The sequence below is a fragment of the Equus przewalskii genome, chromosome 1, assembly GCF_037783145.1.
Source record: "Equus przewalskii isolate Varuska chromosome 1, EquPr2, whole genome shotgun sequence".
Taxonomy (NCBI): Eukaryota; Metazoa; Chordata; class Mammalia; order Perissodactyla; family Equidae; genus Equus; species Equus przewalskii.
The window spans coordinates 163,707,979-163,780,067 of record NC_091831.1 but is presented as its reverse complement, the minus strand read 5'-3'; positions in this window follow the sequence as shown (position 1 = coordinate 163,780,067).

Genomic DNA, 72,089 nt, shown 5'->3' with positions numbered 1-72,089 from the left:
AATCAACACATGGAACGTTTAGTGCCTTGAGAAAGGTTTACGTTCATAAGCACTTCTCTGGAAGCCTTGAAATGGCGTGAGGTTTCAGAACATGTAGAACACACTAGCAAAAGGTTTTTTAAGAGGAAAAACCATGAGAAGAAATACTACATGTGGAGAAAAATCCGATGATTTAAGTGGCAGTGACAGAAGTGGGGAGGCGTAATTCAGTTTAGAAAAGCTTTCCAAGTTTGTAGTTTGCTTTAACATCTTTCCCAGAATTCCAGATGTTCTGTGAAATACTTTTGGTAATTATTTAGAAGACGGCGAATATCGTTGGTGATTTTTCAACACAGAAGAGAAGCAAATGGGAACAGGCTGTTTTGAATATTATCTGACAGGGCAAAAAGCTGGTTGCTGAAAATAATCCCTGCCCGAGTGCTTTTCAGTAAACGACTTGTAGAAGGAAAGCAACACGAGCCCAATTTCCATTTATTTTATAAATGATGACTTCATAAGAGAGAAATTCGAGCTTTGCGATCTCCCGTGCTGTTCCTTCTATAGTCTTGTCCAGACGCTGATTGCAAACGTCCTTGAGATTTGGGGATCTCGGTGTTTATTTCAGAAATATAACTGGGGCAGCAAATTCTCAAAGACAGCACTCAATATGGACAAGAAAAAAACAAAAGATAGTACTTATGTTTCACCCCTACCCCATCCCCATTCATAACAAAAGAAGGAAATTGTCTTGAAAATGAAGACAACAACCCTAGAATTGGTGTTGCATGGAAAGTTCTGGTTTCCTTCTTTGGCAGTTGTCTCCCGCCTCATATTCTTTTCTAATTTCTGTTGGCATTCGAGATATCTCTTTCCCTCTGCCTCCAGGCCTCTCTGCTCCCTGAGGCTTTCTTTGGGCTTTTTCAAGTGTCCATTATCTCGGGCTCCTTTTCCCCACTTGTAAGCCAGGAGAACCATGAAACCCACTCAGGTGTTTCAAAGTTCGTGAAATTCACCTTTGCCGGGAAAGGAGGCCCTGATGCATTTTACCTTCCTCGCTTGCTCTGAAAGGAAGAAGCTGGAGAAATGTGGAGCAGGATTCCCAGTCATGAGAACGGACCTTTATTGGAGTCTCACCGGGAGGCACTATTCTAAGGCTCTGTATGGGATAGCTCACTTCACTCACGGCAGGCCTATGTGCTGCATTTGTAGTATTTTCCTGTTGTACAGATGAGGAAGCTGAGAGCCAGACTCCTTAGCTAATTTGCTCAAGTCTAGCATGTCTTAAAGTTATGATTCAGGCCCTGGAAACGTGGTTTCAGAGTCTGCTTTCTTTACTATGTGGCTATAGATTCAATATTTAATGTGTTATCACCTTCCCAGCCAAAGTCCTTTCCTCCTCTTTGCACTTGCTGGTGCAAAAGTCTTAAGCAGTTACTATTCCGTGCAAGTAGGAAGAGATTGCCAGACTGGAACCTTCCATGGTGTGACATCATGTTGACACTATGTGAAGGAACACATGTACATCTGGAAGTCATACAGGCTTTTACTACATCCTACGTCTGATTGGCTTTGCCGGCTTAAATAAATGGTACACTTTGTACTTGGAACCAGCCTCCCTTTTTTGGGTCTCTTGGCCTGACCGCCATGGCTTTCATTTGCCCATGGTGATTCGGGGGTGTGAAGGGCCACAGCCCATTCTGTCAGTGTATTTTCAGGCCTTTCACAGGCTCCTGGTGGCAGCAATCAAGAGCCCTTCCCCTTCTCTGACCACCAGTGCCTCTGGCCATCTTGTGTCATCAGACAGATATGCTCACTGCTCTACTATTTCTGAACACATAGGCCATGATGGAATGTCTCACCTTCGAACATAAACACATAGTATTTGCCCTGCTTTAGTAAGAATACTCCCAAACTGAACAAAATAGCCTTTCATATTTTGCTTTGAAATGGATATCTGTTCGGATTTATTTCACCAACTTTTTTTCTTTTTTGTTGATTAAGAGCTCTAAGTAAAATGGAATTGTGTTTTCAAGCAAACAGAAACAATTTATTGGGACTGGTGAATAGAAATCATCCTAAGCGTCCCCTTCTGCATTGCCCAGGTGATTTTCTAAGAAAATTTCAGTAAACAACTGGGGAAGTTGGGGGTGGCCATCGTGGTGTCTGTGGCGTTTCAGATTCACGCCCCCGCACATTGTCACCAGTCACTTCCACAGCTGCCCCCAGGGCAAGCTGATGCAGTGCACTGTAGCTAATTATTATCTCTGATCTTTAGATCAAAATTACTCCAGAACAAATTAAAGAATATCTGGGAGTTCAGCTCTTTTCTGAGGTTTATAGCTTCAGCAGAAGAAAAATCTAAGAAAAAAAATTGGTAAATTTGATCTGAACCTAAGGGAAGGGGAGAAGCTTGTATTTCTAATTAAATTGCTGAGTTGGTTTCCAATCAATACACACCTGAAAAAGACTTTGAAACAAAAGAGAATTAATATTTGCTTTGGTCTTGCTAGCTCGCTTTTCATTTTTTTTTTTTTTGAGAGTTTAAAGCAAAGGGGAGCAGCTCATTCAGATGATACGCAGTGTCAGGGGCAATAATGAATTTGCCAGCAATCAGAAATGTCTTGCTTATTGACTTAGTGGGTGCAAAATTATACCTACTTGTGGAACAATCCTTTCTTTATCGCTCCATACAACTGAATATGAGTGAGTTATATTCTGTATATATAGCCACAGGAAAGATCGCAAATTAAGATGAGCAAGCAGGTCGCCCACGATGGGTTTCTAAAAGGCTGAGAGATGAATTCCATAGATAGTTCATCTGAAAACCAGTAGTGTTCAGAATATTTCTTTATGGAAAAAATATGAATATATTTTCAGAAAATATCCTAAAATGTGTGAAAGAAACTCCAGGTATTTTTGGAAATGAAGTGCTCTTTCTGGAATTTTTTCTCCTACAATGTTCCCCTCTAGGGCCACTTCTGGGCATCCTGTGAGTCAAGATGTTGGGACACACAGATTCAGTTATTCTTGACACCCTGACTGCAACTGAGTGTTTTAAGTTTAAATGATGAGAAAGGTGTCTCTAAAGTAGGTTTACAACTGGATACATACTAAGACTCTCTAGTTATGAAGAAAGGAAGAGGCAACTTGTTCTATGGCAACAGTGGGTCTCCTCAAAACGGGCTTAAAATGGGGGCTGCTTTTATATTCCTCAATATACATTATTTTAAGTATAAATTGTAACTTCAGTGGGGATTTGAGGAGCACCTCTGCCGATCTGATGCTCCATTGAGAACGTTTTGAAATTGACAGATTTTCTTTGCTGTTATTAGCTACTTACTATTGATCTCGAATTTATTTGTTTTCATTTACATATTGCGAAAATGTTCAAACACACTAGAGAGAACGGTATAATGAACTTCCACGGACTTGTTATTCTGCTCTCCGTCTTGCCAATGGAATTGGATCTTGTGTTTGTCTGTCTTGTTGTACACTTGTTTAGAGAATCCAGAAATTCCTTGGAATCTCTTTGCCCATCAAACAGCCCTGAAAGAGGTGGAGTCCTCACCAGTGTTTAGTTCCCTCTTTGTAGCTGTCCAGCTCTTAGGACTTGTCATCTTCCAGTCATTTCCAGATGTTTTATCTTTCAAACTCTTTTTTTTTTGGCACAACTCTTTTCTGTCTTATGCCTGTTTAGAGTTCACACAGGCAATGGGAAAAGTTGTGAGCCTGGTGTGGCCCCTTGGCTGCAGCTGCAAAAACCAGGATGTCAGACACATGCGCAAGCTCCTTTCCGGAGACACTTGTGGCCTGGACTGAGGCAGAGGGAGAGTTGGCAGACGGCGCCCACCAGCTTCCGTCATTGGAGAGTATTTCAATCAGCCCCTACATATGTGTTAGATTAGATGCCTGTCCCTCCAGCCAAGGCTTGAAGATAAGCAGACAAGTCTCTTTCCCAGAAAGACTGGGTGCTTTCAGTTGGCTGCCTCTGTGTGGAGCCCTGGGGTGTAGCCAGGTGAGTCCCCTTGAGCCCTTTAAGAATTGTTTCTCAGTTCACTGTAGCCTTGTGGGTCTGGTGGATGTAAGATGTATTGGCTTTCAAAACTAGCTGTTTTGGGGGTTGATCTCTCAGGTGCAAGTCTTAAAAACTGGGGTGCCGGGGGCTGTCCTGGTGGCATAGCAGTTAAGTTTGCACGGCAGACCTGGGGTACCCCTGTTTGGATCCTGGCGGTGGACCTATGTACTGCTCATGAAGCCATGCTGTGGAGGTGTCCCACATATAAAATAAAGGAAGATGGACATGGACGTTAGCTCAGGGCCAATCTTCCTAAAAAAACCAAAAAACTGGGGTGCCAAAGGTGGGGTTCAAACCCTTCTCTCCTCAAGGGTTTTGAGTTTCCTACCAATTGTTGGTCACCATGCAGTGGGGTGGAGTTTATGGCCAGATTGTGTCTTAGTCTGTCCTACCCATTTTGATGTGGGCTTTTTCTCATCTGCCCAGTGTGAAGGAGTCACTCAGCTACTTTTTGGGTTTCTTCCAATGGAAATTGTCCCATATGTTGCTGTAGATTCAGTGTGTCTATGGGAGGAGATGATTGCTGGATCCTGCTACATCACAAGCTTGAACCTGAAACTTCAAGTTTTCTTTTTCATCCAGTTATGGCTAAAGGTTGTTTGTCACAGTAGAAGCAGCCTTTCCAGATGTCTGCTTTCTCTTTCTGCCCATATGAATCTGAGGTTTACCCAGTGGCTGTATTTGGCTTTGAAGAACCCTTGACATAATGACAAGCAGTTATACTCTCCTATTACTATCACAACTATATTACAGAGGGGAAAATGGTAAAAGACATAAGAAAAAGCAAGCTGAAAAAACAAACCTGGTGTGAGTATTATTTGCCCTGCATCCTGTAAGTACGGATTCCCTCTACTCTGGGACTAGGGCAGCTTTTGGACATCAATAATATAAACAATGATCCACTCAAAGAGGATTTACCTATTTCCATAATGCTGCCTGTAGGCACAAAAAGGAAAACTGAATAAGAATGCATAGGACTCACCCATAATGAGGAAAGAACACGTCCCAGGTCTTCCTTTCACAGGCATGGAAGGATGTGGTCCTCTGCTTTCTTGACCATGTTAACCATTCCCACAAGAAGGGTCATACTCACTTCTCTGCCCCTTTTACTTCCCTTTCCCCACCTTTTCCTCTCTCCAAGCACGGTGGGGGGTTCTTCAGTAATACTGCTTCAGAAGTATGCTAGGAGTGACAAACAATAGTAGCAAGAGGAAGCTGCCTCCTTTCAAACTCCTTTTACTGTCAAAAAATGCAAGGATACAGGACTAATAGATTTCCTGGCTTGAATTCAAGGACAAGCAGTATAAAATAGAAATTGAAGTGCTGTGCACAAGGTACAACAGCAGGCTGAAGCTGAAATCCTGGAAGGGATGAAGTGAAAGAAAAAGAAGTGTCTTAGTTGAGATTGCTGTAACAGAATGGCATAGACTTGGTGGCTTATAAACAACAGACATTTATTTCTCACAGTTCTGGAGGCTGGAAGTCTGAGGTCAGAGTGCCAGCATGGTTGGGTTTTGGTGGGAACCTTCTTCTGGCTTGCAAATGACCATTTTCTCATTGTATCCTCCCATGGTGCAAAGGGCAATCATCTGTCTAGTATCTTCTCTCATAAAGGTATTAATCTTATTCATGAGGGCTCCACTCTCATGACCTAATCACCTCCCAAAGGCCCCACCTCCTAATACCATCACATTGGTGGTTAGGATTTCAACATATGAATTTTGGACAAAAATTCAGTCCATAACAAGAAGAGAAATCAAAGAGGACAGTTGGACACCTGGTGAGAAGCACTCTATAATTTGGAAAAATGATGCCAGGGGATGTTGTCATTCTGCTCTGGACTCATGTGCAGTCCTAGTTCTGTAATGATATGAGTTTATACACTTTTTTTTGTAGAAGTTACTGCCATAGTGACAAAATGACGTAGGATCTATCTGTCAACACTTTGATCTGGAGTCCTAGTCAAATGCCGTCCTTGCTCATTCTGCAGCCCCCTGTAGGTACGATGATTCATAGACTGATTTTGAACTTCTTCTCACTGTCGCTGATGCTTTTGCCTCTTTTTTCGAGATCTGGGAGAAAGAGAGATAGGTCATCCAAGGCATATCTTTGCAGAATTTTATTAAGCTTTTCTCAAAAATATAATAAACGCTCATTGATAAAAATATAAACAAAAAAGAATGTATCTGATACAAAAATCACCCTAATTCCAACATTCAAAGAAATTCCTGTGTTAATTAGCTCTTGCAAAGCCTCGAAACTCAATGACTTAACAAAGTCATCACTTATTACTGTTCCGGGGTTTGCAGGTCAGCCGGGCGGTACTTCTGATCTGGCTTGCGCTTGGCTGATCTCAGCTGGGCCCATTTTTCAACTATCATTAGCTGATGGGCCAGCACAGGTGAGCTCAGGGCTTCCTAGAGTGTAGCTGGCCTAGGACGGCCTCAGCCTGGATGGCTTGTCTCTGTTCCATGTGGTCTCTCATCCCCTAACAGGCTCACCCAGGTTTGTTGATCTTCTGGCAGAAGGAGCATTCCAAAGGGAAAGAACAAACGTCCAAGGACTCTTGAGGCCAAGGCTTGTAACTGGCACAATGTCAATCCTGCTGAATTCTGTTGGTCAAAACGCATGTCAAAGGGTAGGAAAATAAAGGCTACTTCTTTGTGGTAGAAGCTCCAAAGACCCATTACAAACAGCAAAAAATTGAGGCTCTTTTTACAATCAATCTGCTGTAATCCTTTAAATTTATAAATATAGATGTAGATATTTATATATAGATACAGATGTATTTTTATTTTATTTACTTTATTTTTTTTGAGGAAGATTGGCCCTGAGCTAAGATCCGTGCCCATCTTCCTCTGCTTTGTATGTGGGACACCTACCACAGCATGGCTTGCTGATCGATGCCATGTCTGCACCTGGAATCCGAACCGGCAAACCCTGGGCTGCCGAATTGCAACATGTGCACTTAACCGCTGTGCCACCTGGCCAACCCCAGTACAGATGTACTTTTAAAATGTAAATCTAATAGTAAAGTTACAAAGATTTTTATATATGAGATATGTGTCTATGTGTCTATGTGTTTTTATATATATTAATCAGTATATAAGTTATAATACAATATAAATATGTAATTATATATGTAATGCATATTAAATATAATATAATAATTATAATTGTTATGAGTAATATATACAGAATTTATAAACTAAGATTATAGAACTTAATATTCTGAATTTATTTCATGTTCTCCCAGAACTATTCCTTATTTTATTAAATGATGTTTGAAAATATTATTCTAGCGGTGAAAAATACCTAATTGTGCAGATAAACTGCACAAGAACAAACTATTTTTAAATGTATATGAGCCACTTTTGTTTATTTTATTCAATTTTTTGAAACATTCACTCTGTTTTAATTATACATTATAGTAAAAAAAACAACGAGCAATAAATTCTCTTCAAAATAGCATTAAATAATTTTGTAACAGTGGTAAAACACAAAATGCAATGATGAAAAATAATTTTAGAAAAAGACAAAACATTAAATAGGGAATTCATGGGTTATCTTAAACAATAGTAAAATCCAAATCATCCTAAGGGATTCTGGGAAAGAGCGAAGGATGAAGTGAAAATGTGCTTGTCCCCATGTCTTACACGGGAAAAGGCTGTACACAATTTCTTTGGCACATACTCCATGGCCCAGCAGTTCTACTCTAAAGTACATAAACTAGAGAAACCCTCAAATATAATGCCAGATCGATATACAAAAATGTCACGATGCCATTATGTATAATAAAAACAAAGCTGGAAACATTCAAAATGCCCATCCACAAGAGAATAGATAAATATATTGTGATGTACTCATAGAATGCAATACTCTTTTGCAGTGAATTAATGAACTCCAACTGTAGTTCAAAACAGGGCTCTGAACCAGGCTGCCTTGGTTCATATGTAGCTCCTGCTCTTAAAACCTGTGTGACCAGGAGCGAGATACTAACCGCTCCTTAGCAGATTCTCCTCACCCCAAAGGTGGGAATAATGAGTTTCTACCTTGTTTCTTGTGAGCAATAAATATAAGTGCATGTGAATCACTTATAATACTGGGCACATAGCTCTCAAATCCTACCTATCACTTTAGGAAGTTTTTTTTGTTTTTTGCTTTTTTGGGTTTTTTTGATTGTGGAAGAAACAAATTTTCCCTCTGTAAATCAAAAAATTTCCAGGTTGTGTCATTTTTATCCATGCCAACTTTTGGTAAGATTGCTCCCACCTTGGAACTTTGTGGTGACTCCAGCTTCCGCCTGGAATGGCCTTCCCCTTCATCCAGGCAGTTCTTCATTGCTTTTCTCAAACTTCACCTTCCTCTGTTGACCATGGCGTTTAGAATTGCAAACCCAATCTCCACCCCCGGTGTTTTGATTTCCCTTCCTTTGCTCAATTTTCACCCCCATCTCATCTTCCAACATATGGTATATTCCGTTTTTAATTAGGCTTATTGTTTCTACTTGTCCCTCCTCACTAGAATATAAGTTCCTCATTTCTTTTTATTTTGTTCAATTATGGATACAGAGCAGTTAAAGCAGCGTCTGGCACATAGCAAGCACTCAAATATGTTGTTGAATGAATGAAAGGATAAGAAGGTTTGAACCTTCACCTAATAACTAACTGTCTTAAAACCCTGGGAAAATCACTTAGCCTTGTTGAGGGTCAGTTTCCTTGTCTATATTTCAGACATAATAATACCTGCATTTGAGGTTCGTTGTACTGATCCAAGGTGACATTTGTGAAGGGACTCAGGGCAGTTCTAACACACGTGTTGGGATCAGAAAAGCCTGGCTGGTCTTCTCTTCCTTCCCTTTCTCCTCTTTCTCTCCATTATTATCATCCTCAGTTTCCATTAAAATTATCAAATTGCTCACTAAATCTCTAATGAAGTTTTGAATAATGCACATACAAAGCAATTAAAACTCTCAAGAATGGCATGGATTACACGGTATAAACTTTCGGAGGAAGGACATGTTGCGGGGGCGATGAAGACGGCAAAGGTCCCGTGAGGAAGATGAAGGTCTCAGAGCGGAGGACCAATGAAATCAGAGAGTGTGAGCTCAGGCTTCAGCGTTGCCGAGGACCAGTTGAATGCCTTGCCAGTCGTTAGCTTCTCTCAATTTGGTTACACATATGAAAATTCGGGATAATAATATCTTCTTCTCAAGTTTGAATTGAGGATTAAATGAGGTAATTTTTGTAAAAGCATCTGATCCATGCTGTCACATAGTAGAATTGAAAAAAGTTATTTGGATCTGAGGGGACATTTGGTCTCTATTGAGATGAGAAGAATTTCAACATTTAGAGATGGTGGGAATAGACAAAGACATTATTGATGCAACGAGGTCCAAGGCATAGATAGAGAACATTTTGGGATCATCCACTTAGCCTTTATGAGAATCTATAAGAATCTATGAGAATAAAAACATGGATTTTAGCCAGAATCTGAGAGGTCTTCACTTCCATGTAGATGTTTGAAATTATTCAGTGGTCAGTGGAAAACCTTCAGAGCAATGAGCATGGACTTCATAAAGTGGTAACCATGCTTTAGTGGGATTGATGACTGTGACAGCAAGTGTGCAGGCTCCATTGGAAGGGAAGAGGCTCCCGGCAGCGACACCAGTCCCTACTGGGTGCCTGGCGCTTAACCAATATTTGCTGAATTAATTGAATATTAAAGAATGTATTTGCATTTTGTTAGGTGCACTATTCACCATTCTAATTAGTGTCTAGAGACATTATGCACACGATACGGCGTCGCTTACTCTTTCCATGTCTGATGCATATAATGAGAATGAAGAAAATGGACACTTCCAGCGACTCTCAGGACTGACACACCATCTCCTCTTTGCCTCATTTGAAATGCAGAGATTGAAAGTCAAATTTAAAGGATAGAGAAGATTGCATTAAGTCATTAAATAAAATGTCCCTTGAGGCTGAAGGTATGATGGGATGTAAATAGCCATTTGTCAGCAATATGAGATTAACCACCTTAAACCTTTTCCTTTTTTTTCCTGACAAAATGATGGCTCTTGCAAAACTGAGCAGGCTTCTTGTTTGAAGTGATCTTTTGTTGACACTTGTGTGCCCTAGTGGAACTGGCATCCCAATTTGTGAGTGGGCGCTCAGCCAACTTGCAAATGGGCACGAGCACAGGCAGTCAGTCTTTGCGGCTGACGTGCATTGATTATGCAGGATGTCAGGCTAGTAAAGTTGAAATGGCCGTCTGTCCTCAGCTTCTGTGCTGGCCACTGAAGGGATGGGCTGTCATGGGTCCAGCTTTCAGCTCAATTAATTTCAAAAAATAAAAATTAGCTTCTGCAATGAATTGCGGCAAATTAATATGCCTAGAAAATCAGAATAGATATTTCTCCAAAAGAAAAAAAGCAGAATCTTTCTCTTTACAGCCATATCTGTACAAAATGAAAGCAGACTCTATAATAAAAGAAGTCACTCACCACCCTGGTTTTGTTTTTTTTACTTTCTCTTCCCCTAGAATGGGTATGGTTCCAAGAAATGGCTGAATATTACTCGTGTTTGCCAAGAAAGCAATGAAGTCTAGGGCACTGCCATTTCTAAGTCTTCTGATATATATCTTTTTTCATTAAAAGAAATCGTTTAAAGGCATAGATCTAAATCTATGTTGTCAGTGCATTAGGTCAAATGTTCCTGCACTGGTGGTTCCGTGAGTGGCTCTTTAAATTTTGGATCTCTTCAGGTTCTTTCTAATGGGCCCAATAGATGAATCTAACCCATTCCAGAATAAGTACGATGGTCTCTGGGGTTTGATGTGTTGAACTGACTCCAATAGACAGTGAACTGTTGAAAGGCAGAGCCCACTGTCGCCCCGGGGCCTGTGATATTGTCTACTTGTTCAGTCTTGTCAGTGGTTGTTTGGTTTCATCTTTACTATATTTCCATGAGGGAAGCATTAAAATTCAGGTAATAAAAGTTAGGTTTAGGTAGGTTAGATGACTTACCAAAATCAAGAAGCTCGCAAATGGCAAAACCTGAGTGAAATCCAGACCCAGCTCCAAAGTCTCTGCCTTTTCTTTCGGGCAACACTGCTGTGCTACTTTCTGACACTCATGATTTGGTGCCCAGAGCCTGTGCAAAGTTCATACAACTTAAAATGTTACTAGGGGTATGTTCAGGGAAGCCCGCGGATCTGCCACCTGAGATACAGAAGCTTCCAGTCTTACGTTAACCTTTTCTAATGTAGTTATGTTGGTCCTGTCGCTTGCAACTGCATCCCCAGTTCTCTATGTTTGTTTTCAATATTTCATTTATAAAAGCAAACTCAGTGTCTGGACATCTGGGTATATAGGCAAACAATAAGATATCATACATTTCAATTTCAACATGAGCCAGAGGGACTCTCTATCAAATCAGGCAAAAGCTGACTGGAAAGAAGGGATAAAATTTTATCAAGAGAATATATTAAAAACACGTGGAATTGGGAAATAGGTACAAGTACAAATCTTACATACAGCACCTCTGCTGCCCCTAAGTATATTGTAGAAGCGCAGACTGCAGATTCCTAAAGCCATCTAAGGACAAAATGAAAGCAAAGTGGACAGACATCCCTGAGGTAACTAAGCTAGTCAGTCAGGTCTTTTTCTCGTGCTCCGTGTGGCATAATCAGGGTCTTGGGAGGCAGAACCAAAAGTTTCAGAATTTGTTTATTAGCCTAATAGGAGAAGAAGATAGAGAAATGGCAAGGGAGGAATATCGCACCCTCAGGCTAATGTTACTCAGAGCTCTTGTCGTTAGCAAGGTGGAAGAAAAGGCAAGGAAAAGTTTAAATTGATGTCTCCTGCATATAAGACATGACATTTTTCAAAAAGCCGTCAAAGATGCTTCAAACTTCTCCATTTTTTTATCATCTTGGAGTAAATATGGCTTAGAACAAATTCTATATTTTCAATCTTTTTTGTTTCTTTGTTTTTTGATAATGCATAGGACAAAGGATCCAGACTGAATTTTTTTTTTCTTTCATATAAAGCACTCCTGCTTCCTCTGCCTCATGCAATATTATGGCTTGGAAGGGAAGTGAAAGATTATTTAGTCCTCATCCTCCATTTCAATGATCGCAGGTTTAAACATTTGACAACATTAAACAACTCTCTCCACATGTCTTGCTATCCTTGACCCTTAGAAACAGCTCCAGATTTAACACACTGACAAAGGCTGTGGTGTTGGTTTTTGTGGCACAGGTACCACCCTTTACCTGAACGGTGGTCCTCCCCAGAGGGTCAAATTTCATCAGAGGTTAGCCAACTTCCAGCTTCCCTTGGGCTGTGTCCCCACTCACAGGCTTTCTTGGCCTCTTAAGCCAGATTAGGATGGCATTTTAGGCCAGTACTGTAGGTTTCTACTCCCCAATTTAAAATATGAGATATCTATTTCTCTATCTCTAATAATTATTGAAGCACAGTAGGAATAGACACAAGCACAATAGGAAAACAGAGAAATATGATAATGCGTAACTTTTATTATATTCACATATAAGAGAGGGCAGAGGGGAAAATGGGTGGGGGAACTCTCCATACTATCTGTTCAATTTTTTGTAAATCTAAACTGTTCTGGAAAATAAAGCATATTAGAAAGAGAAAAAATGAAAGAAAGGCTGCAGTCTGCAGATTTCTTGCTGCCTACATTTTCCCTAGTCCTTTAAGTGTTTTATTCTAGGTCCAAAGCTGCTTAGCTAACAGAAATCCCAAGTTGATACCCACAGGTAGAAAAAAACCTGTTCGTTCACTTGTAGACTAAATAGAAACCTCAGTGCCTTAGTGCTTAGAGCTACCTTTAGGTAATATTCTGCAGAAAAGAAAAGGAAAGAAACTAACAACAAAAACTGGTTGGGGCTTGTTTGAGTAACATGGCCTCTGAATATTTCTCCCTTAAAGCTTGTAGGAAGCATAGATTCCCCGAGGCCAGCATTTACAGAGCTTCTTCTACTCTCTGCAGTTTCCAAGCAGAATGGATTTTATGTGCAATTACAGAGAAGAAAAATTATATTTATACAGAGGTCATACTTTGCTGTTATTATTATGAGTACGACTCCCCAAAAATGAATGAAATTTGTCTGCATCCTAACCAAAAATTAATAATAATAATAACACTACCAAGAACAGGGACTATGATTTAGGAGAAGAGTGACAAAAAAATCATTGTTGTGATATTTTATGTTCAGAAAATGAATATGTCAACGCTTAATGTTATGGAGCAATATAAACCAGCTTCAGCTGTTTCTCTTGAGGAAAGCAATGAACTGGTTAAGAGTAAAGAGATGCAAAATAAATAGCATGGCTAACTGACATGTGGTCACCCCAATCGTGTGTCTGTGGATTACGTGCATCAGAGATGTTTCATTTTGTTAGTATTTACCAATACATTATTCAGAAATATTATGAGCTCGTATTCAGAAATATACTTCTAAAAGAAATCTGCAATGAGAGCAGGAACCCATAGCTTATTAAATTTATAGGACGTGGAGAAGTTAATAAATCATTTTTTATTAAGGCTAGATTTCCCTCTTTTCTTTGACATAGTGATATATGCATGCAACTAAACATCATAAACCCAATACTTGGGTGCATGTGGATGAAGGTAAAAATATTCAGTTATCAATAAAAATTATTTCCAAAGGCATATATTCATGTGGGAGATTAGTTCAGTCTGAGCTTTATTCTTTTAAAAAGAACATTAAAAGGCAAGGTCCTTGCTGCTAAAGTCACCTTTCCCCATCTCCCTACTTTGCCTCTCTCAGCTGGAAAACTACCTCAATTCTCTATTTGGGGTGGCAAGACCTCCTGATTGTGTGACTAAATGAAAAGCTGGAAAGGTTCTTATTTACTCTTGTACAGAGCCAGCCATTTTAAACACATTTGTATTCACAGCGCTGTTCTCAGTCAGACGAGGCTGCATTCCACACGCTGCATCTAGCGTCTCTGATGCCCGCATCAAGGACTGGTCCTGCAGGCTGCTGTTGGTGGAGCTGAGCTCCCTTTGCATCCATCTCCTGCGCCTGACGCAGCCCGAGGACACACCTCAGTACCTGGGAATTGTGCTTCGTGCAGGCTCTCTCCCCTGTCGTCTCCATGAAGATGTGAGCAATGGAAAATACAAAATGAGGCATTTTGGCTGCATTAATAAATGCAGAAATGGATGTCGTGGATGGTACATGGCAAATGGAAAACAATTGAAATTAGCTTTGGCTAATTACATAATGACTGGGTGGATGGCCCCTCTTGCCTCAGAAACTGTATTTTCTCTCTTACGTTCTTAAGAAAGGCATTTGAATTCAGGTTGTGTGTGTGGCAGTGGTGATTTCACACAAATAATCTAAGTTTTTACTACATAAGTGTAGTTTTTGTACATATGAGAGTGTGTATATGTACGTATTTGCATAAAATTTCTCATAAACCTACCCAAAGTCCCAGGAGAAGTGGAGTGAGTATGACATATGCATCCTCCAAGGGAAAAAAACTATTCTGCAGTTATTTTCAGGGCAAAGACGTATATCTTTTAATAGATTACAGACTGTAGGCTAGATTTTCTCAGAGAAAGATATTGGGGATCAAAATACCATCCCCCCACAGCATCATTGTGCACTGGTGAACCTCTGAGAGTGGTAGCGTAAAGTGGTGCTTAAAAGAATCATCTCTTGAACCACACCGTCTGCTCAAACACCAGCTGTGTGACTTGGGCAAGCCATAGAGCCTCCCTGCACTCCAATTTCCTCTCCCTTAAACTGGGGATCATGACAGCTCCTAACTCACAAGACTGCTGAGGGCGTTAAATGAGTTTCTATGAGTGACTTGCTTAGAACACTGGCTGGCCCATTGTAAGGGCTGTATAAGCAATGGCGACTATTAGTCCTTCTCAGAACAGAAAAATGGGCTGATTCACTTCAACATCCACTTTCACAGTAGCTGATCTCTGTGTCACCATGCCACCATCTAAGAAAAAAATAGCTAACAATTTTATGCCAGATTTTTGTGGACATGCAGATCCGGCAATGTGGTCCTTGCCTTCAAGGAAATTGGAATTTGGTAGAAAAGATTTCCAGATAACACGACCAACGTATATCCTCCCAAACCAGGTGAAAATTTAAGTAGGAATCAAAATCTCACAAATCACTGGAGACAAATGGTACCAGAGCTTGAAAACTGTGAAAGCCAAAGCAGAAAATTGCCTAACTGTGCATGAACATTAGTATCCGCATGACTTGTTTTTGTTCTTCCTTTCTTAGCAATAACCCTTCTTCATTCTGCTTTAGAAAACACTGTTTCCCTTAATAGGCTTTAAACCAACGCTAATTCCTGTGGTTTCCTGATCAATAGCAAAAAGGATGCGTATGTATATATTTTTTCATGTTGGTTAAAACCCTGTGGACTGCAAGTTATTTCCCCTCTGATGCTGTTTTTATATTCAGGTCTTCTAAGTATCATAAGAAACAAAATTAAGAGTAATATATGTTCATTTTTAAAATAAGCCAAACTAAGCTATAAAATTTTAGATGCCTTTGAGTGTACCTCAAAGAATGTGACATCAGCAGTTATATAATTTTATTGCTGATGTTAAGTCTGTGACAAACTCTCAGCTACAGTTTGCTCTGGATGTCGGAAAATGAACCTTATGAATTTTAATGCCTTTTACTTTTGACATTGATTTATGTTTTGTACAGCTGTACTTTTCTATACACTGATATAAATAAACAGCATCCTTAATAGAGCATTTGGAGAATGCCTTGTTCCAAAGTGTTCCTTTTTTTAACGTCAGCTGGAGGTTGTTTAAGTAATAATATTCAAAGCATGTACACTAATCATAACAATTTGAAGTGATATAAAGATGTCTATAAATGTTTGTGTGTTTGTTTTACAGATTCAAGCTTTTAGGTATGAAAACAGTGTTCAAATAAAGCTGCTAGAGGTGCTTTCAAACACTGCCAAAAACAAAGACGACATGATGATAATCTAATAGACTTAGAGACAGCGTCTGACAGTGAGTCATTTAGATATGAGTTGTTGGTGCTGATTCAAGGGCAAAGTTTGGCCTCCAAGATGGGGAACAGAGGGCATAGAAAGGGATATTTTTCTGTACCCTTTCTGTTTATGATTTATGCATTGTTGGATGACATCTTAATTAATTTGACTTTATTTACATAACCGACATTTGGAAATCAGTTCAAAGGAAGTTGTAAGGCACCCAGACAGCACAAACTTCCTTCCTCCACTTCTTCACGGGACCCATATGACTGTTACCAAAAGTAGGAAGGTTTCTCATAAACCAACTTTTCACAGAGCTTACATCTTACTTTTTCTCATTAGTAGGAGACGACCTCCAAGAGAAGGGAAGTTCTCCATGATGAAGAGATTTTGGTGCACGTCACCCCACACTCTGTTATTCAGGGCTCTCAGTGACCAAGGAATATACAAAGAAATGAAAGTGTCCATGTGTTATTATGAACTATTCATAAACTATTCATGTATTTAGTAGGTATGATTTTGTACTGCACAAAATGCAGGTAAAAGAAATATTGCATTCACTTATTTTATGAGTCAGTTAATCTGCTCTGACTCCCCACATACCTAGCTAGCAGGAAACAAACTTCTGATCATTTCTAGGGAAAAGTTTCATTCTTGTTAGGGTCATAAAAGAACCTCAATGGTCTCTTGAATTCCAGAACATTCTGGGAAAAGTCTTGAGTATTCAGTTGACACTGGTCACTAGGAGTATATCTCTTACCAATCTTCATGATCCATGCATTGTAAATTCTTCCAGGGAAATGGAGGACATGTCACATGCAACTGAATTCTGTATCCCAAAATTATCTTTTTAAAGGTTGATTTTCTGTGAAATGGTGGACATTTTGTACATGTTTATGAAATATTTCCTGCTGTTTCTTAATGGTGAAGAACTAAGGAAATTGACAGGTTCCCTCCTAGCCCATATGGCACTTGAGGAAGAGATATCCTACCCAGGACACTTTAGAACCCTCTGCTAGGAAATGGTCTCCAATGGGAATGGTGCCCCCTAGTTGTAAACAAGTGCACAGCTATGCATGGCAGCTCAGTAGAGCTTAGAGATTTCATTTTTGCTTTGTTTTTCTCATCTTACAGATGTTAGAATTATGGAGCTGAAAGGGACATTATGATAATTCGACAGGTGGAAAACTGAGGCCCAACAGGTAAGATGAGTAGTCAAATGTAGTTGGTGAGAGAAATGAAATCAGGACCTGTATCTTATCACTCTGCTGCCACATTTTCCACTTGGACAAAATTCTAAAAAACAAATGTTGGCTTAAAAAATTCTAAGCAAAACAAAAATAATGAAACTATGATCATAAGAAAGTTAACTTCATTATCAAAAGATTCACTGCGTTAAAAATAACAAAAACTAGTTCCCTATGCTATTTAAAATACAGCTACTTTTCCAAAAGCAAATTTACATGCAACTTCTAGGAGTGTGTTTTGTTTGGAGCAGACTGCTCCTGTACAAGCAGTAATATGATGTTAGGGTCTTTGGGGTGTCTCATATGCTAAAAGTCGTGCCATCTCTTCAAGAGGGCTTCCCCTTGCAGAGTTACTAAATAGTGGACAGAAGTTGGCAGCAGCCACTTGTTAGGGCTGGAAAAGTGTTTCCAAATGACTTGTATTATTTAAAAAATAGTCAGTGTTCAGTATCTTGGAACTGTGGTATCATTGTCATTGTCTCTCTCCGGCTTAACACAGCCAGTCTACCTTCTCCTTTAGTTTTTACTCCTGATTTTCCTTTCAGTCATTCGTGAGGCCAAAGCAGGCTCAATGCCACAGTATTGTTGAAGGTGCCTAATGATGCAGATGGAATCAGCAATACAATTAACAAGGAACAAATGGTCTGGCTCTTGGTATAAGCATCCTGCTTTGTCCTTTACATATGTTGTGATGAAAAATAGTGACGACTCTGAGTTTAGGGACCTAATAGCTTCTACTTTCAATAGAGGTTGATTCTTCCAAGGGCACAACAAATTACATAGATTTATTACATTTTTACTCAGTCCATCTTCACTCTACGTCGTGCGTTGCAAAGTAGAGTATTTTATTCTCCATTAAGGTCTTTAAGTTTTTTCCAGAACTACCATATTTTTTATATCTTAAAGAATCACGTGGGCTATGGAGACTGGTGTTTGAAGAGATTGTGTGTTTTGAATAGTTTCTGTGCATAGCATGCTGGATAGTAAAGGCAAGCACAAGAAAAGAATGATTCTTTTTTTTTTTCTTTTTTAAATAAGAAGAGCTTGTTTCCCTCGTTCTCTCATTTCTACATACCAGGTGCATTTTCCTCTTTCAAGTCAACTTCCTTTCATCTCCCATCTTCTAGTTAGGTCACCAAAAAGGGCAAAATCGCCCTACAGGCCTCAGAATCGGATTATTATTCAGACAGGAACATTTATAATTTCTAACTAGAAAAATGAGGTAAACAAATGTAAGTACAGTACATTCCCTCAATTTTATATGACCAAATGGGAACAATAAAGCTTATAAGATCATAAAAGTAACATCAGAAACACCATTATGCAGCTAATGGGATGGGAATTAGGGGTGGTGGATTGCTTGCTCTAGGCCTGGTGACATTCTTTCTTCTTAGCCACCTTGCATTACCAAGAAAATAGAACATGGAAATGACTGGATTAACTGGCCACAGGACGCTAAGTGCAGCTCCTGAACCCTGGGCCTTTATTTACTAAGTAATCTGAGAGACAACATCATGCAGGAGCCTGTGAGGTTTGTTTCTTGGGAGGGAATGCTTATTCTGCTCTCGAAAATCTGGAGAATAAGACAATTGGAGACTACTCCTCCACCCCCTCCTTCCCTAATATATCTCCTTTCCTTTCTTTTGATTGACATCAGCTATGAGACTAGTTGGCTACATTATGCAATTTGTGACATTTTTTTCCAGCTGCAAAATTTGCCTTGAACTTGGCAACACTAATCCCTCAGGACTTCTTGTTCAAATCTCTGATCTTCCCAGTGTCTTCCCTTCCTTATCCTGGTGCTGCCTGGGTCTCCGTTAAGGGAACATAATCCCTCAGTTGCCTGTCCAGAGAATTTTCTCACAAATTCTCCCATGAGCTATTTAACCTCGTGAACCAAACTGACTAGTCACCAAATCAGGCACTAATATATTCCTGTTCCATAATTTGATTATCTGGATTAACTGACTGTTGTATTGAGGGACATATCCCTCCTTTAATGATAAGACACCTTTATCAGATGAGCTTTCAAAGGTGGGGTGGATTGTTTCATTAAAGCTGCTGAATCATTATAAGTGAAAAAAATGAATTGATGTTTCAATTCAGTCAAAATAGTAGATCTACTTTCTATCTGTGGCACATTCCAGTGGAGCAGAGAAAAGAAACACTAAACCATTGGTTGACATGTGTGAGGTTCAGTATGATTTCTTCTAGCTTCAAGACATATGAGTCAATGATTTATTTTGGTGAATAATATATATAATATTGTTTTTAAAAACCTGCTTCCTAAGAGGATTCTTCAAATATATGATGTGAGCTTGCATATCTCCTTCTAACTTTTTTCTTGCCCAGGTTAAGACGTGATCTGTTGCTATCTGTGACACGATTTCCAGGTTCCAATCAACCCTAGACTCTGATTGGACCTTATTGAGCATATGCTCAGCTCATTTAAAAGCCTTTGCATATGAACTTCTTTCAATCAAGGTATTATATTTTCTTAGATTATTTTAGCCAGATAGTTATTTTGTAAACCCTAACACAGGATTTCAAAGTTACATCAGTTATTTTCACTGTTGAGGTTGAAACTTAGAATTCTCGCTAAAAGAGATTTTAAAAATTCTTGTTACTTCATTCCGCACTAGCTCTTCCTAGCATCTTTAGGATACAGTAATCCCCCCTTATCCAAGAAGGATGTGTTCCAAGACTCCTAGTGGATGCCTGAAACCATGGATAGTACCAAACCCGATATATACCATACTTTTTCCTGTACATACATACCAATGATAAAGTTTAATTTATAAATTAGGCATAGGAAGAGATTAACAGCAATGACTAGTGATCAAATAGAACAATTATAACCATGTACTATAATAAAAGTTACTACAGGTCTTAGCAGCCTCAGCATATGATTTTTCTCTTTCCCTATTAAGTTGAGAACTTTCACCTTCTCACTTAAAGGAAGCACTTCATGGCTTCTCTTTCGCCTATCCGAGTTGGCAGCATCATTACTTTTGTGCTTTGGGGCCATTGTTAAGTAAAATAAGGGTTCCTGGAACACAAACACTGAGATAGCACCACAGTCCATCTGCTAACCGAGCGTGCTCCTAAGTGACTAACGGGTGGGGATCATATTCAGAATGGATATGTTGGACGAAGGGACGATTCATATCCCAGGTGGGATGGAGCAGGACAGTGCGAGATTTCATGTTACTCAGACCTGCGCTCATTTTAAAGCTTATAAATTGTTTATTTCTGGAATTTTTCATTTAATATTTTTGGACCATGGTTGACTGTGGGTAACTGAAACCTAGGAAAGCAAAACCGCGAGTAAGGAGAGACCACCGTATACATAAATGTCATCAACATGATTTCCATGTCTTCATCTAAATGATTCACTACTATTAAATACTGATACATATATTAAGTAGAACATGAAAAAGACAGGAACTTGGGGAATATCACTATAGATAGCACTTTTGAATGGTGTTTTTAAAACTCAACTATTACCCTAACAAATTTTTTAAGGGGAAGAATTGTTTATCCTCACTGTTGACTTAGGTTTTTATAATTATTAACGAAATAAATGGAAAGATATTTATATGTATAGTCCTTATAAACAGGTATAAGGACAAAAATCGACAAATTGTTCAAAAGAGAAATTAACAACATTCGTTAAAAGAGATGGGAAATTTTTGTTCTTATTGACTATAAAGCAGTGATGTTACACTTAGGAAAAATATTACCTTAATGTGTAGTTTTAATTTTATCAGTTTCTTGACTATTAATATTGGAAATGGACATGGTTATCTTGTATCCAACTTTAGTGGGAAGGCTTCCAATGCTTTATCAGTGTGTACGAAGGTTGCTTTAAAGTTTTGATAAATATCTTTTTTCAGGTTAAGGATGTGTCTCACTGTTTTTAGATTGTAAAGTATATGTATGTATGTATGTACATATACATGCAAATAGGTGCATTTACATATTGATATATTTATTTATGAGAGAATATAGAATTTTACTGAATGTTAATGATGTGGTTTTTCTCTTTCGATATATTACTGGTGATCACAATATAATATTATTCATTTTCAATCTCTTATTTGAGTTACTTTGTTAATAATTTATTTGGGACTTTTGCACCTGTACTCCTAAACAAGATTGGCCTTTTGTTTTCTGTCCCAGTACAATTCTTCCTTCTCGGCTTTTAATATCAAAGATATATCAGCATCATGAGTAATTTTGGTAACATTGTTTCCTATTATATTGTCTAGAAAATTTTAAGATCTGAGTTTAATGCCTTTCAGAGAGGAAGAGATGGCAAAAGAGATATTCCAGTACTGCTTTAATTACTTAAGAGGTTATTATGATGTATGTCTTTATCAAAGTATAACCGACATACAATAAACAAAATATATTTGAGTATACACTTTAATAAGTTGTGGCATACACACTCACCCACACGCACACATATAGGAAAGTATCACGACAATCAAGATAACTAGCTTATCCATCACACTTCTATCTGCCTTTAATACTCAGGCAACCACTGCTCTGTTTTCTTTCCCTACGTATTTGTTCGCACTTTTTATAATCTTATATAAAAGAATCACACATTATGTACTCTTTTTCGCAGAGGATATGGGTGTCTGAGTTCTTTCACTCACCGTATTTATTTTGAGATTCATCAATGTTGTTTTGTGCATCAGTAGTCGATTCCTATTTATTGTTAAGTAGTATTCCAATGTATCAATATACCACAATTTGTTTATCCATTTACCTGTTGAAAGACATTCAGGTTGTTTACAGTTTTTACCTATTACAAATACAACTGTTATGAATATTCATATTCATTTGCAAGTCTTCTTATGATATATGATTTTATTTATTCTGGATAAATACCTAGGAGTAGAATGGCTGTTCATATGGTGGATGCATGCTTAAACTTAAATAAGTCGCAAAATTGCGTCTGAAAGTGGCTGTACAATTTTGCATTTCTGCCAGCAGTGTAGGAGAGCTTCAGTTACTCCACGTGGTCACTAGCATTATGTGTAATCAGTCTTTTTAATTTCAGCCATTCTAATAGCTGTGTAGGGGTACCTAACTGTGGCTGTAATTTGAATTTGCGTAACAAAAAATGATGTTGAGTATCTTTTCATGTACTTTTTGCCATTCATATATCTTTATTGAAGAGATTACTCAGAACTTTTGACCTTTTTTATTGGGTTGTTCCTTTTTGTATTTAGTTTTGAGAATTCTTCATATATTCTGGATGTAAGGCCTTTGACAGACGGATGATTTGCAAATGTTTTCTCTAGATCTGTGACTTGTGTTTTCAGTCCCTGTACAATGCCTTTCCAAGGGAAGATGTTTTCAATTTTGAAGTCCAATTTATCAATTTTATTTTATAGATAGTTTTTATGACCTAGCTAAGAAATCTTTGCCTAACCTACGTTCATAAAAATTTTTCTTTCTGTTTTCTTCTAGAAGTTTCATAGTTTTACATTTTACAGTTAGGTCTTTTCAATTTATTTTTTATGATGTGATTTTTTTTTTTTTTTTTGCATAGGGACATAAAGTTATTCCAGTACAAATTTATTGAAAAGATTGTCCTCTCTCAATTGAATTGCCTTTGAACATTTGTTGAAAATCAGTTATATATATATGATGAGATAATAATGATATAGTAATAGTGATGATATGTAGTCAGATATTTACATAGAGAAATATTTATTCATCTTAACACCAATGTCATCACTGTCTTGATTGACATAACTTTATATCTTGAAATCAGATAGTGTTAATCCTCCAATTGTTTTTCTTTTTTAAGTTGCTTTTGTTATTAGAGGTCCTTTACTTTTCCTTGGGAACTTTAGAATAAGTTTCTCAATTTTTCCAAGATGTCTGCTGGAATTTTAATTGGGATTGCGTTGAGTCCATGATCAGTTTGGAGAGAACTGACATCTTAATGACATTGAGCCTTCCAATCCCTTTACCTAATGTGTGTCTCCCTTTGTTTTTGTTTCCTTTTATTTCTCTCAGCAGTATTTTGTAGTTTTCTGTGAATAGATATCGCATATATATTGTCAGATATGTTACTAAGTATTTGAGATTTTGATGGTACTGTATAGTCATATGCTGCACAACGATGTTTCAGTCAATGGTGGACCATATATATGATGGCGGTCCCATAAGATTAGTACCATATAGTCTAGGTACTATGTAGAAGGCTATACCTTCTAGGTTTGTGTAAGTACACTCTAGGATGTTTGCACAGTGACGAAATTGCCTAATGATGCATTTCTCAGAACATATTCCTGTCGTTAAGTAACACATGACTATAAATGGTATTTTTTTCAATTTTAAAGTATTTGTTCTTAGTATATAAAAACATAATTGACTGTTGTAGGTGATCATGGGCCCTGCAATCTTGTAAGACAAACTTACTACTTGTAGTAGCTTTTTAAAAAAAAGATTGTTTAGTATTTTACACAGTCATTTCATCTGAAAATATGTAAATTTAATTATTTCTTTTCAATCTGTATGTCTTTTATTTATTTTGAAAATCTTATTGACCTGGCAAGAACCTCTAGTAAAATACTGAACAGGAGCGTGACAGCAGATATCCTTGTTTGTAACCTGAACCTAGAGAGAGAGCATTCAGTCTTTCACCATTGAGTATGATGTTAGTTGTAGGTTTTTTGTCAATGTCCTTTGTCAGATTGAAGCAGTGTCCTCTATGCCAAGTTTTCTGGTATTTCTTTAAAATCAGAAGTGGATGTTTCATTTTGTTAAATATTTTTTTCCACATCTATTGAGATGATCATATGTTCTATTTTTTAAACTATGTTTACGTTGTACATTACATTGATTGATTTTTGAATGTTAAACTCATCTCGTAATTCTGGGATAAACCCAACTTTTTCACTGTGATAGGCGGAATTCTAAGATTGCCCCTGAGCTTCCTACCTCCTGGTGTATACAACCTCTCCTTGAGTATTGGTGGGATTTGTGAACATGGTGAGATAGTCACTCCCTAGATTATGTTAGATTATATGAACCATCATTGTAGCTGTCTAGAGAGAGATTCTCTTGTTGGCTTTGAAGAAATAAGCTGCCATTCTGAAAGAGGGTCATGCTGCTAGGACATTAAGGCAGCCTCTAAGAGCTGAGAGGATCCCAGCCAACAGCCAGCAAGAAAATGGGGGATATCAATTCTACAACGACAGGAAATTAATTTTGCCAATAACCCTAATGAACTTGGAAGGGACCCATGAACCTCGGATGGGATTGCAGCCCTGGATGACACCTTGATGTCTGCCTTGTGAGACCCTGAGCAGAGGACCTGGCTAACTGATGTCTGGACTCCTGGCTTAGAGAATTTGTGTTGTTTTAAAGCTACTAAGTTTGTGGAAATTTGTTTTGCAGCAATAGAAAACTAAAACAGTCATGATATATTATATTTTTCATATATTGTTGGATTTGATTTGTCAAACTTCTAAGAACTTTTTTTCTATGTTTAAGTGGGATATTGATATATAGTTTTCTTTTCTTGTGATGTCTTTGTCTGATTTTAGCATCTGGGTATTGCTGGCCTCATAGGATAAGTTTGGAGGGGGCCGGCCCTGTGGCAGAGTGGTTAAATTCATGCGTTCCGCTTTGGTGGCCCAGGGTTTTGCCAGTTCCGATCCTGGGCGCAAACACAGCACCGCTCATCCAAGCCATGCTGAGGTGGTGTCCCACATAGTACAACCAGAAGGACCACAATTACAATACACAACTGTATACTGGGGGGCTTTGGGGAGGAGAAGAAGAAAAGAAACAAAGGTTGGCAACAGATGTTAGCTCAGGTGCCAATCTTTAAAAAGAAAATAGTTATTTGTACTATTCTTAAAAAAATAAAAGGAATAAGTTTGGAAATATTCTTTCCCTTTCACTCTTCTAGAAGAGTTTGTATAGAATTTCTTCTCTAGATACTTGATAAAATTCACCAGCGAAGCTATCTGGGCCTGGAATTTTCTTTGTGGGAAGGTTTGAAACTACAAATTCAATTTCTTTTAATAGATATAGGATGACTCATGTTATCTATTTCTTCTTGAGTGAGGTTTGGTAGTTTGTGTCTTTCATGGTCTATGCTCATTTCATCCAAGCTGTAAAATTTATTGGCAGGAAGTTGTGTATAATATACTTTTATTATTATTTTAATATCTATAAAATCTGTAGTGATGTCATTTATCTCACTCCTGATATTGGCAATTTGTGTCTTCTCTCTTTTTTTTCCTGATCAGTGTGGTTAAAGGTTTATCACTTCTATTGATCTTCTCAAAGAACCAGCTTTGGTTTCATTGATGTTCTCTATTGCTTTTCTATTTTTCTCTTTCATTCATTTGTACCCTGATATTTATTATTTCCTTTGTTTTGTTTACTCGGGTTACATTTTCCCTCTAATTTCTTAAGTTAGAAGCTAAGATACTTGGTTTGAGAACTATCCTCAATGCCACTTATACCAGCATCCCACAATTTTGATTTATCTTTTTATTTTTGTTTACTTCAAAATACTCATTTCTTATTTTGATTTCTTGTACCTATTTGCTATTTAAAAGTGAGTTATTTAGTTTCCAAATATTTGAGAATGCTCCATACATATTTCTGTTATTGATTTCTGGTTTTACCCATTGTGGTCAGAAAATATAGTTTATATATTTTAAACCCTTTTATACTTACTGAGACTTGCTTTCTGGCCTAGAATATTGTTTATGTTGAAACGTGTCCCATGGGCATTTGAAAAGAATATGTCTTCTTCTGGTGCTTGATGAAATATTCTACAGCTATCAATTATTTGAAGTTGACAGTATATTTTCAGAATCTGAACTATTGGGCAGTGTGATTTCAGAGTTTTATAGCTGATTCTGTTTCTCCTTATGTCCTGGCACAAGCATTTTTCTTGAAGCGATTATATGCTGGTCTTTTGGGGAGATATTTTCTAATCACTTTTCAACAAATGGCAGCATTTTTCTACCTGCAGTCAACCCAATTCCCCCTCCTCCAGATGCTCCGAGCCTATGGCCTGGGAGCCCCTCCCTTCTTAGGCATTGAGATTCCATCTGTCAAAGAATGTACCTGTTCTATATCATTCTGTGCACTGTGCTGCATCAAATCCGGGTCTTCTTTTCTGTCACCTGAAGTTTTCTCTTTCTTGCTTTTAAACATGACTATAAATTTTTCATAACTTTTCCAAAATTTTAAGTAGTATATCTACGTGTTTAATGTGAGGCAACAGAGGATTTTTGTATCTTCTTGGTCTGGCATCTTGACTGAAAACTCTTAATCTGTGTTTTTTTTAAATTTTTTTTTTAATCTTGGCTACGATCATTCTAATTCAGAGAATTACTATTTGAATAAACATGTTTGACAAGGTGACATTAATAATGTTAAACTTTTGATTAATAATTTAGAATAATTAGACCTCTTTCTTACCCCCAAATCCATCATTGAGAGATTTTTCAATGGTAGTTTTAATGATGTCTCACTTGATAACATTATAAAGCATTCTTGTTCATGTTAAGATATGGTTTGGTTATCTTTTTGGTATTATTAAAAATGAAATTAGATGAATTTCTAATTTGCTTAATGCTAGAATCAGAGACAGAAGTGGAAAAGGAATTCATTGAGTATCTCTCTTATTCTGATTGTTAATGAGCTATTGGTAATTACAAGAGCAAGATTAATTCTCCATGAAAAGGTCCTTTTGACTTTGGGACGTTGATAAAACTAAATGACTTGTGATGCCTCAATTCTTCTACAACTTCTATTGAAATTACATAGAAAATTTAGTTTATACACTATGCCTCAACTTCCTCTGGACTTCCTTGGGCACACTTATAGAACTATATACATACATGCAAACATTGGCAGTGAAATTACATTACATGGCAGTATTTAATTATAAAATCAGTATTTGGATGACTCAGAGTATGTTTATATTAACTTCGTGATTATTATTAAAATCAAGCCACAGAATCCTAAATGTTATTAAAGATTACATTTTGAGAAATATTGTTTTAGGCTCTAGAATATGTTTTTCAACTGAGAATAGGAGAGTAAGCCTATGAGGAGGGTTGTCACTGTATTGGGAGTGAAGTCAAATCATATGAGCACCTTATAAACGTCTCAGATTTGCCCCTTGCACCAACCCTTGGCTCTCTTGGTGTCATATTCTCCTTATTTAGTGAGCATGCCCTTCAGACTGAGCATCTCTGTATTAGGGAGATCTTATGAGAGGAGAATCAAGTAAGATTAGGATTTTTAAAAAGTTGAAGAGTTTCATTGATGATGACATAGTAGTTCACCTAAATATAATTCCCTTCCTCTGTTCTTTAGACATACAGTAATACTAGATGAAATATTAAAGACATACCTGAAAGATGTAGCTTGTCTCAAATATTATACACAATTCACTGCATATGAAGCAGAACTGCTATATAAGATGGTGAGTTAGGATAAAATTTGGGCCTTCTGATCTTCAGGACAGATGTCTGCAGCAGTATCTGGAAGCTTAACAGGGACAAAATGTGACACAGTAAGTAGAGTCTGGAGCCTGGGATGTGCTCCTGCTTATTAAGGAGGCTGAAAAATTGCTGACTTACTGCTTGGGGTTTTGGCTTTATAGGAAGCTTTGGACTTAGGGAGGCAAGAACAGAAAGACAGAGCCTCAGGATGAGAAACTGATTCAAACCATTCGCTGGCTCACTGATTGAATCTGCTGATATTACCAATATTGCTTGGAGCTAGAATCCCAAAACGCCACTGTAAAACTTGAATGTAGATTAGAAGCCCAGCATATCAGAAAGAAGCCATCACAAAACTCCAGATCCAGAGGAAAAGAGAAACAAAAATGAGAACAAAATGAACTCCCACCATATAAGAAGTTGATTTCCTCACTTCCATATGTGGAGCTTGGACATCAGCAGATGTGATGCAAGCAGAAGCATGAATTGTGCTTGTAAAGGTTGGACTATCCTCCTTGAGCTTCCATCATGACCATGAGAACATGGGGATAAAGGAAATGTCAAGCAGACATGGAGCCAAGCCCAGTCAAACACTTCTTAGATCCAAGTCCAGCTGTTGACCTGTAGGTCCATGAGTGAGAATAAATGATTGTTGTTTTAAATCACTGAGATTTTGGGTAGTCTATTACTGAACATTATTGTGGTAATAGCTAAATACACTAAGGAAAACCAAAACCAAAAATCCCACTTAAAATGACTGTGACCCCCAAATCTAAAATGTGTGTAGAATCTACAAACACATGTAATCCTAATAAAGACACAAATGAAAGTAAGAAATTAGAAAATTAATTTACTTCTGATGAAATTAATTTATTATGATAGTTTGACAAAGCCTTTAAAATAATTATTTTAGGATGTTAAAATAAATAATTTAATAATATCTATTTAAAACAAGACATTTTTTAAAAAATGGAAATAAATGAAATAATAGAGTTTAACTAAATACTGTAACTCTTGGAAACAAAAAGCACAGTATTCAAAACTTTAAAAAATCAATATAAAGGATAAACTCTAAAGTAAATAGATTTGAAGACTGACCGATTGTTTCAGTCAATGTTAGCACAGAGTGAAAAGGAGGAAAAAAGCTATTTATAAAATGAGAAATATTGATTGAGAAGTTCTCATATATACACAATAGGGGTTTCAAAAGATGAGAATGGAGAAATTTTTCTATGTGCATTGTTTAAAGAAATAACCTTTCAGAATTTTCAAGATGTAAAGAGCCTTTAAAAATTTTGTATGGTAACCTAAGATAAAGACAAATCCACACTAGACATATAATAGTGATTAAGGAATGTCAAAGATAAAGGAAAACATTTCAGTTGTTTGTGGAGTAATGCTGTCTCATAGAACTTTCTGCAATGACAGAAATAGTATATCTTTGCTGCCTAGTGTGATAGCCACTAGCCACATACGGTTGTTGAGTACTTAACACGTAGCTAGTGCAACTACTGAGGAACTAAGTTTTTATTTTTGAAAATTTTTTAATTAATTATAATTTAAATTTAACTAGTTACATGACTAGTGATTACAGGACTTCACAGTTCTAGAGAGAAAAAATAGAAAAGTTAGTTAGGACACTGCAGACTTCACATTAGCCTCAAGAGATAGCAGAAGGTGATGGAAACCAGTCTTCAACATGCTGAGGGGAAATAACTGTCAAGATATTTTTTATACCCAGTTAAATGACTATTTTATTTTGCAGGTAAACAAGGACTTTTCTTTTCAAATATTTGATGCAAAAAGCATACTTCATTCAGACTTGTACTTATACCCTTTAGATTTATTTAAAGCATCCAATGAACCATCTTTTGGTGAGTGGATACCAAAAAGCTGCTACAATCATACATTTTAATAACAATTGACAAGTTAGAGTTCAAATCAGAGAATCATGAGCTATAAATAGTGCATCCTAGGGAAAAAAAATTCTGTGGCCATTTCTAGATTTCCACGCCATATATTATAATTTTGACATTTAAACAGAGACAGACTATCTTTTAGAAAATCTTAGATTATTCCAAGTTAAATTCAATTTTGAAAATGTGCACATTTCATTCTAGGACCTGTACATATGAAATACAATATAAAGTGATTGAATAAAGATCCATAACATAGACAAAACTAAGATTTTATCAGCTATGGATAATAAAATTGCTATTAAACACAAGGACTTATAAGAAAGATAAGAAGCCAAGATATTTGATAAAAAATAGTAAAATTAATTAACCATATACAGTAAAACAAGAATACTAATCAAAACGTTATGAACACTTAAATAGAACTCTAAAATCCAGCAACAATAACAAGATCAGGAATGAGAAGTTCAATGAAAGATTAGACCCTGGTAAGTTTTCTTACTGCATTCAGAAGGATAGATACATGTTAGATTAATTCAGGGCTAACTGTATACACACTTTTTTTTTTCTTTTTTGGTGAGGAAGATTGGCCCTGAGCTAACATCTTCTGCTTATCTCCCTCTTCACCCCCTTCCGCCACCAAAGCCCCAGTACATAGTTGTATATCCTAGTTGTAAGTCATTCTAGTTCTATGTGGGATGCCACCACAGCATGGCTTGCTCCCGGGAGCTGAACCGGCAAACCCTGAGACCCCAAAGCAAAGCATGCATACTTAACCACTCGGCCATGGGGCTGGACTTCTGTGTATACTTTTTTAAAGGACAATCTAAAAGAATATAGATGATCTAATCTCCAAAACAAGAGGAAAATAATTTAATAAAAATTCATACATTCAAAAGATCAAAGAGTTTAAAGGAAAGGAAATTAAAAACAGAAACTATGAAAAAGTCTAACACAAAGTGATAGAAAAGGAATTATCATTCATGTATTAACCAAAATAGTGATGTGACAATATTTATATTTTAACAAAATAGGCTTTAAATGGAAAACAATATAAGAGTGAAGTAGTATTGTATACAATATTTAAAGGAACAACTTGACAAGGAAATATAGCTATCATTAACCTCAATGTGCCTATCAACATAGCATCAAAATATGTAACACAAAAATGGACAGAATTGGAGGCTAAGTTCCAGAGTAGTGGTAGAGGTGCTCAGGGAAAGCTCTCTCCCGAACAAACAGCTTTTAAACTTGTCAAAATCAGCAAAGGCAATCATTTAAAATCTCCTGGAGCTTGATCAAAGGGCTCACAGAAAATTTGGAAAAATTTATTCAACAAAATGTACAGAAACTCAGTAAGAACAATGAAAGACTATAGCATTCAACACAACTGCACCCCTCTCCAACAGCTCTGTCTTACAGAAAAATGTTAGAGTGGCTCAACAGCCACGTGGAAGTTGCCATCTCCCACAGCTTCCTAGGGCAAAGTCGCTCTTCTGGGTGGTTGTTAGCAGCCAATGAACATTGGCAAGTCCCATTTTCAATAGCTATGTCCTGTAAGAGATCTATATTGAGTAACTGGAGGCAGCCAGGCCATCCCTGTTCCTCCACCAGAACTCTAACCAGTCAGGAAGACACAGGCAGGGAAGTTGGTGGGGAAAGCAGTCCCACTTTTCTGCTGATCTATGTTGAAGGAAGCTGCTCCAGTGGGCTCAGCAAGTCAGTGGCGGCTCCCATTTCCCCCAGCGTTTTAGGGCAGAAGACCTATTGTGCATAGTTTTGGCAACTGTGAACACCAGCCCACCCTATCCTCCCTGGCTCTGGGCTGCAGAAGATCCATGCTGCATGGTGGCAGCAGCCAGTGGGACACCAGTTTCCTTTAGCTATGCACAGCTCCTATGCCACAGGGCAAATCTAGGTGGGGCAGCCAGTGAAGAGGGAGCTCCTCATCTGCCCCAGCTTATGCTCCTTAGCACAGAGCTTCTGCCCAGGGGATAGTCAAAGGAAGACTCAGAGACTGGCAACAGCCTGCCCTCTTACAGGGCATACTTATGGTGAATAATTAGTGGCAGGGCTGTTTTCACATCTAGCTATGTCTGACATTGTTTGTATTCTTAATCACTGTGCAACACTAGAAAGGACCTACTGTAAAAATTTACAAACCATAAATGTGACCCAGATATTAAATTAGTTCTTGTATGTTTTTCTTTATTTTCTAGTTATATGTATCAATTATTAAGTGTGTGCATTTAAAAAATCCTTCTGATTGTTCCAGTGTTTGGAGCTGGGCATAATATGGTACAGTAATAAGTAGCATTTATGGAGAATTTATTGCATGCTGGGCAAGGCAGAGCATGGGTAAACAGTAGCAATTTAGAGTTGTAATCCCTCTGCAGTCACACACAGTATACACATATTATCTGTAGAAATAGTAGTAAATTTGCGAATACTTGAGATTATGAAATTTTCAGTTAAAATAATTTTCCTTTTGACTTTTCAGCATTTTAAAATTAGGTGTTTTATGACTGAACTGACTATGTAAAGATTAGATAATCTCAGGATATCTTGAAATGAACAAAATTAAAGGTATCCATTCTATCTGTAGCAGAATTTGACTATGGTAGCTCCATGTTATTCTTAAAGTTCATCTAAGTCTCTCCAACAATCCATTTCTTTCCCACTTTTTCTTTTTCTTTGTCACAGATTCTACAAATAGCATGTGTATACTGAGTGTGACTGCAGAAGGATTAGAACCCTCTAAAGAAATATTCTAACATTCTGTATAAAGCCTGGCACAGTAGCTTCTTAGCTTCAGTGACCTTTTCATGGGATTGGAATTGCTGGCTCAATGGGCAAAAGAGACAAGAAAGAGAAAATTCCAGACTCTAAAAACATTAGGACTGGAGCCAGCCCAGTGGCATAGTGGTTAAGTTTGAGTGCTCTGCTTCAGTGGCCCAGGGTTCGTGGGTTTGGATCCCCAGCACAGACCTATGCACCACTCATCAAGCCATGCTGTGGCGGCATCCTACATACAAAATCGAGGAAGATTGACACAGATGTTAGCTTAGGGACAATCTTCTTACCAAAAAAAGTTATAATAATAAAAAAAGTGCTAGGATTGTACTCCCCAAGGAACAGGACTCATTCAGGTTGAAAGAAACAAAGCTGATTCTTGTTTTCACAGACATGTTTGCCTTTATAAAGCATGATGCCACATTTTTAAATTCATAAAATTATTAATTAGCTTGTGGTACACAGAAAGACTTCCAGAGAGAATTTTTCTTCTTCCCCTTTCTCCTTCCTTCCCTCTTCTTCATCCTTCTTTTCTTTCCCTTTTACTTTTTTTCCCTATCTTTTATATTCTCTTGATCTTCTATTCTTACCTTGTCTTTTTCTTCCATTTATTTATTAACCTCATTCTATTTTCTGGTTAATTTATTTCAAGGCATTTGTGATGTAATTATCTGGGAGAGGATGTATTTATACAAAGCAATTACAACGGATGAGTCTCATTTCTGCTTTTGACTTAACTTCCTCAGTGTCCTCCACTGTGCCATCAAAGAAAGGTGTCCTTGAATGGCATGTAGGTGAGAAAATTTATTTTCTTTTGTCAATACCCATGCTTCAATTAACCTATATAGGCATTTAGTGCAATTCCAATCATAGTAACTCTGCACACTGCAAGACATAGACATATGCCCTGAAGCATAATTACATATAAAGAACACTTGATGTAGTGTACCTAGTCTATAACGTTGGTGATGGTCCTATTTCTGTCCCAGGGATTATAAACTCTCCCAGCATATGACACTTTGGAACTATAAACTTCATAAAACAGGTAAAGCCATGGAGGCCAGAACAATTTACCAAATGACCCATGATCATAACACCCAAGAAAGAAGAGCCACAGTAATTGTCATGTTGGTTCAGCCTCATTCAAATCTTCCTGACTTGACCTAGAGGGAGATCATATTACGTGCTGGCTCCTTCTTTATTGGCGAGTTTGATATGTCACTCTCGAGTTGTTCTTGTCTAAGACCTGAGAAGCTAGTTCTTGAGAACAGCTTCATAAAAGAAACGAGGCTGGCTTTGAAGAAAGATTCTGAATGTCTTGGACAGTCTAAAGACTTGTACTTTAGAAATGACTTATTAGTGTCCACCGGGTCCCTGGAACTTTCCTTTATATCAGAACATATACCTCTCTTGCTGTGTGAGGGGTGCTTTAAGCCCTGAGCCTGTCTTCCATGGCTGGTTAATGGGAAAGCAACAGTGTGAAATTATTTAAAGACCACGTCGAGTGAAAGGAGAAAAGGAGAGAGTGCACTATAAAAGTTGACAAGAAAGATGACTTGGAGCTACCAATTAGGAATGCCTCCTACCTGTTTGAAAAGCTTCTTTTTCTAGTGTAAATTCCCATGTCTAATGTGAAGAAGTGGAGGAGAAAATGAAAAAAACAAAAACAGAAATTCTAGCTGACTCCATTGGCTTCTTGCCTTGGAAATGCTTACCCTCCGACTGATTAAAGTGATGATGACACGAGCCTCAGAGAGTTGAACAGTGAGCAAAGACAACCTCATTTAGATAAGTGGAAAGCAGTTGCTGAGCAACCGTAGGAAAACAAAGATGGTCTGACACGACATGATTTATAATTATGAGAACATGAAGGCTCAGGTACCCATTCTGAGATAGCAACGAGGCCTCAGTAACAAAACTAGGACTAGGAAGAGTTCAAGTTGAAGCGGTGACTGGAGGAGGAGGGATGGAGAGAGAGAATGATATAGGGACTAGCAACTCAAGAAAGAAATCCCCACAGCCCCCCACACAGTATTAAGGCTGTGTTTCCACTTAGAAGTGTGAAAGCACCAAACGCCAGCCAGCAGAAACTTGGGAGAGGATAGTTACCAGTTGAATTTTTAATGCAGAGCTATGGAAAGTGTGGGAAAGGTCCGCGGGGGTGGGGGGTAAGGGACTCACAATAAACAGTACTAATATTTGCAGTGACATTTTGAGACTAAAGGAGACTATGGAAACATTCATCTACCCCATGACAGGTGCTTATATGCAGTAATGATATTTTTTCCATCCAAATACTACTTAGATTGGTACTTTTTTTTAATATACAAAGGTGATCTGGGCCCCAAAGCTTATTAAGTTGGTTACTTACACTCTTATCCATGCCAGTTACTTTGTGTGATACATAACGTCTCATAGGCGTCCTGTTATCTTTGTTTTTGTGTGTCTGTCTTTGAACCTATTGCCTCGATAGAAACCCTTGTGATGGCACAGGGATATCATCTATCACAGCAGTTCGTTTTTTCCCTTTTTAATGTCAGGACAACTACAGAGGTGACAGGGGAAATATATACCTCCTTTCTATTACTTTTCTACTATTCTTAATGATTCTAGTTGAAACTTAGAACTAAAGAGGCCGGCTACGTGGTTGTGTTTCTTGCTGAGTCCTATATTCTGTCTTCCACATCCAATGCCATTCCTTCTCTTTTCTTTCTTCTTCAAGGGTGGGAAAATATATCAACATCCTAGATGCTAGTCATAGAGAAGATAGGAATCTGCGTGGAGAGAGGCCTCCTTTTCAAGCTGAATCTTAGGTATCAATAGCAAAAAAGAGGTGACAGAAGAGTGGACTTCCTCTGAACTCATCTTTTCCATCATGTTGTGGACACTCCCCTGTTTCGTGCTTCCACTAGGCACTAAGTTTAGGTCTTTGGAAAAGACGATAGAGATCAGCTAGTTTGGCTCTCTCCACACTTTTCAAATGAGGAAATTGAGGCATGAAAAGGTTGATGGATGTTGCCAAGATAAGGGCTAGTTAGCTAAGGGCAGAGCCAGGACTAGAATCTAAGTCTCCCAATTCTTAGCTTAGCCTGTAACCCAATGCTCTGCCATTTCATGTTGTATGATAAACAGGTCTCTATTTTTTTTAAACTCTATTATTTCGCTTTGACTTTTAGGTCCACAGAGGCTATTAACTAACTTTTAGGAATTTTCAAATAAACATGGTAGTTTTAGGAATCTTGGAAGTCCACGTGTTTCTCCTCGTGTTGTGGGGTTTGTTTTTGTTGTATGTTTCTCTTTTCCTCGTGATGAGCAGCTTTTTTCCTATGGAATAAAGCACACTTACAGAAAAGCACTCTATAACATAAAATAATGGCTTGGGGCTTCGTGCTGGAGTCTCAGAGCTCCAGTTTAAATTCAGGCCATATCTCTTCACTAATCATGTGACCTTGGATACTTCCTTAACCTCTTGATCCTTGGTTTCCTCATCCTCAAAATCCTGCTAATGATAACACTGTCGCAGGGCTGTTGTGATGATTAACGAGGTAATGTATGTGTGATAGTGTCTGGTTCATAGTAAGTGTTCAGTTAATTGTTGGCTGTTTGTATAATGTGTGTGTATGTATGTGTTTATGTGTGTTTATCTGCCAGGCACAACTTTCAGCTCTACCCCTGTGATGCTGAATTAGACCTGATCATGACAGACAGCAGTTTGCTCTTCAAGGCATAATTACAAATATGTGTAAAGAAAATGAGACAGTTTGTAAACAAACATAACAGTCTAACCTGTCACTTTGGAGGTAGTATCCAGCATTTTGAAAAGAACATTGTGGAGAAATAGAGGCATTTCAGATAGTAATAGCTATTACGCAAAAATAAAAAAAATCATTAGCTAAATGATTAAGAAAGGCTGGCTTACACAAATTAAGAGCTTTTTTTTTTTTTTTTTTCTCTACAGGATTTCTCAGAGTTTTTAACTTGCTAAAGGACGTTGTGATTTCCAAAGATGGAATCTTCAGCCAGGAAGCACTTCTGTTTTTCAGACATCTGATTGAGCAGACAGTCATTTTAGGTACAGCTGTTCTATTCTTGTTCCAGTTACATGGCTAGGGTTCAGAACTCTTTTGGAAGCCTCTTAAGGGAATCACCTTGTGGCTCTGTGCAACAGAGGCTTAATTTTTGTAAGTTCTTTTTTTTTTTTTTTTACCAAAAACAAAATAAATTTTCACCCCATCTTAATTTTTTCCTTTTTTATTTTTAGCTGTGGTAAAATATGTCTAACATAAAATTTACCATCTTAACCATTTTTAAATGCACAACTCAGTAGTATTAAGTGTATTCACATTGTTGTGCCACCAATCTCCAGAACTCTTTTTATCTTGCAAAAATGAAACCCTCTACCCAGTTAGCAACATCTCCCCATTTCCTCCTGCCCTGGCCCCTGGCAACCACCATTCTTTCTGTCTCTATGAATCTGACTACTCTAGGTACCTTGCACAAGTGGAGTCATACAGTATTTGTCTTGGGACTGGCTTATTTCACTTCGCATTGGTCAGCATGATTAACACGAGCTGTTGCAGCAGACAAAGCTGAAACCTTCACTGTTTGGCACCAGGTGGTTACCTTCTCATTCATATAGAGACCAGCAGAAATCAGGTGACCCTCCTACCTCTATGGTTATGCCTTTTAGAAGACACAGACTCTAAGGTCATTGCAGGAGGGGAAGTGAGGAATGGAGTAGGTATCAAGGCTCTTAACTGCCCTGGCTGGCCCTGAAGTGACCCATGCCACTCCTTCTCATGGTCCATTGGCCAAGCCTAGTTACATAGCACTAACCCATCTGCAGTGGAGGCTGGGAAATGTAAGGCAGCCCATGGACTTTGGGGGGGAACTGACTTTGTGAGACACGTTTAACGAGATTGTGTTTTATTAAACACAACAGTGACTAGCTGTTATGACTTTGCTAAATTAACATTTGTGAAATGGAGCACAGGGTGCTGGATGGTGCATTGCAGTTCAACAAGGAATCACAAGAGAAAGTGAAATAGAGAAGTTTCTTACTCACAGGTCCTGGAGGAAGTATAGGGCACACTTTGAGGGGCCACACGGGGAGGTCAAGGCAGAGTGCAGAGAGAGAAAGGCAAGGCCTGGGGTACATGACTTTATTAGAGTCTGTGAGTAGAGTGCTTTGGGGTTCTCAGCTAGAGCCGGATAGGTCAATTCAAACCAAAAGGTGTGGGTTTTGGTAAGTCTCGGGGGGTCTTCTCTGAGGAGCACATAAGGCATTCAGACCCTAGGAGGCAGGGGAGACTGTCCATCACAAGGACTGCTGGGGAAGTTATATTGGGAAAATATAGCTGTGACTCTGTGAGCCGTTATCCTGGGCATGTGCTTGCAAGAGCGGTCTAGTGTTAGTTTAAGGTCCCTGCAGGCCGCTTGGCCAAACAAAATGGATGCCAAGGCAGCAATACTATGGATTAGTTTAGCTAAACTGCCGACACTAGCTCTATTTGAAAAATAGCAATAACTATATGGATGTGATTTGTTGAGGCTACAAAACTTGGTGGACACAGGAATTCATAAACCTCTTGCAATAACTCTATGAGGGGCTTTTTGGATAAGATGGGTTCATAGTGTCGATCATTAATCAAATAATATTGTAATTTTAGCTAGCAGAGAACTAGACACATGGAACTCATGACTATTCAGTTTTCAGATAAAACCAACATTAAATTCAACAGATGAATATATCTATTGTTTTAAAAATTCTCAAGAGAGAACGTTAATGGTAATATTTTCTTCCATAGTCACTCCAGTGATGACCTTAATTTCAGTTGGTTCGATGTAGGATTTTGGAATTATTCCTTACCGTGTGTACTTCTTTGCCTCTATTGTGCAATAAATTAAGCTTGCCACTTTGATTTGAAATTTTCTGGGTTGGTGTACTTGTTTTGACTAATTGATCATGCCTTAAAATTGCTTTTAATTGAAGGGATATTCATAACTCTATGCACAAAGCTGAAAAATTCAGTTGAAAAGCACATGGCATATTAAGTATACAATAATATATGCTTTATACCCTATGTTTGACTGTCTCTACTAATTACACAAAACTGTGCCTGAATTATACCAAACGCTCAATTAAAAAGTACAAAGCCTATGAAACTGATTGTTTAGCATCACACATATAGACAAAGAAAAAAAGAATTTTTTGAATGACTCCAACTTACAAAACTACTGAATTCCATCAAAACATATTATATATTGGAGTGCTGTGGACAGCACATAACAGTATTGTCTTATGCTTTATTACAATGGCTAATTTTAGCCCCTAACATAGTTTCTGGTGGCCTTGTCTAACGCATTTGAGAAAAACAGATAAAACAGATATTAGTTTCCACCTTGCTGTGAACTCAGTTGGGAACTTCTTTCTCAAAAATAGAGCCAATATCCAGTTACTTCAAAAATAGATTTTTGGCAATAATGGGAATTTATTTGAAATTATATTTCTGCAATAAGAAGCATGAGGATCGCCTCACATTATCAGGTGTTCTTATGCATTTTGAATATACTTAAAATCATATACAATCTTTAATTAATACTAGATCAAGTCTTTATAAAGTTATAATCCAGAGTTACGATTTACAAATCACCTGATTTTTTTTTTTTTGTATTAAATTTGGAGAGTGACTATCTGTAATAGATGAAATACGTGTAGAGTTAGTCACAGGAAATTTGTATAGAGGTAAAAGTGTCTAGAAGATTCTCCAACAAAAGGCAATGAGGGGGTCCAGATTTCCTAGGAAGAACATGGATAATAAAATCATGGTTTTGACCAAATATATGGATGAAGAAAAGAATTGGGTTCTATCGTATGATCTTCGGGGATTCCAATTACTGTATTAAAACTCTGTTAACTCTAATAGATTATTTTCAAAATGCACTTCTCCGCCAAAACCACACATTTTGGTTTCTAGTATATTAGTTTTTGTCATTCCTTCAACTAAGCTGGCTTGTGCTCATTTGATCACTCTTGTCATTAAATAAACCAAAGTAAAACGATGTCCTCAAGTTCACACAAGAGCCAGTGGCAGAAAAAATATTAAAATATTCAGTCCCTGAGCTTCCTGTTTGGTTCATTGCTTAGAGAGTCACCCTATGTCATTTATATCAAGTTATTTGAAATTCTTTCATGGTGTTTCTTCTTAAGAATATGCTGTTTTCCCAATATACTTTTTTTTTTTGCACTAGAGGGAAATATGAATTAATTTCTTGCCAGTTCTGTGCATGGTCCTAATTTCATTTACATTAAATGCATTCTATAAATCCTACAGGTTTGATTTGGATTGTTTATAGAAATACACTGGGAAGGAAAGGAAATGATTGCTAAGCTAGATTTCAGTAATGGAGTAATCAGAGACTTTCATGGAGTTCATTTTATTCCTTATTTATGATTTATAGTTGTTTCTTTAACTATCTGCAAGGTACATGAAGGAGCATATGCCAGAAAACTATGAAAACATACACAAATATTTATTTAAGTGCGTTATTTTTTGTCTGATCAGAATGGTTTTTTTTTTTCCTCTATTGGAACATATTTTTCAAAGCAACTAACTCACATTTTTTTTTCTGCTTTGTTTTGCTTTTATTCAGTTTTGCAGATTAGTAGAGAAGAGGCAAAAGGTTTATTTCCCTGGAAGAAATTGCCCTCGCTATAACTGTGTCATGCCCTAAGCTGAAAGGCAGGAAGATGTGATAACGATACTGTTATGATTATTTCCCAAAGAGCACAGGGGTGAGGCAAAGCATGTAAGCAGCCAGGTCATGCTCCCAGTCCTGCTTCTGTAGAATCTGAAGCCCAACAAGAGCCTTGCACAGATCTGGAGTTTAAGTCCTGCCATTCTCAAAACTCTGCGTGTATAGCGGGGGTGTGAGTGTGGAAGGTGTGTGAGCCCACCTTTTATTCCTTAACAGTCTCTCTAGAGATATGAATATTATGCCTAAACAATGGAATTAAAAGTGAAAAATTCAAACAACTGTAAGCACTAAATAGCTGTTTTGACTTCAGTACACCCATTTTACTGGATTAACCATTGATTTTTGTTTGTTTTTTGTCACCTGAGCTAACAACTGTTGCCAATCTTCTCTTTTTTTTTTTCTGCTTTATCCCCTCAAATCCCCCCATATATCTTAGTTGCAGATCCTTCTAGTTGTGGGATGTGGGACGCCGCCTCAACGTGGCCTGATGAGCGGTGCCATGTCCGCACCCAGGATCCGAACCAGAGAAACCCGGGATCACCGCAGTGGAGCGTGCGAAGTTAACCACTTGGCCACGGGACTGGCCCCTAACCATTGTTTTAATGTTGCTAATATGAGCTAGAATAAGGAAATCTGCGGGCCTAATGATAAGCCAAAACATCCCTCTCTTACTGATATCAAATGTAGACACTATGAAAGGTCTATCAGCAACACTGTCATCCCAGACATCAGCTGGGTGGCTGCGTTAACAATAGTAGTAAAGTGCTTGGGTTCTGGAATCCGAATGCCTGACTTCAAATTATGGCTCTACCCCTCTCTAGCTGTGTGATCCTAGGTGAGTTACTTAACCTTTCTGGGACTCAATTTCCTTCTCTGTAAAGTGTTAGTATTGAGAGTTATCTACCCCAGTTTTGCTATTGGGATTAAATATGCTAAGCCGCTCAACTATAAAGTGTGTTAAAGGGCTTAATACAATGTCAGACACTTAGTCCTCAGTAAAATTAGGTAACATCATTAAGCAGTTTCACTAAAGATTTTACAACTGACTGACATCTCATCAGAGAATGTTAGTTAGGTGTCCAAGAATTACGTCCAGAAGAACAGTGAGTCCGCTGGCATTGAAGGTACATTTTTCACGCATGTGTTTTAAGGATACTAGAATACAAAACAACCTCCTTAGTGATTGAAGGAAAGATCTCTATTGACTCACTAAAACGACATAGTGCAGCATATGACTTAAGGAAGGAAATAAAGTTGATCGTTGTTAGAGATATTTAACATTCTCAGATTTTCAGGGGAGGAAAACTTTGCCTTATCTAAGGCAGAGGCAGAGCCTGGCTCAGCACAGACTCACTACGCAAGACAGGCTGCTCCTGAAATCTTTGTCAGCAGGAATCCCAAGCTATACATCACTATATTTAACAGCAAGAATTCCGGAGGGAATGGAATTTTTTGGTTTCTTTTTTTTTAACGTTAAATGCATAATGCTTGAGTACTCCTTGCTTAACATTTGCTGTTTGGCATTGAATGATATATTGCATGTATGTCAATTTTCATGGAAGCATGATATAAGAGTAAATATTTCAACAACAGCAGCAACAACAACAAAAATAGTCCCATAGAGAGTTTGTATTCCCAAATACATGGGAATGTCAATAGCTATTTTTATTTGCAATCTGGCCTAAGTCATTCTGTATTTTTTGACGGTTGAGATCATAATCAGACTTCTCCGTGAGAATGTTCAACACTAGAAAATAGCAGAGCAGCATCTATTTTCCAAGATAAATGGTAATAAATATTTTTGAACATGCAGGAGCTCAGATAATGTAGTTACCTAGAGGCCTTCTTGAAGACACTACTAGAAGTTGATACTCAGGCAATCAAGAGATGAAGAGAAAGCTGTAGAGAAGGTTGTGGTCAAAAGCATCAGGAATGTAGGACTAAGACAGTAGAGCTGAGGCTATAATTGTAGGGCTACGATTGGAAGACTAAGTTTTAGGATTGCAAGACTAATAGTCAAACAAGAGTGGGAGTTATAGTTACGGAATAGAGTGCAATTGTCATAAATCTTGACGATGAATAAATTATGTAACTAAGAAAAGTTGGGAAGAAAGGGGAAGACCGTACAAGAAAGAAAGAGTAAGTGTGGTGATTTCTTTATCTTTTATAACCATGAATCAAAATATATACTTAGAACTGATAAATCTAGTAATTGAAGTATAAAGCCATTTAACAGTAAAAAGCTACGTCCTAAGAGAGATAATATAATCTGATAAAATTGATGATGAAGGAGAGAGGGATATTGGAAAGAAAAAAATCATACGTATTAACTTTATCACTGTTCATATAGCATGTGAATAGGAATTGGATGGGCAAATAATTAAGTATAGAATTCTGATAAAACTTATAGTTCTTTTATTAAATCATGATGACAGCAATAACGACTTGAAGATCCCTCTTTGTTTTAATACCAGAAAAAAAGAACCTTACAAATTATCAGAAGAAACACATAAACACACTAAACACACATATATATATGAACAGTGCCATTACTACTTTCTTCTCTAGATTCATACTTTATCATAACTTTTGGCCAATGAGGATTTCCATTAATTTATTTCCAGTTCAATTTTACGTTTAACAATATTGAAACTATTTGAATAATTATCTGGTATTTTTTACATGTTTTGTACTGGTTTTTGATTTTTTTAAGGATAATTCTGAATATTTTTGGAAATAGAAATATGGGCATTGATATAAAAACTTAGGTGGGGGAGAATCCACACTGATACCACTTTTGAATATTAATATAAAAGTCCTGAACAGAGACATAACACGTTTGGATGGAGATAAACCAGGATTGTAGGAAGGTTCCATTTTAGGACTCTGCTAATATGTTTTAGTATATTAATACATTAAAAGTGCAAAAAAATCATGGAATCATAACGGTCAATGTCAAAATGTCATTGGATAAAATTCCATATCCATTCTTGATAAAAACTTAGTAACATAAGAATATATGATACCTTCCAAACATGATAAAATATACCAATTTGAACCAATAATAGTTTATATTATGCTTAATGTGAAAACATTAGGAAGAACTGCATTAGAATTATGAATGTGACAAGAATGGGTACTATCGCGACTGTTATTTAGTGTTGTCCTAGAAACAGTAGGCAAAGCAATTAGCTAAGAAGAAAACAGAGGTATACAAATTGGAAGGGAGATAAAATTATCATTGTAAACTGATGATATGCTTTTATACTTTCAACGCCGAAGAGAATCTGACTCAAATACAACTACAATTAATAAAACAATTCAGTTATATGGCTGTGTATAAAATTAATATATAAAAAAATTAATAGCCTCCATGCATTCAAATAAGATTAGAAAATATAAAGAAAGCAAAACTCTTTTTATGATAGAAATAAATTTAATAAAATATTTAGGCATACAATTAATAGGAAATGAGCAGTTTTATATTTTTTAAAAAAAAACCTTTAAAATGCTAGTGACAAAGAAGACTTGAGCAAATGGAAATGCATTCCATGATCTTACATGAGATGATCCAACATCATAATGACCTCAAATTTTCCCAAATTAATCTACAAATTTCCATGATCTAAATGAAAATAACAAGGTTAATTTGGGATTAGACAACATGATTCTAAGTTTTATGTGAAAAATAAGCAAGCGACAATTGTCAAGAATATTCCAAAAATGAAAAGTAATGAGAAAAGTCTAACCACTTTAGACAAAATATTTTGTAAATTTTCATAATTAAAACAGTGTGATTATGCTATATCAATAGATGGTTAATTGAAAAGAATAAATCCAGAAATAGGTTCATATGTGTATTTTATACATGTTACAAGTGCCATTTCAATTTAGTGGAGGAAAGATAAAAAGATGGATTATTTAATAAATGACTTTGCAACTAAAAGGCTGCCCTACCTTGCAGCAAGCCAAATTCTAGAAGGATAAAAATTTAAAGGTATAAATGAAACCATAAAGGTAAAAGGCAAACCAGTAGAGAATTTTCTTTAATAATTTTATATCAAGGAAGGAATTTCTTAGTATGACACAGAGAAATCATTAAAAAATGATTAATACATCAGCCTCTGTAAAAATAAAAACAATCATGGGAAAATAATTCCATAAACAAAGTAAATAGACAAAGGTTAGATTGGGGAAACATTTTTGCAACTCATATCACAGATAAAGGACTAGTTTTGCTACTGTACAAAGAATGCTTGTAAACTATTAATAAAATGGCCCAACAGATCAATAAGAAAATGAGAAAAGAGAATGCATATACTGTTCACAGAAAAGGATATGAAATGACTCTTAAATATGTGAAGAGTTGCACAAACTCAATCGCAATAAAAGAAATGCAAATTATAACTGCAGTGGAATACCATTTTTCAGACTGGTAAATTTCAAAACAGATTGACGACACACTGCATTGATAAATGTTTTGAGAAACAATACAACTGAGTATGACATATATGAAGGGCAATTTAGCAATATATAGCAAAGATTAAAAATACATACATCCCTTGACTTAGCAATTCCGTTTAAAAAATTTATCTTGCAAACTCCAACATGTGTGAAATGATGTATGTATAGCTTTTTATTGTAGAATCATTTGTAATAGCAAAAGATTAAAAACACCAAAACGTCCATAAATAGGGGACCAATTAAATAAATAATGTAGAAGCACCCAATGGAAGGGGGAAAGAAGAATAGGAAATTTTGCGTTATGTACTGATACAGAATGTTGTCCAAGATATAGTAAGTGAAAAAAGAAATAAACAGAAGAGCGCATGCTAGCATGTGAAGAAAAAATATATATTAAAAAAATTGCCTATGTGTATAAAATATCTCTAGATGCATACCTAAAAACTGTGTAGCAATTTACTTCATGGAGGAGAACTGGGTGCCAGGGTTACAGGGAGGGAGGGAACTTTATTTTAGACTGTTTTTGCACACTTTTGAATGTTATAGCATTTGTATTCATTACTTTTAAAATGAATTAAAGTTAAACTAAAGAAAAACAAGAAGTATTCAACTGAGTCTTTAATAACCTCAATGAAAATGGTTCATTGGAATGGTTTGAATAGGGTAGGTTGGGAAGAAAATGAAAGGTGAGAAATTGGAGAAAGGACAATAAAAAGTAATTATAGAAACATAGACATTTTTAATAGTTTATCTGTGCTTGAGGTTATAAATGAGGTCAATAGAGTTGGAGATATTTTTTAAGATAGATAATAGATAAAGACAGACAACAAGATAAACATAGATATAGCTAAAGGTAGATAATACTCCGATATGTTTCACATTGTTGGGGATCATCTAGTATCTAGGATTTAAATTTTACCAAAAAATGATGATATTGTTTTGATGATATTGTTTTGGATTTCTCTCTTTGTTTTTTCTGATAATAGTTAGATAAAAGTATTGCTATCTATTAAGGCCACTTCTACTTGGTGGCAATAAGAACACTTTATCTGTATCTATTTCTATAACGAAAGGTAGCCAGGAGGATAATTGAGTCGATTAAACAAAGCTGCATGATCATGGGACACGGCAATCCTGATGGGGCCGATAGTCTGGGTGCATTATCTCCACCCTGCTGTTCTGGCTGCTTTCAGATTCCACCTTTACCCACAGTATGTGCTGGTCGAGAGAGTGAAGGCATGAGGGAGTGACAAGGGACATTTTGTAGGTCAGGCCTACAAAACAAATGGGACGTGGTTATCTTATGGAAAAGAGTGGTCAAGAAAAGTTATGAAATGTTTCGATTTCAAAATCTATATGTATTAGAGATTTATTTTGCTTTCCATTTCAGCATATATTCTACTTTAATAGTGTATCCATAACTTTTGGGAAAATTTATTTTGCTTATTGTATCTACCTCTCACCATCCAATTCACACTCAATCCATGCCATGGCCACCATACTCAAGTGTCTTCTCCATTCCTAACCCTTTTTGATGTTTTTATGGCTTTCTATTTCCTTCATGTGAAAATTATCCCACTTTCTCACCAATAGACTCTCCATCTTTTCCCACTCCAAGTCCATTTTCAGACCTCTCGACTGAAAACACAGACAATTAGGTAGAGTTATTGCATACTGTTTTAGAGGAATGAGTAGAAATTCTAGCACCTAAGACAGTGCCTGTGAATTGAGCACAGAGTCAGTAAGAGTTATCTAAAATAATGAATAATAAAATTTCAAGGGAAGTAAATTTTGGTTTAATTTAAGGCAGCTCTTTTAACAGAGCTGTCCAACACAGAACCAAGTGTTTCTTTCAAAGTATGAAAGAATTTCATTCTGGACAACTACCTTCTAGTTAATTACAGTAGAATCTCTTCATTAGATAGGCAGTTAGTCTGAGGATGTCTAAAACCCTTTCTGAATCCTAACAGTTTACAATCATTGGATTCATTCTCTACTCATCACTGAAGTTGAGTCTTATGTCTGTATTGCTTGTGAAGAAGTCAACTTGCTTATAGTAAAGTGATTCACTTTTTATATAAAATATTAGTCCTACATCAAAATAATGTTATCTTTAAAAAAAAAAAAAGTCAACCTGCTTAGGTATTCAACCAGCTTTTGCTGGAGAAGTTTTATTGAAAGGAGCTGAGACAGAGCGATGTGACTGCATGTGATGCCTTTAGCACAGCAAGAGCAACCAAGACGAGACACAACTTGCTCAGCTGTTCAAAAGCAGGGAAAGGTACTGGTTCCAGACCTGCTCCAGAGAGAAGCTCAAAGGGACTCAGCACTGGCAGAACCCCAGGAGGAAGCCTTTGCTCCAAAAGAGAGGTTTTTGCTTCAGGAGAAGACTGTTCCAGGAAAAGGAGACTGGCTGTTTCAAACTCATAAAAAAGAAGCAGATCTTATCGCTCTTAGCAAAATAGTGAGTAGAAAAGGAATATTAACTTGAATCCAGCTGAGAGAAGTGGATCAAAGTAAATCTGTTGCGTGTCTAGGAGAAGAAATGACTGTTTCTTCTTCTTAGCTTTTGCCTGCTTTTCCTTTGTTTCATATTTTGTATTTTTCTATTATTTATGGTGGATAAATGGACTTTAAAACTATAAGCTCTTCTTGTTTGTTTTCTCTATATCATTCATATTTAATTCCAGGAACATTTATGGAACGTCTGTTAAGGAGCAGACACTATAGAAGGAGCTGGAGTTTAAAAATGTGTAGGACATTGCCTCTGTCTATACGGGAGCCTAGTGGATAGTCTCACAACAATAAGGACTAAGTTAAGTAAAATAAATTCTAATCTTCAGTTCCTTTATCTGTAAAATGTGGATATGTTTGATGGGCTTTTGTGAAAATTAAATGAGATTATGTATGTTATGGACGGCATTGAGTCCTCTCAAAATTTGTATGTTCACACTACAACTTCTAATGTGGCTGTATTTGGAGATTAAGCCTTTAAGGGGATAATTAAGGTTAAATGAAGTCTTAAGGATGGGGCCCTAATTCAATAGGACTGATGTCCTTATTTGAAGAGGAAGAGACACCAGAGCTCTCTCTCTCTGCATGCCCACAGAGGAAAGCTCACGTGAGGACACAGGGAGAAGATGGCCATCTATAAGCCAGGAAGAGAAGTCTCACCAGAAATCAACCCTACTGGCACTTTGCTCTTGAACTTCTAGTCTCTGTAACTGTGAGAAAATAAATGTGCCTGTTGTTTAAGCTGCCCAGTCTGTGACATTTTGTTACAGCAACCCAAGCTGACTAATACAATATATGTACATATGTAAACCAAAAAAAGTGTCCAGAGCATAACATATTCTTAATGAGTGATTAATACTATGACTACCTCCACTGTTACTACTACTATAACTATGCAGTGAGTAAAAGAAAAATTCTATGGCATCATTTGCATATATTATAATTAAGATCATCTTGCATGAGATTGGAGAAGATACTGGGAAGAATATTTCTGACCCAGGTCTTGAAGGATCAATCAGTTTCTTTGTATGGAGGAAGGCAAAGGTATTTCTCACAAAAAACATGAGAAAACATATGTGGGAGATTTCATTCACTAAACTGAAAGCTCAAAGACATGGTTAGGAAGATCCAGATCTCAGTTGTAAACGATGTTAGGCCAAATGGATATCTGGTTTCCTTCTAGCTCCATTTTCTCTTTCTTTCTGCCTCATGAGCTGATTTGTATGGACTGCAACTTACACCTTGTGGCTTCCAGTTGAGTCTAGCCAATGGGAAACATGAGAAAATACCAGAGGGAGTAGGAAGAGAGATCAAGATATTTTTTCTCTGATTTCTTACCTGGAAGGTAGTCTCAGACTGGCTGTGTCCATTGACTAATGAGCACTACTGCCCATAAAGTGACCTGTTCTACCTCTGAGTCTCTTTCTTTCCAGATTCTAGTAACCTCTCTCTTACCTTGTTGCTTTGAGCCTAAGGATGGCAACAAATCTTCCCTTGAGAGTCACAGGTTCCTGCATTGTCCCTTTGTAGTTTCCCATGTCCTGTCTACACCACTGTGATTCATTCTTTTATAAATAAACTTTCCTAGAGTTTTCCTGATTCGAGTATCTTGTTTCCTGTTAGAACTTCAGTGATAAGTATTAGCTGCTGTATTAAAGAGTTTATTAATTCATTCATTTATTCTGTCATAAATATCTGTTGAGTGCTTATTAGGGTGCTGCTAAACACTGTCTCTGGCCTCACGGAGTTTAGTCTGGTGTGAGATATATACAAATAAATAGCAATAACACCACAGTATAATAGGTGTTAAAATAGAGGAAGTTTGAGGTGCTTAGGACTACATAGCAAAGACATCTGACCTGGATATGATTGGATAACAGGTATGCACTGTGAGGTTGGCTCAGTGAAAAAGAAAGCTTTAAGCACAATGGAAATGAGAATACAGAAATTTAATTCATAGCAAGATGGTACAACACTTTGAGAATGACAATGGATGACAGGGAGTGAAACATGGTAGATCTAGCTGTACACATTTTGTCTAAAGAAGTAGTTACAGAAGCGCTATGGTGACAGTGGTCCATTAATCTGAACAGATCTGGATGTGGTCGTAGTCTTAAGTGGATTTGAGGATAAATCTGACCTCATTGGATGAAGTCAACTTTGGACCTTAATTATTGGAGGGAGTCTGGGCAAGAATGGGTAGTTGCAAAGTACAACTAGAAGTCATCTTGCTCTCAAATTTATCTCCCATATCTCAGAAATAAGAATATTTTGATCTCCCACTCCTCTACTATTGTTTCTCTCTTTTTTGCTTTAAAACTTCTCAAATTAATGGTCAGTGCCTGTATTAGTCAGGGTTCTCCAGAGAAATAGAACCAACAGAATGGAGATATACATTCTTATTTTAAGGAATTGGCTCATGTGATTGTGTTGAAGTGGGGGTGGCTGGCAAATCCTAAATCTGTAGGGTAGACTGGCAGGCTGGAGCTCCAGGGAAGAAATGATGTTTCAGTTATGAGTCTGAAGGCATACTGGAGACAGAATTCCTTCTTCTTCCGGGAACCTCGATCTTTTCTCTGAAACTCTTCAACTGATTGGATGAGGCTTATCCACATTAAGGAGGGTAATCTGCTTTACTCAAAGTCTACTTATTTAAACATTAATTGCATCTAAAAAATACCTTCACAGCAAAGTTTAGACTGGTATTTGACCAAACAACTGTGTGCTATAGCCTAGCTGACTTGACACATAAAATTAACCATCATAATGAATGTACACAACCTCCATATCTTCTCCGCTTTCTCCTTCACTCAACTGTTAGCCACATACCTTCCAATCCCATCACTAACCTGAAACACAGCTTTCTCAAAGGATGTAAAGGATTTCCTTATTGGTAAGTCCAATGGCTTTTTAACTACCCTGGACCTTTTGGTAACATTTGGTGAGTTTGGCCACCTCGACCCTCACGGAACCACAGTTTTCCTTTTGATTTCTACACAATGTCACATCTTCTTTCTTCTTGCTTATTTGACCAGCTGTGAGCATTCCCCAAGCCTTAGTTCTTAGTTTTGGCTCCTCCCTTTCTAATTCTCATTCTTGGAGAAAACATTTATTATATCTGTTTCAACTGTTAGGTTTGTGTTCATGACTTCTGGATTTTCTTATATTTTGACTTCTCATCTAGGAGGTGTCTTTGTACTATTACACTTCATCCAATTTCTAATAAAGTTATGCCAGTTTTTCCCCATGGCTTCTGGTTGTGTCCTCTTGTCTTTTAATCTGCTATTAGACTCTTCCACACTAAACAATTTTGATTATATAGCTCTTATGGTCCAAAATCACAATCACTATTACTTCAAGTATGAGCTGCTCTACCTACCTACCAAAGCCTTTCAAAATGCTGTCAACTATCTGATCTTTTACCCTTTTACTTTACAACATTCTCTGATTAGGAAAATCTTTTTACTGCCATGAAATTCATTTTATCTAATCCAAATGAATCCAATCCAACCTAATCATTTTGTGCTGGATGCTGGGAATACAGAAATGAAAAATACAAGATATAGTCCTTGCCCTTCATATACTGACAGTAGCAGATCAGTACCAGACGTGCGAGAAATAGATGAACTTACTTACACACGACTCATGCGAATACAAGTCAGCCGATGACTAAGTATTTTACTAGTTGTATAAAACAGTTTTAGCTGGCAATTGAATTACCTGATGGGGGAGTAGGGTATAATATGAAAGTCAATAGAATCCAGGAATCGATGGGTGACCGTAGAAATAAACCTTGGCTTCTCTCACACACAAAATCTCAGTTCTTGCTAGCTCAATGTTGCTTTAATAGGTTAAAGAGAGTCAGCTTTGCAGAAGCTCTAGAGAGACTAAGTTGAACGGTAGGGTGACAGTTTATGAATGGCTATTCAAAATTGTGTAGCTCCATATACAAAATGACACTCAAGTCAGAGAAAGCCCTGCCTTTTCTTGTGTGTCTTCAGTAAGCATTCCCTCATTTAGAATCCTTTACTTCTCCTGCCAAACATTTAAGTTTAACCTGTCCTTTAAGGTCCAACTCATGAATTACTTCTGTGAAACCTTTTTGTTTGTTGTTTGTTTTCTGATTAGTCTGGTTGTCAGCGATCTTCTCCTCTGGCCATACACTTAATTTGATAGTCAATGACTTTCTTATGATATTATTTGCAAATGTTTTATGTGTGTTTGTCTTGTTTGTTATAACTAAGTGATAAGTACTCTTTAGGACGAGGACCATGTCTTATATTTATTTTTATCCTCTAACATTACTAACATAGTGGTTAGGGGGTAGTGGGTGCTCAACAAACACTTACTGGTTGATTAAATTTTATTTTGGAAGGAACGTGGAGAAGTATAGAACAAATATTTATTGCACATCTAATATATTGTGGGCACAGTGCCAGTACGTTATATATATTACATAATTTAATCATCATAAAAGCAAAGTGAGGGAGATATTCTTATTTCCCAGTTTTCAGAGGAGGAGGCAGGGACTTCTAGAGGTTAAATAATTTGGCCGTGATTACAATAATTTCTCACTATCTGATACAATCTTTGAACCTACAACTGTCTGAATTCAAAACCCATGTGTTCCCAAATCCACCATACTACCTCCTTATCACACACCTCTTTGTGCTGCACTATCTAGAGCCCCCTCCAGGACTGAGGCACTCATTCTTCCAACAGCTGGGAGTGTTGATGGTTGAAAGCATTAGCTGTGTCCCTCTCTGGATCTTGCCCTCAGCTAAAGAAAGCAGCCTTGCCTAAGACGATGTCCCCTTCCCAGGGGCAGTTCACATCCAGTGACTGGTCCATGTTGGAACTGCTCTGAGTGGCATCCCAGCTCCAGGGCTCTCATCAGGATTGACTAAGGCTGGGACTACATTACAGGTCAACCTTTTCTTCTATCCAATCCTGCTTTCTTCCCTATGACACTCCTATGATTATCACTGCAGCACCCCTCAATAAACTTCTTCCATGCAAATCTCTGCTTCCCAAAGAACTGACCTGCAACCTGTGTCATGTCTCAAACTGGATGGTTATCAGAAGAGTGTGATATGTTCATATCTGTTAGTCATGAAGCAAACCAAAAATTCTTCCAGAAAGACTTCTAATACATACCGTAAGTGCTAAAGCTTGCTGTAAGGTGTTACTACTACAGTGTTTTCCTCCCTCCTTGTTTCCAATTCCAAGAAAAAAAGTTCCTATGATGATCAGGGAAGCATAGACTTTGTTGTCCTCCTCCCATAAAGTAACTTCCTTAAAGTCATGCAAATTGTACAACTATCATGGTTGACAATGCCTGTGAGCAATTTTTTTCAGAAAAGGGAAGTATGATTCTAGTCTGAATTATTTGAGACTACCAAGAACACATAAGGGAGTTATTTTGATTCATTGCAGTTATAAGATACACTTATACTGGTCCTTTCTCAATCCTGGTGACATTTGATTAAAACCAGATTCCACATTTTTTAAGTTGTATATTGGCACATGACTAAGTGTGAACTTTTGCCTTTCACATGCAAATTATAAAAACAATCTCTAAGTCAGCGTTTGTGAATCTACCAATGCTTTGGTTTCAGCCCTTTCATGCTTTTGTTAAATCAGAGTTAAAGAACACTCCCATTGCACCTGAATACTGCCATGCTTATGTGGCTACTGTTTGGACCGTGGTTGGGATATTACTAAAAACAGAAAAGCCATTTTTTGGTTTTCAGTCACTGTGTAGAGCACAGCCTACTGATAGAAATTAACTGATGATTATTAAGTCACCAGAATTTAAACAGGTGGGCAAAACAGAAATGTGTCCTGAGATATCACTTTCTGATTCCTTAGGGAGCAATGTTCTCCTTGCACAGACACAAACTCTATCTTGGGAAAACCTGAGACAAAAAAAAAGGACTGATATAATTTGAAAGTCAAACACAACCTTTCACCTGTGGGCATGCAACTCCTGGATAAATAACTAGAATGTAGTGAAGATGGATAGGAAATAAGGCAAAGAGGAAGATGGATAGAGAAGAAGGTTTGATGTGTTCTCCATGTAGTTAAAGGGTGCTGAATAAACCAATGAAAAATTTACCTACAGTTGTCCATTTCTGTGTAATCTAGGAGCTTCTGATATTTCCTAGCTGGTAATTTGATAATTCCAGGGCTTTAGGCTTCATTTTGCTACGTCTTTGGGTTATGAATTCTACCTTTTTTCTCACACTTTTTCCCTTTGTCTAGCCATCCTACAGTAAGAGCTCACAGCTGTCCTGCCCTCCCTTGACACTGCATCACCAGCCCATCATAACCAAGCTGTAATACATAGCAATACCATCCCGTGTAGCATGATGGGTAATCAGATTCAGTATCAGTGAGGGGAAAATAATAGAGGAGATCCTGTGCATGATTATATGCCAGCCAACAAAGAATAAAAAGTACCTATCTGGGTTGGTTATTGCTAGTAGAGCTCAAAGCTTTAAAACTTTCAGTACTTTGTTCGGAAGCAAGAAAACAGCCAATACAAGCCCTAGGCAGCAGACAGAGGTGACAAGCATTAATAGTGCCATTATCTCAAGATAATGTTAAGCTGATAAAATATTTGGCCATGGCCTAGGCTTTTATTTCCCATGGAAATATGAGTTTCAAATACCACAATCTATCACAGAATCTCAAGGGGACTGCACATTTTGTAATGTATTAAATTCATGTAAACTGCCACTCTGAAGAAAGGAAATCTAATTTGGAGGAAAATATTCCAGCATAATAAGGAGGCTAAACCGAGGTGGCCACATTAGGGACACACTGGCTTTCTGGCTGACTATTTTCTTAATCAAAGAACATGTCAGTGGGAAGGCCACCAAAACTAATGTGGGATTCAGAGCTGTCAGTTATTAGATGCACACAACAGGTAAATTAATATTCGCCGATAGGCTTCTGGTACTTGGGGCTTGACAGCTTATGCAATGCCACTTTGGAACTACAAATAAGGAGAGATCAGATTCTCTGTCGTAGTCAACCAAATATCACTGCTCTCAGACTGTCACAAGGCTGTTTAGAAATCTACATTAACTCTTTCAGGCCACCAAGAGCCTCTTTAGAATTTTTTTTCCCCCCAGAAATTTACCTGTTGCTGGGAGATTTAGTTGAAACAGCTACTGGCCTATAGTTTCTGTCTTATATAATCAGGCCTCTGAGCTGGAAGGGACCATATGGGCTCTCTTTCCGACACTCTCTCTCCTCTAGAGAGGTTAAGACATTGTCTCGGATCATACTTTTGCCAGTGGCAGAGTAGAAAGTAGAACTCATTTCTATTCCATCAAATACGATTTACTGAAAAAAGAATAATTTGTGGAATACTTTGAGATACACTCTCTACTTTGAGCATAATCAAACTGCGAGAAAGATGGTGGTACATTTGACATGCGAGGGAACAAACAGCCAGCAGCAAAGCAGCTTGCCTGATGTCAGGCAAAGCGGGAATTGTTATCCGCTTCCACTGATTCCAAGCTCTGTGCCCTTCTCACCAAGTTGTACTCTGCTTGTATGAAAACCAAGCTTGCTCACTGATAAAAGTTTCCCTTAGATTAATGCACTTCCATTTTTAACCCGTTCTTTTCTAAAGTTAAAAAGTATGAATATGTCCATATTTTTTTCACAAAAATTTTCGTGCAATTTCACTCAAGTTTAAACACAGGTTTTCTCAAGTCTCCTCCTCTCTTATTCTTTCCTGTCGTCCTTCCTCTTCTTCCTCCACTTCCTCCTCCTTCTTTTAATACTAGGGGAATAAGACTTCCTAAAGATTAACTTGTCCGTTTCACGCTTACTTCCGGCACCATTCCTTCTAGAATGTATATGCAGTCTTCATTCTTTATTTGCACATCATTTAATATCTATTAACTTCTAAAGGTTATTGAGTCTTACAGATTGTTCTTTACCTAATCATTGTTCAGGTCAAATGCAAATGTGATTGTTAGTTTAGCAATCACCCATAAAGGGTAAAAATGAAAAATTACCATTTTTATTTTTTAATATAAATGAGTGGCATCTCTTACCATAACTGTCAGAAGCCCTGCAGTACACACTATCAGATTAGACCACAAAGAGGCCAGAATGCTCATATTAAGCTCTAGTTCACTGAATTCTATCAGTCATCAGTTATGAAGGAACAATTTTCCCACAAGGGCTTGTTTAGAAAATGAACCCTTTCCTATTTAGAAGCTCTAGCTTAGACTACATTACCATCAAGGCCACTAATGATAAGATTTAATGGACACTTAAAAAAAATTGCTTAGATAAAAGCTCCTGTAATTGTTTTTTAGACAATTCAAGTGGATTCAAGCCTGGTAGCATTTTTTTTTTTTTCAGTGAGAACCTCTGAAACAGAAAGAATTCTATAAAGATAGTGCCATGTCATGATCTTACTTTTGAACAGGACTGCAGATGTCTGAAAGGGTACAGCAAGCTGGGAGCCTTGCTGGTAAGACAGAGAAGAATGTTCTGATCTCGTCCAAATTAAACTTTCAGGTGTGTTACCACCCACTCCCTCTACCTCAGCATCAAGTTCTAGAAGATTAACCAAAGCTCAGGCAGGTAGCTATAACGTTGATGGAGTTTCCTGGGTTGTTGCTATTCCTAGGGTCCCCGAGGAAGCATCTAACTGCAGCAGCAACAGAAACATTCGTAAGACACACTGGTGTTTGTTTGAGTCTCAGCAGGTGGAACAGTGGAGGCACCATAAGAAGAAGGATAAAGAATATTCTCAGGCGTGATATGTTTGAATAAACATTGGGCAATGTCTGCGTGGTTCCTATTCAACACGACTGAAAAGTGCAGGTAAATTATTTCATCTGATGTCCAGCCAAAGAAATAGCAGTCTATTGTTACAGTGAAAGAAAAATTCATTGTGTTGGACTTACTGAAGGAGGGTATAATACTGACACTTTGTAGGTGATTGAAGAGATTTTGAAAGATAATTTTGACTTTTGGAATCTAAATTGCATCTAAGCTATTGGTTCACTCTGATGAGGCTCCACTCCACATACTTAACCATGACGTTTAGAAATTCATTGTTTGGGGCTGGCCTGATGGCGCAGCGGTTGTTTGCACGTTCTGTTTCTCTGCGACCCAGGGTCCGCTGGTTCAGATCCTGGGTGTGGACATGGCACCACTTGGCAAGCCATGCTGTGGTAGGTGTCCCATGTATAAATCGAGGAAGATGGGCACGGATGTTAGCTCAGGGCCAGTCTTCCTCAGCAAAAAGAGGAAGATTGGCAGTAGTTAGCTCAGGGCTGATCTTCCTCAAAATAAATAAGTAAATAAATAAAATTAGAAATTCGTTATTAAAGCAGGCACAAGTCAATGCCATTGAGAAATACTTAATTCACAGGTCAAGTTAAACATAGCCCATCTTTCTATTTATGTACTTCCAAAGCAAGATATTAAAAAAAGAAAATCCAAAATGTAGGTACTATCTTCTTACTTCAACTTCTCCTGGACTGATATCTACAGAGCTCATTTGCTTGATATTAATAGGATCCCTCTTTCTCTCTCAAGCACATATTCACTGACACACATAAACACACACATCATATCTCGACTAAATAGTTGTGGCCGAAATAAACTTAGAAAATATGTTAAAAATTAATTAAATAATTCAAAAGACAAACGTACACTCAAAAGAATTATTACTGGAAAGTTCACGACTCCTGTAAAGAGAGTTATTAGCCAAAGCGTCAATCTTGTGTAGCTCCCGTGAGTCTTTCTGGCTGGTAGCATAACGTTAGCAGAAACATGCAATGTGTGGCCCTGTGGAAGGAGAGCTGTTTCCATATTTGCATAATTCTAGCATCAGGACCTTCACTGCAATAATCAGGGCTCCTACCCATTCAGATAGTTATAGGATTTCATGCAAACAGTGAAATGATTCCTTGGAATAGCTTAATCCATACTATAGAAGGAGCACTATAAACATTTCTTTGCTTACTCAAGCATAACCATATACAACAGATTAGAAGAGATAGATTTATTTTTATATCATTCCTCACTAAAAAGTTGGGGAAAACCCTTAGGTAGTTTTGTACAGAAGAATGATGTCAGTGTGAGTTCAGTCTGGATGCCTCCTGTTTTTGCAGTATTTAAGTTCTACTCATCTTCTTTTGTCCATCTTGACACTGTTCCTTATCCCATGCGAGTCTGTGCTTGGGTACCACTTTTGCCTGCCAGGACCTTTTTTTCTATTTGCATATTTTTAACATTCATTTGTAGTCACTGAAAGTTCACTCATATCTCAAGCATTTATTGATTGTTTTGCCAGAGAAAAGTTTTGCTTCTTCTAAATAAACTCTCAAATCTAGTCAATGCCTACTCTCCCGTGAATGGCACGCTTGTTTGCTTGGCCCTGTACCATTCTCTCTTTAACAAAGTTTCATGCTTTTTTGTTTCTGTGGCTATGTTTTTGCCCCCACTGCGGGGTTGGGAAGAGATTATATTCCACCTACTGACCAGAAGGGAAACCTCCTGATGAAATCTGAACTGTACAACTACATAAATGTCCCCCCATTTTCGGCAGCTTGAAAGAGCACAGCTTACTCATCTCATAGCTAGTGTTGTGTGAGCTGTTGTTATACTCACAACAGAGGAATGAACCAAAGGAAGCCAGAAAAAATAAACCATTATAAACGTTAGGAATATTTCTAAGGAGAAATTGAATACATTCTTTGCCCAAGTCAAATTCTCTTTGGCCTTTTACTTATAATATTAAGAAGAAGGCTGAAATTTTGAACCCCAAATCACTATTATCTGCAGTAAAGAAAATAATCATTAAGAAAAGGAACTAAGAAAATGGAAAATTTCCTCCATTGTCATCTGCTGTTAACAAGAAAACTTCGGCATTCTGGAATTTTATTAAGAATCTTAAATCTCTAAGGAACATATATGTAACATTACAATTTTCTGTAGCATTTAGGTCCCAGAAGTATTTCCCAGTGGGTTTGTTCTGCCTACCCATTTTTATCTTCTATTCCTGGGGGAAGTGACATTAAAGATGTGCAGAAAGTCAGATTTCTAACTGGGCTTCCGGTGGGTTTTTGACATTGAAGATGTAGCAGCGCCTTGAGTGTGAAACTTCTCTCCTGCATCTGCTCCGCCAGGCCCTGTGGTAGAGAAGGAGGATAGCATTTTCCTGTATTGAAGGGAAGGGATGCTTGGACACAGGATGGGGTGGGATCTAGCCTAGATGTTGCATCTAGTCCAAGGTCATTCCCAAATCCTTTGAGACAAAAAGGTAGAAAATCCAAACCTGGTACACAAACAAGTTCTAATGATCCCACCAGGAATTTGCTCTGTGGTCTGTAAGAACCTTACTTTTTCTACACCTTTTGAGTGTGTTGGCCAAGAAGGCAGTTTTCGCTGATGGAGGTCTGGCGTTATAACAAAGCTACCATTAGTTTGTGACATTGGGCAGTTTCTGGATCACGATGTTTCTTTGTTACAGAACTACCTTATTCTAAGGTCAGGTCATTGTCAGGTACTCATTTTCTCTACACTTTTGAGTTACTGAGAACAATCTGACATATATAATAAAATATGCTTATTTATATTTTTCTAGTTCCTTTAACATCTCAATGGAGCAAGGTTACTAAAAGATGGTACGCAGTGTAAATCATTATTATCAAAGATTTGAAAGGTATTCAGTATTAAACAAGGAATATTCACTTTTAAAGTCATCTGAGGTGCAGAATTGTCCCAAATGTAAATTCTGAATATTTTTATCACATTGACAGCAATCGTCTTAGAAGATCATTCACCCTGGTTTCAATATTAAGTGTCAGCAACTTTACTTGCTATTCTAAGAACCAAAATCAAACTTCAATTAAGCAACCAGAGCCTATGGAGATGAGAGAGGTTGATGATAAGTGTTTCCTCATTTCTATCAACTATTGGATTTTCTCTTTCACTCAGAGAATGGGGAATCAGGCAAATCTCCAAGGCTGAGCTTTTTGGGGTGAGATTTTTCTCACAACTCTACATCTAATTATCTGTGTGTCTCATCAGCAGAGATTCTGAAGGCACTGCTTATTGAAACTGACCTGGTGGGCAACCCAGGTCTTAAGGATGAATGAATAAATAACTTTGCTGAATGCTGCTGAATATGTGATAATGTAATTAATATTCCTGCCAACGGAATTGAAAATGAGATGTTGCATCTCTAGGGACATTTGTACTTCTCTGTAAATAGTTTCTCTTAAAAAGCACGAGATACATACGAGCTAAGCAAAAAGGTTCACTCTAAATTAAAATGCTATTATGCTACAGATGATGTGAATGAAGGGCTTACTGAATTGTCACTCCCAGATTGACAGGGGAAGGCCATCATTTACATATTTTCCAAGCACATTGAGCCCCAAAGTCATTTGGTTTCTTCAAACAACAAAAAAAGCCATTTGGGTTAGAAATAATCCACTAGAGGAACACAACAGTGACCTGTTGCCAGTACCTTCATGGCTATAAAAATAAACATAAAAATTTATTCGATACTAAGAAGAAGGAAAACAAACTGTGATAAAATAGTTTCATCTAGATTTCAAAATGAGGATTTTAAAAAGTGTGATGTTTCAAAATCATCACAGATTGCTGCCTCGATTTGTTTAAAACATTAAGGCATTTACCATATTGGCACCAAATCAAGTCAATCTAATCAATTTCCCCTTGGATACTTCAGTAACTTAGAATTTAAATGTTAATCAGTTTCCTTCGGATTATTTACATACAGGTGCATAGGAAATAATCCAATAGGTTGTCGCCCAATATTTGCCAGCTAAAACTGCAAAGACAAGAATTATTTTTTCTTCCTTCCAGAGCATTTGCAAAGGATGAGTGAACTTCCTTCAGACTCAGCAGGACTTCCTCAGTCTGGCTGTGTTTCAACTCAAAATGATTTCCTCCTCAGAAACAAGCACATGGATGCCAGTTCATCTCTCACTAGAAACAAGAATAGAGATGTATGTCTCGTGGCTAAAGACTCAAATCAGGAAAATATCTAGAGAGCAGCTGCTAGCAGGTCCAATTCCTTTAATGGAATCACTGTAAACTAAAACAAACAGAGGAAAGCAGGCCCAACACTGGGCCAAGAATCAGAAGTGTAGATCTAACATTGCTGCTAACAAGCTCTGTGACTCTGAGCAAATTACATAAGTTCTCTGGGCTTCAATTTCTACCTGTGTAAAGGAAAGCAGTTTGAACTGGCTGTTCTTCCATTTATTCAAATATTTTGGGTGCTTGCAATTTTACAGTAATTGTGATAGCTACTGGGGTTCCCACTGGTGAGTCACTTCATGGAATCTGAACCCTGGTACACTGAAGTAGGTTTTCTGGGGTTTTTTTGTTTAAATTGAAACCATTTTGGCTTATTACTCTCAAAACTGACTGTGAAGAAAAGATTACCACAAGTCAACACAAACTACCCCTTCTCATCTTACAAAGCTGGGGCCAACCTTGCTTCAATAGGATCCAAAGGTACATGTGGATAATTAATGAATTTATAGGAATCGGCCTATTTCTGGTATCTGTAGCTTTTATTAGCTAAAATTTGGTATCATCTTAAAGATGGCATTTTATACAAGCTTCCAGCATTGGAGGTGGGCTGATCCGTGTTCATTTTATAGATGATAGCAAAACTTACTTGCATGGAGTATTATGCATTTTTGACCCCTTGTTTGCCCAGATAGTACAATTTTTCTCCACTTAGATTGCTTTCCCTTACTAATCTTTATCCATCTTAAACCAACCTTCTCTTGTTGAGCCAGGAAATTTGCTACTTCCTGCACAAATATTTGTCCACTAATATTAGCTTCCATTATAAAAAGCAAACAACTACTGTTTATTGAGCAATTATATGTGACGGGCTTCACATACCACATTCTCTTTGTCCTTGCATTTCTATAGCCCTCGTGTCATTTCTCATCTCTATTTCCTTCCTTCCTTCATTTATTGCTTCATTTACATTTATGTTTTGCCCATTTGCCATGTGCCTGGAGTTAGTCTAAAGGCTAGAGATACAGTAGTGAGCAAAACAGTCTCCGCCTTCATGGAGTTCAGTTTCTAAATAGATGACAAGTTCCTAGAAAATGGGCCCATCTTATTCTTTGTTTTGTTTTACATGCAGTAGAAAATAAATGTTAGTTTAAAAAAACAAAACTAGGTGCTTATGTTGAAGAGGGAAAAATGTAGAAACCTGGAAGCAATAAGACTAACTTCAGGGGTGTTATGGAGGTGATTAAGAATTGTCACGCAGAAACTCTATAGATAATTGGATTAAAATCCAGTACTGTTTGCATCACTGGCATTATATTCACACTGAAAGGGCTGTGGTTTAAGCTCCTCTTAGGAAGGACTGAGAAGTAAAATTTGTGCTTTTCAGAGTTCACCTCACCTGCCTCCCTACCTGCTTCCCTCCCACTCTTCCTTCCTTCTTTCCCTTACTCTTCTTTTCTTCCAGAATCACCTGAATATTTATTATAATAACATTTGTTGTTATTTTGTATAATAGCATTTGCTGTAATACAAAAAAAAATTTTGCATTCTTCATCTTTAAAGCACTAGCATTTAAGAGATGAGTGGTAGAGGGGTGGAGCATTATACATAAAATTAAAATATAGAATTTCAGATACTGTGCTTCAGAAATAGGGAAGTTTTATGGAGGCAAACGGTCTCAATGAAACTGAAAATTATGCTACCAATCTGTGATCAACCGCTTGTAAAGAAAGGTGCCATCGTTCTCAGCAATAAAGGTAGACAAGTGAGGTAACAGTGGTAATGTGGTCAAGATTTTATATTTTAGCATAAGCATTTCTTAGCAAGCGTTTTCTAAACTCAATATACACTAATTTTTTGAAAGGTTAATTCCAAAACCTAATAACCAATATATCTGAAAGATTTTTGGCTAGAAAGTTTGATAAGGACAACCAAAAGAAGGAGAAACAATTCTGTTTTTCTAAGGATATAGCCAACTGATCAAGCTTTCACTCCCAACAGCACACAGATTTCCTGACTTTCAATCTGACACCCATAAATATTCCAGCTTCGTGGGTCTTTGGGTTCCCCGGTCTCTATAAATATACCGTAGCTTTTGATTGTTTTATGATGGAAGTTTATTTTATTTTATTTTTGCCTGCACAGTTGGCTTTGTTTTTTTCTATGCTTTATAGACCCTTGTCTTTTTATTAGTTCAGTGTTCCCTGTTGATTTTGTGTTTTATATTCCTGCTGTCACCACCAGAACCTCACTGTAAACAAGAATGTTGTATCTCAGTGGGTTATTTTCTGTTAATGACCTGTGATACAGTATATAAATAAACCAGAGAGTCATCCACAGGTGCAGTTTATTAGAGTTATTGCACTGTGGCTTGGGTAATGTTCCTCGGTTCTTTAAAACTTTGCTGCTTTGAGAAGCAAGGGGGCCAGCTAGCTGGCAGTTTTGAAGAGAGAAAAATGAGCCCGTCACTTTGCAATGGATGGGATCCCAGCCCAATAATCATCATTTTAATTTCTCAGTGTCAACATCTAGGTTGCTGTATGACTCAAAAAATTCCACTAAGCCTAATTACCCAGATAAAGTGGTCTGGTCCTAATAGCTGTCTCGAGCAGGAGTGGCGAGAACACACAATGGTCCCTCCCCACACATAAAAAATCAAACCACAGGAAAAAACACACACTACACTGCTCAATTAGAGCAAGAGGGATTGTTTTGGGTTGCACACAGGTGCGTAATGAAGACTGATAATGATAGTTTATTAATGAGTTTTCATAACCCCTGGTGAGGTGGGTATTATTAAGACTCAGGTTCATGTGGGGCAATGGAGGCTAAGTAACTCGCCCAGGACCACGCAGTGAATCAATCCCTACGTGGGCACCGGAGACTCCAAATGAGCTCCTGCCACACCTCGTGCTCTAACCACTAGATCATGGGCTGCCTTTGTCTTGGGATGAAATTAGCAGAAGCAAAATTGGAGCTGAAGAGTCAAGAAATAGAAAGAATATTTGATAATGGTTTCAGAAGGGAACCGAAAGGCAATAAAGGACTCTGAGGACACTGTAACGTGCTTCACTGAACAGATATGTGCTTCTGGCTTTGAAATACCCTAGGAACAGATCCTGCCACACATCAGAAGCATTCAGGACTTGGAGAAGACAAGAGAAGGAGCAGAGGTAAAGTGGAAAGTACAGTAGAGGAGACTAATGTTCTGGACATTCTATACTATTCTGTAGTGTGCTTACAACATAATTCAGCCCCAAATCTTACCTTGCTGATGCTATGTAGGAAATAAGGCTGCAGGCTTTGACCTTGCTAATTTTGAGCAGAATGTTAGTAGATAGTCCTTTATTTATCCTGTTTTCTTATTCAAAACAAAAAATAATAATGTTCACTTATAAATATTTACAATTATCTATCACTGGTATTAAAAAAATCTCTAAATTTTTGCTGCAAGTATCCAGGACGACTCTATTCTTAACAAAGGCAGCCTGTGCATAACAAATCCCCAGTATTTTAAGATGTTTAACTAGTGCATGCACGGCCATACCTGTAGCCGAAATGATGAGTTTCTCTTTGATGCATCTCAATCTTCAAATTTGTCACAGGTCCTTTCTCAGAGAGACATACTTATTTCTCTTTGCCGTGTTTGTTCCGGAAATATTTCTGCTTAGTGGAACCGCATGATCGTTTAGTTCCACTGTTTTATCAAATATATCAAAAGCTTGCAATCTATGACATTGCATAAAATTAGCTTGGTGAGTTAACATTCCTATACAATTCATTCAAATTTACTAATTCAACTGAGAGTGAACTACTGACGCACAACCTTAGAAACAAAATATTAGCACACAGATTTCACAATAGCCAAGTCATAGCTATCCCCAGTCACATGTTCTATTGTCTTATTTGCCATCCCATGGTGTCGTCATTATTTAATTCCTGGGGGCACCATTATTGTTCATCTAGAGAGCACCTGTTACTTGAGATGCTTGTAGCAGGACAATGACATTTTTCTTTGTTGTTGGCTTAAATAACAGAAGCAGAGCTGGCAGAGTGCAAAATCATACCTGAGTCCTTTGCTCCCACAAGTCATCTCTCTAGTATTTCTCACCAATGCAGACTTTTAGGGGATAGATGGTCAATTAACCAAAGACCTGCATCCACAAGTACTTTTCTCTATATGTGTTGTTTGCAGGTTTATATCTTTATAGTGTCCTTATTAATTATATAACAAAGACATGGTTAAGATGGTAAGAGAGAGAAAGGCCACTGGTAATAATGATTTCAGGGGCCGGCCTGGTGGCGCAGTGGTTAAGTGCTCACGTTCCACTTTGGCAGCCTAGGGTTCACGGGTTCTGATCCCAGGTGTGGACACGGCACCACTTGGTAGGCGTCCCACGTATAAAGTGGAAGAAGATGGGCACAGATGTTAGCTCAGGGCCAGTCTTCCTCAGCAAAAAGAGGAAGATTGGCAGATGTTAGCTCAGGGCTAGTCTTCCTCAAAAAAAAATGATTTCAGCTTTTCTTATTTTATAGAAACTCTTAAATCATTATCTAGTGTTAAATCTACCAACTATTTAGTATAGCATATTTTTTTTTTCCTGGAAAGAATAAACCTAAAATATTTGTTTCCCACTAGGCAAACCATTATTTATTAAAAAAAAAAAAAGGATAAGTACGTCAAATGCTAACTCTGATTCTTCTTTAACAGCCAATATTTAAAAATTACTATAAATCACAGTGTCTGTTGGGTACACAAGTGCTTCCCAGAACTTTTCTTCTTCACCGGCCTACCCAGTGTATCATCTGTTTAGATCTTACATTTTTATTATTTCACATGTAACTTCCACTTTTACTAATTTAATTTCTAACTTACTAAATGAGATAAGAGAAATGAAAAAATCTTACCTTTTGCTTACTTTGAGAAGTGGCTTCAGAGTGACATTAGAAATAAATCTTTGTATATGCTTGATTGAAATGCATGTATGGATGTATATTAACATTCATAACTTTTCTTAGTGATTTAAATGACATATCATATTTTATCAAAAAATTATAACAACATAGAGAAACACTATCTATAGGGCCTCCAGAGGTTAGAATGTAAGATAATTAACTGAGGGAATTAAATGGCTCCACCCTGTTGCTTCCCTCCGTTGAAGCTTCTGGGAACATCAGACACCAGGAGGTACAGGACAGCGTTGGGGGAAGTCTCAGAAGAGATTCATAGAAAATGACCCGCCAGAGGTTAGCATCAAAGTGGATGGGGAAAGGATGGGCCAACGCCTCAGCCAGGCCCAGGACACCATCTTCTGGGACTCACAGGAGTGGTGCATGATGCCTATATAGCTTTCTTTTTCTGCCTCTATGTTATCTTACTACCAACATACCCAGTTTTGTCTTGAACCGGTGAGGAACTTTGGTATTAGTAATCACAGTAGTTTAGCTTTTGAAAAGAAATTAGAGATTTACACAACCTGGCACCTAATGCCTGAATCCATAACACAGTATTCTTACTAAATAGAAACCCACCTCTACATGAATACTTGCAGTGACAGTGAATTTACCACCTCTCAAAGTCGCTATTCCAAATTCTGCCTCCCTATAACTTTCACCCATTTGTCTAGTCTGCCATACAGAATGACCGCAATGAATGACTCTCTTCCAGGTGCCATGCTCCAGAGTTTTGATGGCAGCCTCTCCTGGTGACTTCCCCTTTTCCTGACCTGAGATGACATGTTACATCAGCAGTTCTTCAGGTCACATGGTTGTAAGGCGGGCCTCAACTTCTGGCTACTGTTTCCGAATGCACTATATTTTGTTAAGCTCCTGACAGTAAGTATTTTCTAAGAATGGAAACAATATTGCAGATATGGTGCAATCAATGCAGTGCGTAATAGGGATATTGATTTCTAAGGTCTAGATATCATACCTTAACTAATGCCATTTGAATTTGCTTAAATGATCAGCTGTGTCACAGAATTGGCTCATAGCAAGCTTAAAGTCAGTTAAAAAGTCAGACATTTTCATATATATATATATATATATATTGCCCAGCTATTTCTTTTTGCCTTTATGTATCATAAGATTATACTAATAGAGGAAGTGTTCAGGAAAAGGGAGATGAAATAACCATTCTATTGTGTGCTTGTAAGTTCTCACTGAAAGTACGTGCATTGGTTTGTAACCTTGGGAGATTCCCTGGTGAAATCTGAAACTGGTCCCCTACACAGAGGGCAAGAGAGACAGAAGAAAGAGGCAGACCACTTCAGAATGGTAGGTGGCAGGTTTAATAAGCAAGAAAACTTACATACAAGGCTTGCCTTGGGTGTTCACAAGACAAGTTGATCTCTGCACGCCCTGCCAGAATCTTAAAAGTTTACATACCAGCTTTAACTGGCTGTCACATACACAGTTCAATGGTCTCAACAACACCTTACTCACTCAAGGCTGTGTTGTTGAAACAGCTCCAGCTATGGAAACAGTGGGTAGAACACACATTTCAGGAACAGGAGAAGGGGTAAGGAGCCTCTGATTACCCAAGTCCAGCTTGAGGGTCAACTGGCAGTCATGTCCTCTCGATGACCTCCTCCAACGTTGTGTGAATTTCTGCTTCTCGCACTTTGAGGCATATTGATATCCTGTAGTATTTCTGAGGTGAAGGACAAGAACAGTTTTGGGGATTTAGAGAAATGTCCTCTGAGGAGCTGTCGAAGGAACTGGGAACGCGGCATAAAGAAGAAATGATGTGACAGCTATTTCTTTCAAGAGCCCTACTTCAAATGTCTGAACAGCTGCTATTCAAAGGTAGAAGTTAAACTAATTGAGATATGTTAAAATAAGGCAAATTTGAACCCAATATTAGGAAGAACTGTCTTACTATTGGACTTTTTCAAAAGTGGCATAGGTTGTTTTGGGCAAGAGTGAGCAACCTGTCATTCATGGTTTAAAAAGTGAAAAATTACTGATGGAAGTTACTGTGAATGGCATTAACTTGTCTGATCGGTGACCGGGCTAAACTATTTTTTCATATTAATGAGTTTATAAAAATTTTTGGAACCAAATAACATTAATATTTATCCTCACTAAATGTTCTTTAGACTTTCTTAATCCTTGACATCTTCAGTTGGCGTGTGCCCACAGCTTTGGCTTCTAAGAAATGGACCCCTTATCTCTTAGTCTGTTGGTGTTCTCTCACAGGCTATGTGTAAGGTTTTTGTAGGAACACAGCACCAGTACATCAGTATTATAAACTTGCTCAGGATGCAGAGTTTTCTAAAGATATTATCCTGTCAAATCCATCAATGTGATTTTCAGCTGCACCCTCATCTCTATAAACCCCTTTCCAACAGATTTTCTGAAACTTTACACCAAGATACTCCTTAAATTCTGTATATACAATTTTCTAAATATCCCATTCATCTTCAGTTTTCTGTTTTGCTTGGTGTTTCCCAGCTTGTTCATGACCAACATATCAATCAGTACTTATATTCTCTTCCGAATATTAAACTCACTTGATCAATAAATCATTAAGATATTCAGTTTTTGCTCTATGCATTTTTGTCTATTTTTTTTTTTTAATTCATCAGGGTCACTGAAAACTTTCAACAACTTGTCTTTCTCTATTTTTAAGTCTTACATGGCAGTGATTCCAGCACCCTACCCTTCGGTAACATGCTTCATAGATATATCATGCTGAAGCATCTACAGTAACTCTACTCTCTGTGCTGTTGACATCTGCAAGAGGCTTCCCTTTCTTACTCCCACTGTTAAGCACTGGTGGCATGTTATCCCTCTGTCATTTCTTAACGCAATTACACCCAAAGTCACAAAATAGCAAAAAAAAAAAAAAAAGCCGCAAAATATTAATTCTCAACAGAGGCACGTGGGTAAAGATAAAACTAGTGGCTTACATGAGTTCAGGTTAAAAGAGGAAGGAAAAACTTCAGTGCTTCAAAGCCTTTTAGGTTTTTGCCATCTGGGATACTGTGGAATCTTTTAACCAAATTGTTTAAATGTCTTGATACAAATGAGCTATATCTCAGGGGCCGAAATAATTTGCAATGTAGTCTATGTTAGTGTTTAGAGTATTTGAAAAATTATAGATGTTAAAAGATGACAATTAGGACCAGAAATGGGCAAAAGTCCCAGTCTCCAAAAGGAGGGAAAGTATATTGCAGACAGAAGTTACAGAACAGAATTTTAAGTGTCTGCTGTTGGCCGCACTCTCAGTCTTCGGAGGATCAACAGGTCCATGTCTAAGCAGATGCTGGAGCAATTGATTTGCCCCTGAGGCTGTTTCAGACACATCTTCCAAACTGAAGCCTCTCTTCACTGTGTCTACACTGTAGCTAACCATCCTCTTCCTTTACCCCTTTGCCCACTATTTTGCTTCCATCATTTTCTGGACATGGAAACTTTATGCTTGTAAATTTCCCACCTCCTGCAAACCATTGCTCCATTTTGCAGTCTAATCTATCCCTCCTCTCACCATTTGCGCGTTTCAGACTGAATGATCACTGCTTAGTTACACAGAGATGAATAACTCAAAGAGGTGGTTAGAACTCAGGCTTATCTACCATCTTAACAAAAGAACATAAATTTTTAGAGAAGTGACATGACAAAAGAAAAGGCCTTTGAATTTCTAAGGTGACAAATTTGGGGAAGGTAAACATGTGGGGGAACTAATCAAAGATAAAGGCTACTTAGTAAAGTTTGTTAGGTAGATTCTTTTGGTGCCATCTCTGGACTGACAAGCATAGCTTTTGCCCTTCCTGGTAGAGAGAGGGGGGAGGACATCTTTACTAATTTGTGTCTACTTTTAGGCAAATAGAGGACAGAGGTTTTTCTTATATCTCCTTCTTCTCAATTACCTTCCGCTCAAAATACTCCTATGCCAAAGTGGTGTATCTGGGGCTGACATGTTCTGCTCCCCTTTGCACTGATATTGCCCTTTCCAGGAGACCCTCATCAAACAGATGCTGTAGACTTTCATGGAACGTCCAGTACACGTCTAGTTAGTTTGAGTCTGTGTATGTTTGAAACTTAAAATAAATAAATAAATAAAATGCTTATCATCTCTCTGTTTCATTTATCAGTTTATTTCTTTATAAGCTCCACAAAAACAGCAACTATGTCTGCTTTATTTCCATTTCATTACCAGCACATTTCTACATGCCTGGTAGGGGATAAATATCTATTCAAGAACGAGTTAAAATGGGATGTTACTCTTAAAGTTTCTCCTCTCTTATCCTAAGGTAGAATTCCTCTTTATCCTATTCTTCCATGCCTAGTTTGAAGGCCATTCACATTCCAGAAGGTGATTATTGGTTTGCCTCCTCTCAGACACCTGATGTCCTGATAACCTTTCCCCTAAGCATCAGGCACACCCCTCTCTTTCTTGTTAATCATCCTGCTGACAATGTAGATTCAAAAGTCTTCTTTTCTCTTCTCTTTAAATTCTTCCGTCACCAACTGTTAGATCATTTTGAGAGTTCATCTTTTTAAATAATTCTTAGGTTAATGCCAAACTTTTGTGTGTGTTCTTGGTTTTGTATCCCTCTTCAAAATTATTCACATGTCAGTACAACATTTCAACTAATCAGATAGCCCTCTGAACAACTGCAAGATTTCTTTGAACGCTTTTTTGTTTCTCATGGATCATGTGCAATTGTGGAGTCTCAATGCCATTTTCTAGAATCTCTTGTATAAGCCACATTTTTTTCCCAAAGTCTCTTATCATGGTGCTGTGGGGGATCAGAATTGGCTACCCAAAAGTGTGTCTCTTTGGCTTGATTATTTTTAAAAACAAAAGACTCTGAAAAAAAATTTGACCTCCCCTCACCTGCCTAAAAGAATTTAAAATAGAAGGGCCTGGTTCAGGAAGGAACCAATACCATAAGATACTTGTAATGTAATGTAAAATGTGTCTCCCAGGTCACATTGTCTATAGTCAGCCCATTTGCATTTCCATCTCCATGTAAATTGCCTTCCTCCCCCTTCAAGTTCCAAACCACTACCCACAACACCCACCTTGGTCTTAAGCTAAAAATGGTATTTCAGGTGGCAATCTCAGCCATTCTGGCAGGTGATCAGTTTTCCTGGGTTTTTCCCACATATACATGTTATAAAGCTTTGTTTTATATTCTCCTGTTATTCTGTCTCATATCAACTTAATTCTTAGGCCTGTCAGAAGGACCTAGAAAGGGTAGAGGAATTGTCTTCCTCCCTTACAGTACCATACTAATCTTTTCTTTAAACTATTTGAAGTGCATGTTCCTAGCCTGAAGGGAATGTTGAATGAATTGAATTGTTCATATTTACTAGATATTATTTAGCTTTTACCAACAGTATCTCATTTAATCCCTATAGTGACCTTAAAAGTTGACATTCTTATTTATTGATGAAGAAACTAAAACTCAGAGAGATTAAGTAAACTATCTATGTCTTTCTAACTCCAAAGTCATGTATGTTCACTCTATTATACTAAGTTGATGAAAGTAATCAATAACCAATCTGTAAATGAAAATTTCGCGTGAGTTTATTTTGAGCTAAATGTGAGGACCATCTAGCCCAGGGCCTTCCTTCCCCAAGGAAGAAAGGGCACCAAAGAAGTGGGGTATACAGAGTGGTTATATACCCTCAAAGAGCATGTTTCACATATGATTGAAATGTCCCTTTTACAATAATCACGAGACTGCTCTATCAGCACAGCAACTGATGGACACAGCAGGTAGCAGGTCTGCAGTTTCAGTGGACACAGCAGAGTGGCAGGTCTATCGTCTTGAGCTAGGTGGTCACAGGTGAGCACAGCAGTCAGTTCCTAGCCTAGGGAAAGATGCTTATTCTTAAGGAAATGCCAACGTAGGGGAAGTTGCACCTTTATCTTAAGAGCATTTGTTCTTGCCTTTGGGACATAGGAAATGCTTAAAGCAGATATAGAATGCATGCTTAACAGCTATGTCAGGCCCTTTTGGAAAAACAAAGTCAGAGCAAATTAGGTTTACACCAAAGGTCTTCCTCATATACTCCAATATATCCTATTGCTTGACATCTTTACTTGTCAACTATTTACATGTCCAACCACATCTAATGTTATCTTTGCTCATTACCATAAACTCCTAGTTAACCTTGTCACTCTTACCCAGGTTCCTGTACCTTTAAATTAAAACCTGATTTTATTTTCCTTATTATGTAAAATAATATACCACATAGGTGTTTTGTGGTTTTTTTACTTTATTTCTTTTGTCTTCTGTGAGATTATAACTGTCAAAACTTATAAATTTCACCATTTCTTTTGGTGTATTTTTCCAGTAGAGTTGAAACTTCTTGCATCTGTTCAAGTTTGGAACCTGTCTTTGGAAAGGAAAAGTAAGGAGATAGGAAGGTATCATTCGTTGAATGTCTGCTATGGCAAATGCTATCCTTAAGTTCTCGATTTTTATTAGCTCTTTCATTTTTTTAGAAAACATAAGATATTACTAAATTCAACTGACTGTTCTTTTTCCTTTACTTTTCACTTGATTGAATTAGAATGCTTCTTCTTAAAAACATGACTTGTCAAATCCACTTCCCACAATTGCCCCCACTGCCTCCTCCCACACACACTCAGTAAACAAGGCTACAGGAGAGAAAGACAGAGGTACCTTTTGCCTCACGCACTAAATATATTTAGAATTTTTGAGACTTAGTTTGGAGAACAAAAGAGACTTGCCATGGACTATTTAGAATATTAAAGGTGATTTT